General features: G+C 44.2%; 4 protein-coding genes across 4 annotated transcripts; 2 read left to right on the top strand and 2 right to left on the bottom strand.

The window, feature by feature from the left end:
* Positions 1 to 8195: 8195 nt before the first annotated feature.
* On the bottom strand, positions 8196 to 24945 carry LOC139543107 (sarcolemmal membrane-associated protein-like). The gene is made up of 15 exons (XM_071349277.1): positions 24776 to 24945; positions 22836 to 22918; positions 22193 to 22675; positions 19603 to 20287; positions 19458 to 19515; positions 19252 to 19315; positions 18830 to 18859; positions 18602 to 18697; positions 16262 to 16333; positions 12332 to 12478; positions 11631 to 11768; positions 11191 to 11326; positions 10200 to 11038; positions 9699 to 9815; positions 8196 to 9508 (listed from the first exon to the last, which is right to left on the bottom strand). The coding sequence occupies exons 2-15, from the start codon at positions 22872 to 22874 to the stop codon at positions 9308 to 9310; spliced, it is 3105 nt and encodes a 1034-aa protein (XP_071205378.1). The 5' UTR covers positions 22875 to 22918; positions 24776 to 24945; the 3' UTR covers positions 8196 to 9307.
* On the top strand, positions 23023 to 24438 carry LOC139541889 (uncharacterized). The gene has a single exon (XM_071346772.1). The coding sequence runs from the start codon at positions 23023 to 23025 to the stop codon at positions 24436 to 24438; it is 1416 nt and encodes a 471-aa protein (XP_071202873.1).
* Positions 24946 to 25493: 548 nt separating the features above from the next.
* Positions 25494 to 33383, top strand: LOC139543106 (ATP synthase F(0) complex subunit B1, mitochondrial-like). Its single transcript, XM_071349275.1, has 7 exons — positions 25494 to 25639; positions 26498 to 26534; positions 27832 to 27974; positions 29912 to 30075; positions 30519 to 30644; positions 31042 to 31221; positions 33142 to 33383. Exons 1-7 carry the CDS (start codon positions 25612 to 25614, stop codon positions 33217 to 33219), a joined length of 756 nt encoding a protein of 251 aa, XP_071205376.1. The 5' UTR covers positions 25494 to 25611; the 3' UTR covers positions 33220 to 33383.
* Positions 33384 to 55726: 22343 nt separating this feature from the next.
* Positions 55727 to 61005, bottom strand: LOC139543105 (glutathione S-transferase Mu 3-like). Its single transcript, XM_071349274.1, has 8 exons — positions 60813 to 61005; positions 60208 to 60283; positions 60047 to 60111; positions 59881 to 59962; positions 59572 to 59669; positions 56711 to 56806; positions 56464 to 56574; positions 55727 to 56257 (listed from the first exon to the last, which is right to left on the bottom strand). The coding sequence occupies exons 1-8, from the start codon at positions 60846 to 60848 to the stop codon at positions 56162 to 56164; spliced, it is 660 nt and encodes a 219-aa protein (XP_071205375.1). The 5' UTR covers positions 60849 to 61005; the 3' UTR covers positions 55727 to 56161.
* Positions 61006 to 61519: the final 514 nt, after the last annotated feature.

Here is a 61519-nt window from a genome sequence, read left to right as displayed (position 1 = left end):
AGGAGAAGAGGAGACTCAACATATTGATGAAGAAGAGATAGGTTCAGGAGAAGAGGAGAATCAACATACTGATGAGGAAGAGATAGGTTCAGGAGAAGAGGAGAATCAACATACTGATGAGGAAGAGATAGGTTCAGGAGAAGAGGAGAATCAACATACTGATGAGGAAGAGATAGGTTCAGGAGAAGAGGAGAATCAACACACTGATGAGGAAGAGATAGGTTCAGGAGAAGAGGAGACTCAACATATTGATGAAGAAGAGATGGGTTCAGGAGAAGAGGTGAATCAACATACTGATGAGGAAGAGATAGGTTCAGGAGAAGAGAAGACAACATATTGATGAGGAAGAGATAGGTTCAGGAGAAGAGGAGAATCAACACACTGATGAGGAAGAGATAGGTTCAGGAGAAGAGGAGACAACATATTGATGAAGAAGAGATAGGTTCAGGAGAAGAAGAGACTCAACATATTGATGAGGAAGAGATAGGTTCAGGAGAAGAGGAGAATCAACATATTGATGAGGAAGAGATAGGTTCAGGAGAAGAGGAGACAACATACTGATGAGGAAGAGATAGGTTCAGGAGAAGAGGAGAATCAACATACTGATGAGGAAAAGATAGGTTCAGGAGAAGAGGAGACTCAACATATTGATGAAGAAGAGATAGGTTCAGGAGAAGAGGAGAATCAACATACTGATGAGGAAGAGATAGGTTCAGGAGAAGAGGAGAATCAACATACTGATGAGGAAGAGATAGGTTCAGGAGAAGAGGAGAATCAACATACTGATGAGGAAGAGATAGGTTCAGGAGAAGAGGAGAATCAACACACTGATGAGGAAGAGATAGGTTCAGGAGAAGAGGAGACTCAACATATTGATGAAGAAGAGATGGGTTCAGGAGAAGAGGTGAATCAACATACTGATGAGGAAGAGATAGGTTCAGGAGAAGAGAAGACAACATATTGATGAGGAAGAGATAGGTTCAGGAGAAGAGGAGAATCAACACACTGATGAGGAAGAGATAGGTTCAGGAGAAGAGGAGACAACATATTGATGAAGAAGAGATAGGTTCAGGAGAAGAAGAGACTCAACATATTGATGAAGAAGAGATAGGTTCAGGAGAAGAGGAGAATCAACATACTGATGAGGAAGAGATAGGTTCAGGAGAAGAGGAGACAACATACTGATGAGGAAGAGATAGGTTCAGGAGAAGAGGAGACAACATATTGATGAGGAAGAGATCGGTTCAGGAGAAGAGGAGAATCAACATACTGATGAGGAAGAGATAGGTTCAGGAGAAGAGGAGAATCAACACACTGATGAGGAAGAGATAGGTTCAGGAGAAGAGGAGACTCAACATATTGATGAAGAAGAGATGGGTTCAGGAGAAGAGGAGAATCAACATACTGATGAGGAAGAGATAGGTTCAGGAGAAGAGGAGACAACATATTGATGAGGAAGAGATAGGTTCAGGAGAAGAGGAGAATCAACACACTGATGAGGAAGAGATAGGTTCAGGAGAAGAGGAGACAACATATTGATGAAGACGAGATAGGTTCAGGAGAAGAAGAGACTCAACATATTGATGAAGAAGAGATAGGTTCAGGAGAAGAGGAGAATCAACATACTGATGAGGAAAAGATAGGTTCAGGAGAAGAGGAGACAACATACTGATGAGGAAGAGATAGGTTCAGGAGAAGAGGAGACTCAACATATTGATGAGGAAGAGATAGGTTCAGGAGAAGAGGAGACAACATACTGATGAGGAAGAGATAGGTTCAGGAGAAGAGGAGAATCAACATACTGATGAGGAAGAGATAGGTTCAGGAGAAGAGGAGACAACATATTGATGAAGAAGAGATAGGTTCAGGAGAAGAGGAGACTCAACATATTGATGAGGAAGAGATAGGTTCAGGAGAAGAGGAGACAACATACTGATGAGGAAGAGATAGGTTCAGGAGAAGAGGAGACTCAACATATTGATGAAGAAGAGATGGGTTCAGGAGAAGAGGAGAACCAACATACTGATGAGGAAGAGATAGGTTCAGGAGAAGAGGAGACAACATATTGATGAGGAAGAGATAGGTTCAGGAGAAGAGGAGAATCAACACACTGATGAGGAAGAGATAGGTTCAGGAGAAGAGGAGACAACATATTGATGAAGACGAGATAGGTTCAGGAGAAGAAGAGACTCAACATATTGATGAAGAAGAGATAGGTTCAGGAGAAGAGGAGAATCAACATACTGATGAGGAAGAGATAGGTTCAGGAGAAGAGGAGACAACATACTGATGAGGAAGAGATAGGTTCAGGAGAAGAGGAGACTCAACATATTGATGAAGAAGAGATAGGTTCAGGAGAAGAGGAGACAACATACTGATGAGGAAGAGATAGGTTCAGGAGAAGAGGAGACAACATACTGATGAGGAAGAGATAGGTTCAGGAGAAGAGGAGACAACATACTGATGAGGAAGAGATGGGTTCAGGAGAAGAGGAGACAACATACTGATGAGGAAGAGATGGGTTCAGGAGAAGAGGAGACAACATACTGATGAGGAAGAGATGGGTTCAGGAGAAGAGGAGACAACATACTGATGAGGAAGAGATAGGTTCAGGAGAAGAGGAGACTCAACATATTGATGAGGAAGAGATAGGTTCAGGAGAAGAGGAGACAACATACTGATGAGGAAGAGATGGGTTCAGGAGAAGAGGAGACAACATACTGATGAGGAAGAGATGGGTTCAGGAGAAGAGGAGACAACATACTGATGAGGAAGAGATGGGTTCAGGAGAAGAGGAGACAACATATTGATGAGGAAGAGATGGGTTCAGGAGAAGAGGAGACAACATACTGATGAGGAAGAGATAGGTTCAGGAGAAGAGGAGAACCAACATACTGATGAGGAAGAGATAGGTTCAGGAGAAGAGGAGAACCAACATACTGATGAGGAAGAGATGGGTTCAGGAGAAGAGGAGAACCAACATACTGATGAGGAAGAGATAGGTTCAGGAGAAGAGGAGAACCAACATACTGATGAGGAAGAGATGGGTTCAGGAGAAGAGGAGACAACATACTGATGAGGAAGAGATAGGTTCAGGAGAAGAGGAGAACCAACATACTGATGAGGAAGAGATGGGTTCAGGAGAAGAGGAGAACCAACATACTGATGAGGAAGAGATAGGTTCAGGAGAAGAGGAGACAACATATTGATGAGGAAGAGATGGGTTCAGGAGAAGAGGAGAATCAACATACTGATGAGGAAGAGATGGGTTCAGGAGAAGAGGAGAACCAACATACTGATGAGGAAGAGATAGGTTCAGGAGAAGAGGAGACAACATATTGATGAGGAAGAGATAGGTTCAGGAGAAGAGGAGACAACATATTGATGAGGAAGAGATAGGTTCAGGAGAAGAGGAGAACCAACATACTGATGAAGAAGAGATAGGTTCAGGAGAAGAGGAGACTCAACATATTGATGAGGAAGAGATAGGTTCAGGAGAAGAGGAGACTCAACATATTGATGAGGAAGAGATAGGTTCAGGAGAAGAGGAGACAACATACTGATGAAGAAGAGATAGGTTCAGGAGAAGAGGAGACTCAACATATTGATGAAGAAGAGATAGGTTCAGGAGAAGAGGAGACAACATACTGATGAAGAAGAGATAGGTTCAGGAGAAGAGGAGAATCAACATATTGATGAGGAAGAGATAGGTTCAGGAGAAGAGGAGACTCAACATATTGATGAGGAAGAGATAGGTTCAGGAGAAGAGGAGAACCAACATACTGATGAAGAAGAGATAGGTTCAGGAGAAGAGGAGACAACATACTGATGAAGAAGAGATAGGTTCAGGAGAAGAGGAGACAACATACTGATGAGGAAGAGATAGGTTCAGGAGAAGAGGAGAATCAACATACTGATGAGGAAGAGATGGGTTCAGGAGAAGAGGAGACAACATACTGATGAGGAAGAGATGGGTTCAGGAGAAGAGGAGACAACATATTGATGAGGAAGAGATGGGTTCAGGAGAAGAGGAGACAACATACTGATGAGGAAGAGATAGGTTCAGGAGAAGAGGAGAACCAACATACTGATGAGGAAGAGATAGGTTCAGGAGAAGAGGAGAACCAACATACTGATGAGGAAGAGATGGGTTCAGGAGAAGAGGAGAACCAACATACTGATGAGGAAGAGATAGGTTCAGGAGAAGAGGAGAACCAACATACTGATGAGGAAGAGATGGGTTCAGGAGAAGAGGAGACAACATACTGATGAGGAAGAGATAGGTTCAGGAGAAGAGGAGAACCAACATACTGATGAGGAAGAGATGGGTTCAGGAGAAGAGGAGAACCAACATACTGATGAGGAAGAGATAGGTTCAGGAGAAGAGGAGACAACATATTGATGAGGAAGAGATGGGTTCAGGAGAAGAGGAGAATCAACATACTGATGAGGAAGAGATGGGTTCAGGAGAAGAGGAGAACCAACATACTGATGAGGAAGAGATAGGTTCAGGAGAAGAGGAGACAACATATTGATGAGGAAGAGATAGGTTCAGGAGAAGAGGAGACAACATATTGATGAGGAAGAGATAGGTTCAGGAGAAGAGGAGAACCAACATACTGATGAAGAAGAGATAGGTTCAGGAGAAGAGGAGACTCAACATATTGATGAGGAAGAGATAGGTTCAGGAGAAGAGGAGACTCAACATATTGATGAAGAAGAGATAGGTTCAGGAGAAGAGGAGACAACATACTGATGAAGAAGAGATAGGTTCAGGAGAAGAGGAGACTCAACATATTGATGAAGAAGAGATAGGTTCAGGAGAAGAGGAGACAACATACTGATGAAGAAGAGATAGGTTCAGGAGAAGAGGAGAATCAACATACTGATGAGGAAGAGATAGGTTCAGGAGAAGAGGAGACTCAACATATTGATGAGGAAGAGATAGGTTCAGGAGAAGAGGAGAACCAACATACTGATGAGGAAGAGATAGGTTCAGGAGAAGAGGAGACAACATACTGATGAGGAAGAGATAGGTTCAGGAGAAGAGGAGACAACATACTGATGAGGAAGAGATAGGTTCAGGAGAAGAGGAGACAACATACTGATGAAGAAGAGATAGGTTCAGGAGAAGAGGAGAATCAACATATTGATGAGGAAGAGATAGGTTCAGGAGAAGAGGAGACAACATACTGATGAGGAAGAGATGAGCACAGTCTGTCTTTCTTAATTCCATTCTTTTGGTTTTAGTTTTGTGTGTATTGTTGTGAATTGTTAGATACTACTGCACTGTTGAAGTTAGGAACACAAGCATTTCACTACACCCGCAATAACATCTGCTAAATATATGTATGTGACCAATAACATTTGATTTGATGGCTTCACCTTTAGAGTCTGTCGTGGAAAATTGCAAGATTATGTTATAATGCTTGTATTGCATTTCAAAAACAGAATCTAGGGAGGGGAAAACAGAATCTAGAGAGGGAAAAAAACTATCCAGAGGGAAAAAACAATCTATAGAGGGAAACAATCTAGAGAGGGAAACTTCTGGGGCCCTATCTATGGAGGGGAAAACAGAATCTAGGGATGGGAAAGGATAGGGCCCCAGAAGGATAGGGCCCCAGAAGAATAGGGCCCCAGAAGAATAGGGCCCCAGAAGGCTATGGCCTCTGAAGGCTAAGGCCCCAGAAGGATAGGGCCCCAGAAGGCTAGGGCCCCTGAAGGCTAAGGCCCCAGAAGGATAGGGCCCCTGAAGGATAGGGCCCCAGAAGGATAGGGCCCCAGAAGGATAGGGCCAGCCCTGCATACTGAATGCAGTTGTACATAGCCTCTCGTTCTTTAGCCATAGGTGTATTGGAAGAAGAAACTGTGAAGTTTCTGCTTCAAACTCTGTTTTCAGGGACCCATTTTCCGGAAGTATAATTGCTACCTTCCGTGTCTGCTCATTTAGCAGTTGGTGATATTCAAACCATTTCAGTGAGTGTCATTGTTTCATAAATCCTTTATCTTTAAACATTGCCTGCTCCAGGTCATCAAATGGGATCAGGCATGCTCACACAGCTTTGGCAATTTACAGGCCCACATACTCAATGATAATTTGACAAATATACAGCAGAATCGGGAATCTGAACAAGCAGTCACCCCTCCAGGACAGTCACTCCTCCAGGACAGTCGTCCCCTCCAGGACAGTCACCCCTCCAGGACAGTCACCCCTCCAGGACAGTCACCCCTCCGGGACAGTCACTCCTCCAGGACAGTCGCCCCTCCAGGACAGTCGCCCCCTCCAGGACAGTCACTCATCCAGGACAGTCACCCCTTCAGGACAGTCACCCCTCCAGGACAGTCACCCCTCCCGGACAGTCGCCCCCTCCAGGACAATCACCCCTCCAGGACAGTCACCCATCCAGGACAGTCACTCATCCAGGACAGTCACCCCTCCAGGACAGTCACCCCTCCAGGACAGTCACCCCTCTAGGACAGTCGCCCCTCCAGGACAGTCACCCCTCCAGGAGAGTCACTCCTCCAGGACAGTCACCCCTCCAGGAGAGTCACCCCCTCCAGGACAGTCACCCCTCCAGGACAGTCACTCATCCAGGACAGTCACCCCTCCAGGACAATCACCCCTCCATCTGCTGTACGTTTTATTTCATATACACTGCTCAAAAAAATAAAGGGAACACTAAAATAACACATCCAAGATCTGAATGAATGAAATATTCTTATTAAATACTTTTTTCTTTACATAGTTGAATGTGCTGACAACAAAATCACACAAAAATTATCAATTGAAATCAAATTTATCAACCCATGGAGGTCTGGATTTGGAGTCACACTCAAAATTAAAGTGGAAAACCACACTACAGACTGATCCAACTTTGATGTAATGTCCTTAAAACAAGTCAAAATGAGGCTCAGTAGTGTGTGTGGCCTCCACGTGCCTGTATGACCTCCCTACAACGCCTGGGCATGCTCCTGATGAGGTGGTGGATGGTCTCCTGAGGGATCTCCTCCCAGACCTGGACTAAAGCATCCGCCAACTCCTGGACAGTCTGTGGTGCAACGTGGCGTTGGTGGATGGAGCGAGACATGATGTCCCAGATGTGCTCAATTGGATTCAGGTCTGGGGAACGAGCGGGCCAGTCCATAGCATCAATGCCTTCCGCTTGCAGGAACTGCTGACACACTCCAGCCACATGAGGTCAAGCATTGTCTTGCATTAGGAGGAACCCAGGGCCAACCGCACCAGCATATGGTCTCACAAGGGGTCTGAGGATCTCATCTCGGTACCTAATGGCAGTCAGGCTACCTCTGGCGAGCCCATGGAGGGCTGTGCAGCCCCCCAAAGAAATGCCACCCCACACCATGACTGACCCACCGCCAAACCGGTCATGCTGGAGGATGTTGCAGGCAGCAGAACGTTCTCCACGGCGTCTCCAGACTGTCACGTCTGTCACATGTGCACAGTGTGAACCTGCTTTCATCTGTGAAGAGCACAGGGCGCCAGTGGCGAATTTGCCAATCTTGGTGTTCTCTGGCAAATGCCAAACGTCCTGCACGGTGTTGGGCTGTAATCACAACCCCCACCTGTGGACGTCGGGCCCTCATACCACCCTCATGGAGTCTGTTTCTGACCGTTTGAGCAGACACATGCACATTTGTGGCCTGCTGGAGGTCATTTTGCAGGGCTCTGGCAGTGCTCCTCCTTGCACAAAGGCAGAGGTAGCGGTCCTGCTGCTGGGTTGTTGCCCTCCTACGGCCTCCTCCACGTCTCCTGATGTACTGGCCTGTCTCCTGGTAGCGCCTCCATGCTCTGGACACTACGCTGACAGACACAGCAAACCTTCTTGCCACAGCTCGCATTGATGTGCCATCCTGGATGAGCTGCACTACCTGAGCCACTTGTGTGGGTTGTAGACTCCGTCTCATGCTACCACTAGAGTGAAAGCACCGCCAGCATTCAAAAGTGACCAAAACATCAGCCAGGAAGCATAGGAACTGAGAAGTGGTCTGTGGTCACCACCTGCAGAACCACTCCTTTATTGGGGGTGTCTTGCTAATTGCCTATAATTTCCACCTGTTGTCTATTCCATTTGCACAACAGCATGTGAAATTTATTGTCAATCAGTGTTGCTTCCTAAGTGGACAGTTTGATTTCACAGAAGTGTGATTGACTTGGAGTTACATTGTGTTGTTTAAGTGTTCCCTTTATTTTTTTGAGCAGTGTACTTTATCTTTTTCTTCGGATATTATACTTTTTTTTTTACTATATTGGACCTTCTACAGTCATTTTATTACAGTTGATTTCCACAAACTCCACAAAAATGGACAGCACTTGTGACAATAATGTAAACACAATCATTAACATTAAGGCCGAGATCCGATCCGATCCGATCGTGCCTTGCACCTTTTAAAGGCAAAGTTTCCACACTCGCGGAGACTGCATGTCGCCTCGGAAGTTACCTTTAAATGTCAAGCGCGCTACAACGCTGATCTACAGCTGATCGGATTGAATCCCGGTCTCTGTTTCTCAAATAAAATGACACAAAACAGAATACTTATTATGATACTTTTCTAATGATTTACATGATCTGCACGATTTTTTTGTACAACTAAAATATGAGGTGCATTAGTCCAATATAATCATTTCAAACAAAGATATTGAACAATTATTACATAATGATGCATATGCAGCAGAGGAGGCTGCTGGGAGGACGTGGTTTCCATGACGTGGTTTCCATGACGTGGTGTCCATGTGGTTTGATTCCATTTCATTGACTTCATTCCAGCCGTTACTATGAGCCGTCCTCCTCTCAGCAGCTTCCACTGATAGGCAGTAAATTGTTATTTTTATCCCAAAGTTTGTGTAATGTGTAACATTGTAAACATTCATGTTTAAGTCAATCAAACTCTATCTGCAGAGAGACTACTTTAAAGTTGGAATCAAAAGCAACTAATGCTTAGTTGTCATTCTCAATTCATCTATAAAGGCACACAAAGGTTCTGAGTTATAAATATAAATTAAATTAATAGATTGTTTTGTCTTTTATCATTTGGATTGTTTTTGTTAGATTTTTTTGTTAAAAGATTAATTAATAATACCTTAACAAAAATTCCTAATATACACAAAACAAACTCAATCAAACTATAAATCTTAAACCTGAGCTGTGCTGTGGTAGCCTGAGTCCCAGATCTCTTTGTACTGTCTTGTCAAGTCCAATGTCTTAGAGTTGGCAAGAGAGCCCAAACCGATGTGGGACTCAGGCTAGTGCTGTGGTCAGACAGGCCTGAAGCAGCCAACGTGCTGTGGTCAGACAGGCCTGAAGCAGCCAACGTGTTGTGGAGAGACGGCCTGCAGTAGATAGTCCTCTATGTGTTCCTCTACAGCTGAGTACAGGTCCTGGACTTGGTCCTTGAAGGGAGGATGCCACGCCCACAAGATGGCCGCCACCACCATGGCCAGGAGCAGTAGTAGTGGAACACAGAGACATATCCACGAGACACAGGGCTTCTACAAACAGAAGCAAAAGTACATACAATTCTGGTCTTTAAAAAGTTAACCTGTGTGTGGGGGGGGGGGGGGGACAACAAAGGGAGGGTGCTGCACACACACACACAAACACACACTCACACACACACAAACACACACACACACAAACACACACACACACAAACACACACTCACACACACACACACTCACCCTGCTGCTGCGTCGGTGGCTAAGCTGTCGGAGTTCGTCCCTGCACTGCGTCAGACGGACCTGGCACGACTGGCACTCTGCCTCCACGGCCTCCAGATCGTTCTGCAGCTCCTCACACTGCACGCACACACGCACACACACACACGCACGCACGCACGCACGCACGCACGCACGCACGCACGCACACGCACGCACACACACACACACACACACACACACACACACACACACACACACACACACACAGACACACAGACACTATGAAATACCAATTTTTTCACCATTGTGTATGAAATAGAATTTGGGAACTGAATTGAAACATCTTTACATTTAGCTGAGAATTAAATATTCCTGTTCCACTTATTGGTCCAATTCAGGAGGGCGGAGCTCCTGTCATTCCATTCCTACTTATTGGCAACGTTTCAATGAACATGTAATAACTGTCATTATTCTCCTGTAATCACTACGAGGCCTGGGTTTATGAACCCCTTCCTCCCTCACCTCCCTCTCCTTCAGCTGTAGTCGGTCCAGAGCGTGACGGAGCTGCTCCAGAACCTGATCTCCATCTCCCCATGATAACTGCTTCTGCTGTGACGATACAATCAGCTCCTCCTCCTCCTCCTCCTCCTCCTCCTCCTCCTCCTCCTCCTCCTCTGGCTGCTCCAGAGACACATCTAGCTTGGCCAGGGTCCGCTCCAACTCCTCTGACTGCTCCAGAGACACATCCAACTGGGCCAGGGTCCGTTCCTCCTCTTCTGACTGCTCCAGAGACACATCCAACTGGGCCAGGGTCCGCTCCAACTCTTCTGACTGCTCCAGAGACACATCCAACTGGGCCAGGGTCCGCTCCAACTCTTCTGACTGCTCCAGAGACACATCCAACTGGGCCAGGGTCCGCTCCTCCTCCTCTGACTGCTGCAGAGACACATCCAACTGGGCCAGGGTCCGCTCCAACTCTTCTGACTGCTCCAGAGACACATCCAACTGGGCCAGGGTCCGCTCCTCCTCTTCTGACTGCTCCAGAGACACATCCAGCTGGGCCAGGGTCCGCTCCTCCTCTTCTGACTGCTCCAGAGACACATCCAGCTGGGCCAGGGTCCGCTCCTCCTCCTCTGACTGCTGCAGAGACACATCCAGCTGGGCCAGGGTCCGTTCCTCCTCTTCTGACTGCTCCAGAGACACATCCAACTGGGCCAGGGTCCGCTCCAACTCTTCTGACTGCTCCAGAGACACATCCAACTGAGCCAGGGTCCGCTCCTCCTCTTCTGACTGCTCCAGAGACACATCCAACTGGGCCAAGGATTCATCCAGGGACACCTCCTGAGTCTCAGCTCTGGCATCTAGGAGTCAGGCAAGGCAAGATGAGAAAGCCATTAATTAATCAATTCCTTTAGTTTCTACTTTACTACTAAAATATATTTAGATGCAGAACCCCATGAAAATTGGTGTGTGTGTGTATCAAACTACATGTGTTATTTGTATGACCTCTAACCTCTCAACTCCTGTATTTGTTCCCTCAGGTTCTCGTTCTGTTCTTCCAGTAGAACAATGTTGGACTGTAACTCCTCCTCCACTCGCTGTACTGCCCCCAGCTCCTCCCTCAGCCCCGCCTCCTGACCCCTGGCCAGCTGCACACAACAGACACCAACCAGCCTCTTACTTGAGCATTAATATACACATCACACAGCTATGTCTAGACAAACGTTTTTTTTTTCTCTCCAGAATTTAAATATGTTTCAGATCCACATTTTATCCAACTCCAGTGAGTAAAATGACAGTAACCCAATGGATCGTACAATATGCAGCGGTCTCTCTGATCATGATGTAGTCTCACTTCGCCAGAGGCTAACTGACTATGATGGCATCCTTCAGTGCCTCACAGAACACTCCAGTCTGCAATAGCTGCTGTCTGCACAGCAGCGGCTACTGTACCTCCAGTTGGTTCTGCAGTTGAAGAACCTGTTCAGAGCTGATCTCCTGTTTCTTCTTCAGCTGTTCTGAGCTCTCCTTCATTTCCTCACACAGACCCTGCCACTGCACCGCTTCCACCCTGGCTGCCTGCAGCAGCACCTAGTGGACAGAGAAATACACCTACATTATACAGAGAGACAGCACCTAGTGGACAGAGAAATACACCTGCATTATACAGAGAGACAGCACCTAGTCGACAGAGAAGTACACCTGCATTATACAAGACAAGCCACTACAAGTGTTATCAATGTAGGGCTTCATAGTTTTCAATACACTATCTCGACAGTAGAAACCTGGTGAAATGCATCTCATTATAGCCAAAACTTAACATCAGTTGAGTATAGATGCAAAGTGCCGGCCTGTACATGAACAGGGTGTCTGTATGTGCCAGATAGAGAGACAGAGACAAAGAAAGACCCCAACCTCGAGTGTCTCGGCTTGACTGAGAGTGTGTTATGTGGGGCAGGTATGAACAGGGTGTCTGTATGTGAGAGAGAGAGAGAGAGAGAGAGAGAGAGAGAGAGAGAGAGAGAGAGAGAGAGAGAGAGAGAGAGAGAGAGAGAGAGAGAGAGAGAGAGAGAGAGAGAGAGAGAGAGAGAGAGAGAGAGAGAGAGAGAGAGAGAGAGAGAGAGAGAGAGAGAGAGAGAGAGAGAGACCCCAACCTCGAGTGTCTCAGCTTGACTGAGAGCTTCCTTTTTCTCCTCTGTTGCCCTCTGGATGACCTCCAAGGCTTTCTCCTCATACGCTCCCTTCTGTTTCTCCATCTGTATCACAAGCTTCTTCACTCCATCCAAAGGGAGTTTTTGTTTCTGTGAGAACAGCAAGTTATAAACTGGTCATACATAGACTGGTCATACATAGACTGGTCATACATAAACTGGTCATACATAGACTGGTCATACATAGACTGGTCATACATAAACTGGTCATACATAAACTGGTCATACATAAACTGGTCATACATAGACTGGTCATACATAGACTGGTCATACATAGACTGGTCATACATAAACTGGTCATACATAGACTGGTCATAAATAAACTGGTCATACATAGACTGGTCATACATAAACTGGTCATACATAGACTGGTCATACATAAACTGGTCATACATAGACTGGTCATACATAGACTGGTCATACATAGACTGGTCATACATAGACTGGTCATACATAAACTGGTCATACATAGACTGATCATACATAGACTGGTCATACATAGACTGGTCATACATAAACTGGTCATACATAGACTGGTCATACATAGACTGGTCATACATAGACTGGTCATACATAAACTGGTCATACATAGACTGGTCATAAATAAACTGGTCATACATAGACTGGTCATACATAAACTGGTCATACATAGACTGGTCATACATAGACTGGTCATACATAGACTGGTCATACATAGACTGGTCATACATAGACTGGTCATACATAGACTGGTCATACATAAACTGGTCATACATAAACTGGTCATACATAGACTGGTCATACATAGACATACGTTTGCTAGTTGCGCTACCCTGTAGTTGTGAGAAGTATTGACATGTTGAATGCACCGAGCTGTCTGTTTAAACTACTAGCACACAGCTCAGACACCCATGCATACCCCACAAGACATGCCACACAAGAGGTCTCTTCACAGTCCCCAACAAACTATGGGAGGAGCACAGTACTACATAGAGCCATGACTACATGGAACTCTATTCCACATCAGGTAACTGATGCAGCAGTAGAATCAGATTTAAAAAACAGACAAAAATACACCTTATGGAACAGTGGGGACTGTGAAGAGACACACACACACAGGCAGAGTGTCACACCCTGGCCTTAGTTATCTTTGTTTTCATTATTATTTTAGTTAGGTCAGGGTGTGACATGGGGAATGTATGTGTTTTGGTTTGTCTAGGGCATATATGTCAGAGTCAAGGCCCGCGGGCCACATCCGGCCCGCGAGAAGGTTTTTTACGGCCCCTGGGATGATCTTGATTTATTATTAGAACCGGCCCGCAGACCGCAGCAAGCCGGCAGCCCGCAGATCTTTTACACGCACCAATACTACATTTCCCACAATGCAACGGTGACGCACCGAGCAGTAGGCTGCTGTGTAAATGAGATGGAGCTGCCTTGGGAAAAACTCGTGGGTTTGACAACCGACGGAGCACCTGCGATGTGTGGACACAGGAGCGGACTGGTGGCGAAGATACGGGAAAAGATGCAAGAGGAAAACGCGACAGGTGAGCTGACAGCTTATCATTGTATCATACACCAGGAAGCGTTGTGCGGTAAAGCCTTGAAAATGGAGCATGTAATGAGCATCATCACGCGCACAGTTAACTTTATCAGAGCCAAAGGTTTGAATCACCGCCAGTTCAAGGCATTTCTGACGGAGTTAGAAACGGAGCATGGTGATTTGCCTTATCACACAGAGGTGCGATGGCTAAGCCAGGGAAAGGTGCTTCAAAGAAAAAATTTTCAATGAACATTCGAACAGTCCGGCCCTCGGCTTGTAGCTAAATTTTTTATTTGGCCCTCCGTCCATTTGACTTTGACACCCCTGGTCTAGGGGTTTGTACGTTTAATGGGTCAGTGTCTTGTCTAGGTGTTTGTATGTCTATGGCTGCCTAGATTGGTTCTCAATTAGAGGCAGCTGTGGTTTATTGTCTCTGATTGAGAGCCATATTTAAGGCAGCCATAGGCATTTGGGTTTTGTGGGTAATTGTCTATGTTGTACGTTTGTAGCTTGTGTGTGCACTTACGTTTATAGCTTCACGATCGTTTGTTGTTTTGTTTAGGTTTATAATAGTGTTTGTTTCGTGTTTTTTCTTTATTCTCAAATAAAAGATAATGTATTTTCCACACGCTGCGCCTTGGTCCACTTCTTCCACTCAAGACGATCGTGACACAGAGACACATGCATACACACACATGATAACATACGCTTTATATACACACATGGATTTTGTGTTGTAGATATGTGGTAGTAGAGTAGGGGCCTGTTGTGAAATCTGTTGTGAAATGTATTGTAATGCCTTAATTTTGCTGGACTCCAGGACGAGTAGCTGCTGCATTGGCAGGAACTAATGGGGATCCATAATAAACCCGAGGAAGAGTAACTGCTGCCTTGGCAGGAACTAATGGGGATTCATAATAAACCCCAGGAAGAGTAGCTGCTGCCTTGGCAGGAACTAATGGGGATCCATAATAAACCCCAGGAAGAGTAGCTGCTGCCTTGGCAGGAACTAATGGGGATCCATAATAAACCCCAGGAAGAGTAGCTGCTGCCTTGGCAGGAACTAATGGGGATGCATAATAAATCCCAGGAAGAGTAGCTGCTGCCTTGGAAGGAACTAATGGGGATCCATAATAAACCCCAGGAAGAGTAGCCACTGTCTTGGCAGGAACTAATGGGGATCCATAATAAACCCGAGGAAGAGTAGCTGCTGCCTTGGCAGGAACTAATGGGGATTCATAATAAACCCCAGGAAGAGTAGCTGCTGCCTTGGCAGGAACTAATGGGGATCCATAATAAACCCCAGGAAGAGTAGCTGCTGCCTTGGCAGGAACTAATGGGAATCCATAATAAACTCCAGGAAAAGTAGCTGCTGCCTTGGCAGGAACTAATGGGAATCCATAATAAACTCCAGGAAAAGTAGCTGCTGCCTTGGCAGGAACTAATGGGGATCCATAATAAACCCCAGGAAGAGTAGCTGCTGCCTTGGCAGGAACTAATGGGGATCCATAATAAACCCCAGGAAGAGTAGCTGCTGTCTTGGCAGGAACTAATGGGGATCCATAATAAACCCCAGGAAGAGTAGCTGCTGTCTTGGCAGGAACTAATGGGGATCCATAATAAACCCCAGGAAGAGTAGCTGCTGCCTTGACAGGAACTAATGGGGATCCATAATAAACCCCAGGAAGAGTAGCTGCTGCCTTGGCAGGAACTAATGGGGATCCATAATAAACCCCAGGAAGAGTAGCTGCTGCCTTGGCAGGAACTAATGGGAATCCATAATAAACTCCAGGAAAAGTAGCTGCTGCCTTGGCAGGAACTAATGGGGATCCATAATAAACCCCAGGAAGAGTAGCTGCTGCCTTGGCAGGAACTAATGGGGATCCATAATAAACCCCAGGAAGAGTAGCTGCTGTCTTGGCAGGAACTAATGGGGATCCATAATAAACCCCAGGAAGAGTAGCTGCTGTCTTGGCAGGAACTAATGGGGATCCATATTAATAAATACAAATACATGAGCTTAAGGAGGTATAACCCACAAACCACATGGCAACACCACTCTCTATGGACAGTATCATCCGATCAGTATGAGATGGTTGTTGGTTCTGAACCAAGATATTGCCTGAATGGTTGTTTTAACCAAAGGGCAGCATACAACTGTTATAAAGCCTACTAATGACATTTTACCGGGATGCCAAACACATACTTTTCAAACTCACGTTGCAAACATTAGAAGCATCTGACAACAAAATAGGACAAACTAGGAAATGACAAGAGTGATATTTTATCTTTGCTGCGAAGGAGCACATCCTCAGTCAACAGCTGCAGATGCAGCAGGGTGCTATTCTTACCTGCAGGCAGACTTGCAGCTGTGTTTCCAATGCTCTGATCTTGTTCTTTAGTAGGTCTTCATTGCAGCTTGTCTGTGGGAGTGGAGAGGAAACGTGTTGCACTGCTGAAATCTGCTGAGGAAAGACTAACGGCTGGTTGACACCACCAACGAGTCTCCTTACTCGTCGCCACGGTCTGTCCCGTATATGCACCGATTAAAGGCAGATACAGTCTGTTGTGAACAGAACCAATAAGAACACACCCTTCCTGTATGAGAGCTACAACAATCTCTCTTCCTAGATACTGATGTTCTCTGATGTTACTTCGTGAGCAAGGTACAGACGAGAGCAGAAGGAAGCTAGCCCCTAACCACAGACTCATCCTGCCTGCTGTACTATAATCAGAAACAGAGAAACACTACAGTCTCATCCTGTCTGCTGTACCGTAGTCAGAAACAGAGAAACACTACAGACCCATCCTGTCTGCTGTACCGTAGTCAGAAACAGAGAAACACTACAGACCCATCCTGTCTGCTGTACCGTAGTCAGAAACAGAGAAACACTACAGTCTCATCCTGTCTGCTGTACCGTAGTCAGAAACAGAGAAACACTACAGTCTCATCCTGTCTGTTGTACCGTAGTCAGAAACAGAGAAACACTACAGTCTCATCCTGCCTGCTGTACCGTAGTCAGAAACAGAGAAACACGACAGTCTCATCCTGTCTGCTGTACCATAGTCAGAAACAGAGAAACACTACAGTCTCATCCTGTCTAGTGTACCGTAGTCAGAAACAGAGAAACACTACAGTCTCATCCTGTCTGCTGTACCGTAGTCAGAAACAGAGAAACACTACAGTCTCATCCTGCCTGTTGTACCGTAGTCAGAAACAGAGAAACACTACAGTCTCATCCTGCCTGCTGTACCATAGTCAGAAACAGAGAAACACTACAGTCTCATCCTGTCTGCTGTACTGTAGTCAGAAACAGAGAAACACTACAGTCTCATCCTGTCTGCTGTACTGTAGTCAGAAACAGAGAAACACTACAGATAATGTACATGATCATGGCAATGAGTTTTTGTTTGTATGAGGCAGACAGGTATGAGACGAGAGAGTGTGGTATGTGAGGCAGGTATGAGGAAAGTGGGTGTGGTATGTGAGGCAGGTATGAGGAAAGTGGGTGTGGTATGTGAGGCAGGTATGAGGAAAGTGGGTGTGGTATGTGAGGCAGGTATGAGGAAAGTGGGTGTGGTATGTGAGGCAGGTATGAGGATGAGGAAAGTGGGTGTGGTATGTGAGGCAGGTATGAGGAGAGTGGGTGTGGTATGTGAGGCAGGTATGAGGAAAGTGGGTGTGGTATGTGAGGCAGGTATGAGGAAAGTGGGTGTGGTATGTGAGGCAGGTATGAGGAAAGTGGGTGTGGTATGTCAGGCAGGTATGAGGAAAGTGGGTGTGGTATGTGAGTGTTAACAGAATTTAGAACGGTTGAAGATAAATGATTAAATAATTCTACCCGGAAACTTAACCATTAAGGATGAGAGGTTATGTAGCAGAGACAAGGAGTAATTAAAGCTGATCAACATATGTCCAAATAGGTTGGACTGGGGAAGAGAGGAATGTATGTGTGTACCGAAAGAAAACAAAGAGACTCCTTAACCTATGTTTGAACCCGACCCGGCTATAACTCTGGGGAGATAAGATGGGGCAGGGAGAGCCCCTCCAGGTTTCCCTTATCTGGGGGGGGGAATGGAACTGTCAGCTGGGTAGTGATCAACTGTGGTGAGAATGGTAGAGAAGTAGATATGATAGCTCTCCTCATGTTAGTGTGTATGTATGTGCCTAGGTTAAGAGGATGTTATAAAAGGAACATCTTTGGATATGCACGGGAGAGCTCTCACGAATAAAATTGGATTTGACTAATTGTGAGTTGGGAATTCTGTCTGTTTCATTTAAACCAGAACTTTACACTCTGGGTGAACTCTGGGTTGCAGACCTATAAAGATAATTGCAATTTATGAACATTGATTACAAAATTCCACAACAGTGAGGCAGGTATGAGGAAAGTGGGTGTGGTATGTCAGGCAGGTATGAGAAAAGTGGGTGTGGTATGTCAGGCAGGTAGGAGGAAAGTGGGTGTGGTATGTCAGGCAGGTATGAGGAAAGTGGGTGTGGTATGTAAGGCAGGTATGAGGAAAGTTGGTGTGGTATGTAAGGCAGGTAGGAGGAAAGTAGGTGTGGTATGTCAGGCAGGTATGAGAAAAGTGGGTGTGGTATGTGAGGCAGGTATGAGGAAAGTGGGTGTGGTATGTCAGGCAGGTATGAGGAAAGTGGGTGTGGTATGTCAGGCAGGTAAGTGTCTTACGGTCCATAGGGTGTCAGAGTGATGCAGCAGGGTGGAGCCACGCTTCTGGAGAACAGCCAACTTCTTCTTCAGGCCCTCCTCTCTCCATAGAGCCTCCTGCCGCGAGGAGGAACAGAACAGGATGTCGTATGAAGGCCAAGATGCACACTTCTATGAAGGACAACTAGCCGTACACATGTTTAACTGGCCACATTACAGGTTGGGTAAAAAAACAAAACAACGTTTTACCTGCAAGTAAACATCCAGCTGAATAACTTCCTGTCAAGGAGGAACAGGGGAAAGTTAAAAGAACATTTTGTTACTGTAGTGACTGATCTGTATGGGGGGGGGGGTGTATTTAACCTCAGACTGTAGTGACTGATCTGTATGGGGGGGGGGGGTGTATTTAACCTCAGACTGTAGTGACTGATCTTTATGGGGGGGAGTATTTAACCTCAGACTGTAGTGACTGATTTGTACAAGGGGGGGGGGGGGGGGGGGTGTATTTAACCTCAGACTGTAGTGACTGATCTGTATGGGGGGGGGGGGGTATTTAACCTCAGACTGTAGTGACTGATCTATATGGGGGGGTGCATTTAACCTCAGACTGTAGTGACTGATCTATATGGCACTGCACACAATTGTGAGCAAGGTGGATTGTGGAAACTCACAGATTCCTTGACGGTAACATAGCCAGGCCTGTATATAGAGCCAGATGTGTATATAGAGCCAGGCCTGTATATAGAAAACATTTATTTTGTTACAGAGACTGACATCAAGAAAACAACTGACTCAGAGATTTGATGTGTTTTCTATTACTACAGTTTGTGGGTTTTATACACCATCATTTCAAGACAAACACATGATTGAGACTCACTCTGTCTGTGAGCTGACTTCTTGCTGTGTCTTCTTACCTCCTGTACCCTTCAGGATGCCTGGTAGAGTGAAATGGCAATGCTTTCATTAAATATGACTTGGTCATAATTGTATTGTATGGAAGTGTTATAAAGAAATAGAATTACCCTTTCCTTTCTTTGTCGAGGCTTTTAACCTGGGCTGGACTAGATCTCTGCTCGGGGTGGAGGTCTTCAGGGTGGAGGTAGGGGTGGACGTAGGGGTGTAGGTAGGGGTGGAGGTAGGGGTGGAGGTAGGGGTGGAGGTGGGTGGTTGTTTTGTCGAGGCTTTTAACCTGGGCTGGACTAGATCTCTGCTCGGGGTGGAGGTCTTCAGGGTGGAGGTAGGGGTGGAGGTAGGGGTGGAGGTAGGAGTGGAGGTAGGGGTGTAGGTAGGGGTGGAGGTAGGAGTGGAGGTAGGGGTGGAGGTAGGGGTGGAGGTAGGGGTAGAGGTCTTCAGGGTGGAGGTAGGGGTGGAGGTAGGAGTGGAGGTAGGGGTGTAGGTAGGGGTGGAGGTAGGGGTGGAGGTAGGGGTGTAGGTAGGGGTGGAGGTAGGGGTAGAGGTCTTCAGGGTGGAGGTAGGAGTGGAGGTAGGGGTGGAGGTAGGGGTGGAGGTGGGTGGTTGTTTTGTGGAGGCTTTTAACCTGGTCTGGACTAGTTCTCTGCTCGGGGTGGACGTCTTCAGAGTGGAGGTAGGGGTGGAGGTGGGTGGTTCTCTGGTCGAGGTGGTGAAGGTTGGGGTGGAGGTGGTGAAGGTGGAGGAAACTGCCTCTAGTGTTCTAGTACTGCTCTTCTCATTTTTCCATATTGAGGCCTGGTAAATACAACAGTGATAATGAAGGAACTGAATAATTATGCTGTAGCGTTACCTTAATGAATAAATGAGCCCTGGATAGTCAGAATCAGACTATAGACTCTAGCCCTATTAGCAAGATACACTTCAAATATATTGTTAAAACCAATAGACATGCAGTAAGGTAGATGGTAAACCAATAGGCATGTAGTAAAGTAGATGGTAAACCAATAGGCATGTAGTATAGTAGATGGTAAACCAATAGGCATGTAGTAAATAGATGGTAAACCAATAGGCATGCGGTAAAGTAGATTGTAAACCAATAGGCATGTAGTAAATAGATGGTAAACCAATAGGCATGTAGTATAGTAGATGGTAAACCAATAGGCATGTAGTAAAGTAGATGGTAAACCAATAGGAATGTAGTAAAGTAGATGGTAAACCAATAGGAATGTAGTAAAGTAGATGATAAGCCAATAGACATGCAGTAAAGTAGATGGTAAACCAATAGGCATGTAGTATCGTAGATGGTAAACCAATAGGCATGTAGTATCGTAGATGGTAAACCAATAGGCATGTAGTAAATAGATGGTAAACCAATAGGCATGTAGTAAAGTAGATGGGAAACCATGAATTACATGCAGTAAAGTAGATGGTAAACCAATAGGCATGCGGTAAAGTAGATGGTAAACCAATAGGCATGCGGTAAAGTAGATGGTAAACCAATAGGCATGTAGTAAAGTAGATGGTAAACCAATAGGCATGCGGTAAAGTAGATGGTAAACCAATAGGCATGTAGTAAAGTAGATGGTAAACCAATAGGCATGCGGTAAAGTAGATGGTAAACCAATAGGCATGTAGTAAAGTAGATGGTAAACCAATAGGCATGCGGTAAAGTAGATGGTAAACCAATAGGCATGCGGTAAAGTAGATGGTAAACCAATAGGCATGCGGTAAAGTAGATGGTAAACCAATAGGCATGCGGTAAAGTAGATGGTAAACCAATAGGCATGCGGTAAAGTAGATGGTAAACCAATAGGCATGTAGTAAAGTAGATGGTAAACCAATAGGCATGCGGTAAAGTAGATGGTAAACCAATAGGCATGCGGTAAAGTAGATGGTAAACCAATAGGCATGCGGTAAAGTAGATGGTAAACCAATAGGCATGCGGTAAAGTAGATGGTAAACCAATAGGCATGTAGTAAAGTAGATGGTAAACCAATAGGCATGCGGTAAAGTAGATGGTAAACCAATAGGCATGCGGTAAAGTAGATGGTAAACCAATAGGCATGCGGTAAAGTAGATGGTAAACCAATAGGCATGCGGTAAAGTAGATGGTAAACCAATAGGCATGCAGTAAAGTAGATGGTAAACCAATAGGCATGCGGTAAAGTAGATGGTAAACCAATAGGCATGTAGTAAAGTAGATGGTAAACCAATAGGCATGCGGTAAAGTAGATGGTAAACCAATAGGCATGTGGTAAAGTAGATGGTAAACCAATAGGCATGCGGTAAAGTAGATGGTAAACCAATAGGCATGCGGTAAAGTAGATGGTAAACCAATAGGCATGCAGTAAAGTAGATGGTAAACCAATAGGCATGCAGTAAAGTAGATGGTAAACCAATAGGCATGTAGTAAATAGATGGTAAACCAATAGGCATGCAGTAAAGTAGATGGTAAACCAATAGGCATGTAGTAAAGTAGATGGTAAACCAATAGGCATGTAGTAAAGTAGATGGTAAACCAATAGGCATGCAGTAAAGTAGATGGTAAACCAATAGGCATGTAGTAAAGTAGATGGTAAACCAATAGGCATGTAGTAAAGTAGATGGTAAACCAATAGGCATGCAGTATCGTAGATGGTAAACCAATAGGCATGCAGTAAATTAGATTGTAAGACATGAATTACATATGTTTTCTTTTACCCATTCACTGTTGTCCAGGTCATCTTTGGATGTCTTTATTCTTCGAGCCATTATCAATGGCCGTCCATTGGACATACGCCTAGGGGGCATAGGCCAATTGATGTTACACTGCAAAGACTCTGTCTTCGCTTCGTCACAGATGACACAACTGTCATCCTTGACCTTTGCAGAGTCTTTCACCCTTTGTGACCCATGCAGATTTGACTTAGGGGTCACACTGACCTTAGCCCCCACCGTCTCTGACTTGGCTGTGTCACAGATGACACAACTGTCGTCCTTGACCTTTCCAGAGTCTTTGGCCCTTTCTGGGCTGACCGATCGTCTTATATCGAATTCCTGCTGTCTCTTCCGCCTCAGCTCCTTCTTGATCCACCGTGTGTCCAGTTCTCTGGTTGGGCTCCGACAGGAAGTGATGTTGTTACGTCCCCGGAGTCCCTCGTGTTTCTCTGCCCGCTGCTCACTCTTCTGGTCGTATTCTTTCACCTGGCGCAATAGAGGGTTTTATGGTCAAACAACTGGAATAGCGGTGCTACCTTAAATAAACGAATGACGCATCAGAAGTTGAAGCACGACTCCAAGGTTAAAAACATAGCGTGACCTTTCAGCCAGAGACCTTCATCAGGCAGAGTTGTTATTCTCTCACCTTAAACCACTTGGTCAGGGTGATATCCAGGGTCTCCATGGTAGTCTGGTTGTTATGATGAGGGTGTAGGCCTAGTCTTACAACTGCAAGTGAATATGTTAAAAAATAGAGTATATTGTTATTGCAATTGACATGTAGAGACACATGACAAATATAGCAGTTAAAATGGTTGTGTCAGATTGGCTAAATGAACGCAGGAGTGGAGGTGGTGGATACCGTGGTGAATAACCTGGTGAATAACGTGATGAATAACGTGGTGAATAACGTGATGAATAACGTGATGAATAACCTGGTGGATAACGTGGTGAATAACGTGATGAATAACCTGGTGAATAACGTGATGAATAACGTGGTGAATAACGTGATGAATAACGTGGTGAATAACGTGGTGAATAACGTGGTGAATAACGTGGTGAATAACCTGGTGAATAACGTGGTGAATAACCTGGTGAATAACGTGATGAATAACCTGGTGGATAACCTGGTGGATAACCTGGTGAATAACGTGGTGGATAACGTGATGGATAACCTGGTGAATAACCTGGTGAATAACGTGATGAATAACGTGGTGAATAACGTGGTGGATAACGTGATGGATAACCTGGTGAATAACGTGGTGAATAACGTGGTGAATAACATAGTGAATAACGTGATGAATAACGTGATGGATAACCTGGTGAATAACCTGGTGAATAACGTGATGAATAACGTGGTGAATAACGTGGTGGATAACGTGATGGATAACCTGGTGAATAACCTGGTGAATAACGTGATGAATAACCTGGTGAATAACGTGATGAATAACCTGGTGAATAACGTGATGAATAACCTGGTGAATAACGTGGTGGATAACGTGGTGGATAACCTGGTGAATAACATGGTGGATAACCTGGTGAATAACGTGGTGAATAACGTGGTGAATAACGTGGTGGATAACGTGATGGATAACGTGGTGGATAACGTGATGGATAACCTGGTGAATAACATGGTGGATAACCTGGTGAATAACGTGGTGAATAACGTGATGGATAACGTGGTGGATAACGTGATGGATAACCTGGTGAATAACGTGGTGGATAACGTGATGGATAACGTGGTGGATAACGTGATGGATAACCTGGTGAATAACATGGTGGATAACCTGGTGAATAACGTGGTGGATAACGTGGTGAATAACGTGGTGAATAACGTGATGGATAACGTGATGAATAACGTGGTGAATAACGTGGTGAATAACGTTGTGAATAACGTGGTGAATAACACGGTGAATAACCTGGTGAATAACGTGGTGAATAGCGTGATGAATAACCTGGTGAATAACCTGGTGAATAACCTGGTGAATAACGTGATGAATAACGTGGTGAATAACGTGGTGAATAACCTGGTGAATAACGTGGTGAATAACATGATGAATAACCTGGTGAATAACCTGGTGAATAACCTGATGAATAACGTGGTGGATAACCTGGTGAATAACCTGGTGAATAACGTGGTGAATAACGTGATGAATAACCTGGTGAATAACGTGGTGAATAACGTGATGAATAACGCGGTGGATATTCAATCAGTAAATGACACACACCTCGAGAAGCAGATGACGTGAATGTATAATTAGCCTACAACTGGTTGTTATTTCTCAAACCGCAGTTCAACTTCTCTCATAACATTTTACAGTTGACAGGGAGCTCTTCATTGCTCCTCAAACTTGACAAATGTGTACATGTAACACAGAAAGTTTGTCAAACTAAAGCGCAATAAACATCTGTCAGTTTGCTAAAGGCTTTATGTAAAAAAAAAAAAAAAAAGCAAGTTGAAGAAGATAGTTAAACACAAAATAAGACATTTCTCTGGCTGCTGTGACAACAGAGTTTCAGTAGGGAAGGGAAGCATGACTACAGGGAGGTTTAACATAACTACATAGAGTTATAGGTACATGTTACCTGCTCAGTCATCAATATTGTTTGAAGTAATGGATCCTGAAGAGGCGGTGTGAAGTAAAAAAAAAAAAACACACAAAAAACAGCCAAGCTTTCTCTGTCTTCTAATCCGTGTCCACCTTGTAGATTCTCTGTGTTTCTCAAATCGCTCTGTCTGTCTTGCATGTTTTTTTTTCAGGAAGTGAAGGGGATGGGGAACCACGTCATGCATGTTCCTCTATCTCACCAACAAGCTGTAGCACCAATGATGCCATACACTGGTGGGACCCATTGATTAGAGACTGCCATGCCCAGTTGACACTGTAGTTGGGTGTAGAAGGTAGCTATTTGGTCGTTTTCTCTCTCCCTATCTCAGCGAGACTGGTCAGCTGGGTGTTATGTACTAGGTATGTACTTCTGTACATACTGTAAGTTGGTATAATATGTAACTACTGGACATGATGCATATACACTGTAAAACTCCCATCAATGTATTATTTTGTGTGTGTGTGTTTGAAAATAACATGGGGCTGATTGCCTCTGGACTTGAAACACTGTGCTTTCAAACTAGGCCTTTCATAACGCTAAAAACAAATTCAACTGCAACTATATTTAGGAGCTTAACTAAATATCCCGTGCGGCAAAGGTCATATATATTTCACTTGTGTGCTACCTAGTGGATTAAACATTGAACAACAGGACAATTTGTATGACAGGGACATACAAATCCCGTTTATAATCTCGCGACGTTTGACAATGATTTCCTATTTCTCCGCCATCCTTGTGTGGCTCTTTGCAGTAGAAGGGCACGAAGAGAAGGTGGCCAGGAAATCGAAGACTTGGCACTTATTCGTTTAACCATGCTGTCTAGGATCGTTTTCGTTTCAGGTATGCAATGTCAGCGGTTCATCCGTACTATTGAGTTGAAATAGCAGTAGTAATGCCACGAAGTGTGGCTGACTTAAATGTAAAGCTGAAGGGTAAAGTCTGGAGGAGAAGGCCGCAATCACAATTGAATGAGCAACATGCTAACGTAGCAAGAACAGGGTAAATATAGCTAGCAAACCGTAAATGTTACGTGCAAATGATTCTTTATTGTCCAATCTGGGTAGTTATTGCACTCATGTTTTGGAATAACTAACGTTATTTATTTACTGTAAATGTCACGGTAGCAGTCATTGTTTTTACGTTAGCCAGACTAGTCTCTGATCTCTGCCCTTGCTTGTTTGGAAAGGTGGCAAGCCTTCCACAGTTAACTGTTAGCATAGCTAACTTTACTGTAACTGACAGTTGGCAACTCATCGTGCAAGTTCATCATGCATGATATTGGTGTCTTGAAGTAGGTATTTGTTGTTGGCAAAACATTTAGGTAACTAACGTTAGTTGGTTATCTATTTAGCTAGCTAGTTAGGGACAATGTCGAATCCTGGACGGCAACTAACTTGTTAACAAACGTTAGCTAGCATACTAACACTTGTAGATGTCATGGCTATTGCGCTTGACAGCTGACTTAACGTTGGCTAGCGAAACCTTGTAAGTGTGCACAGTTCCCTAGCACAGACTCTGACTGCATAAGTAAAAGTCCGTATTATTCTCTACCATTATGTTATTTTTTTTTATTTTTTTAGCACCAGAGCAGCCTCTTTCAAACAACCACATGTTTAATTGACACTTAAATTCATGACATTGAAAACATGTTTCTTGTCTTTTTAATTATATTGACTGTTGTTTTCTCTTCTTCTCCAGCTAATGCTGTAAAAAGCAGTGGTCCCCTCGGCGCTGGGTATGCTCTTGTTATAACTGAAGCTAGATGACGTTCTCTTAATTAAACATTACACAATTAAATGTCAGTACACTGTATTTCAAACCGAGTCAGTTGTACAACTGAATGCCTTCAACTGAAATGTCTTCCGTATGTAGGGCTGGCATCCACGTTTTCGGCGCCCGGGGAATAGTGGGTTAACTGCCTTGCTCAGGGGGTAGTAGGACAGATTTTTTTTACCTTGTCAGCTCGGGGATTAGATCCAGCAATCTTTTGGTTACTGGCCCAACCCTCTAACCACTAGGCTTCCTGCCGCCCCATTGGCCCAGCGTCGTTAGGGTTTGGACGGGGTAGACACGTCATTGTAGTTAAGTAAAGGTTAAATAACATTTATATTTTAAAGTCTAGCCAACTTGGATCTATTTGTTTGCTAACAAGGTAGAACAGTCTAACTGTTATGAATACACCCTCCTGTCCGTCTCCAACTGTTTGAACGACACGGCCTGTTCATTTGGTTTAGATGTTGAAACCAAGCGGCCAACCTGGATAAGATGCTTATTTCTCAGAATGAGAACGAGTTGCAAATTCCTTGTATAAATATATATTTTTATGCTCAATGCGCATTTTATTAAACAGACTAGACAGCTAGCAAGTAACAGTATGTGGCTAAAATGCTGAACATTAATTTTCCTACAATCATGTTCAATGATGCTCTCGTTTTAGTCGGGTCTACTAAATTCTACATTTTGGGAGTTGAGACATGAAAAGGTATCTTTGTAAAAAGGTTACGTTCTCCTCTATTACAGTAAAACAATGTCATTGTGTTTGTGTCCATACGACCGGTTCTGTTTGACCAAACCTCAAAGACGAGTTGAAACCGCTTGTCAGAGAGGAATAAGTGATCTCTCATCTTTGTTGGCGTGAGGGGCTTGGCGTGGGGAAGTGCAGAGAAGGAGACCATTAAAAACCCTGAGCTGGCAAGGCAGTTAACCCCCAACATTAACAGGTCCCTGGTCACTGATGACGTGGATGTCGATTTACGGCTGTGCCTGATTGAGGGGTTGGGTTAAATGCGGAAGATGCATTTCGGTTCAATGCATTGTTGTGCAACTGACCAGGTATTCCCCTTTCCCTAAATGCCAATTCACAACACTAGATATGTCATTTTAATGGTCCAGTAGTTTGAATTGGCGAACTAGATAAATTAAATGAGGGTGACAAAATGATAATGGTGACCTTGAACTCTACATTGAAGATCTACATGCCCGTCCTCTCCGTAGTTCCTACAATAAAGTCTGCCTGTCCCCTGTCCTCCCAGGCTGGTCCAGCTGTCCCACCTCCACACGTCCCCCAACAGCCAAGCTCCAGTCCCCGCTCTGCCAGAGAAGGGAGGCAAGACACGCCATGGCATCATCCCTGAGGAGCTCTTCCAGCTCCTGTACGCCAAGACTGGAGTCACAGGTCAGCAGAACTTCCACAAACCTGGAACGGTGTTCAGATAGAAATATGATATGTAGAACAAACATGCCTCACTGACATGTAGAACAAACATGCCTCACTGACATGTTGAATAACTAATAATTTAATCTGTATTCATGACATTTCTATCTACATAATCAACAACATTTGCCTATTGAATGTGGCCATGCACTTTCACTCTCCACCTCCCACTCCCACTCCCATCCCCTCTTCCCATCTACTTTTCCCCTTGACACTCTCCTCACTAGTGTTCTATTATCACCCCCAGGTTCCTACGTCCTTGTTTAAAAAAAGAAAAAAAAAGAAATCACCTTTATTTAACCAGGTAGGCCAGTTGAGAACACGTTCTCATTTACAACTGTGACCTGACCAAGATAAAGCAAAGCAGTGTGACAAAAAACACGAGTTACACATGGAATAAACAAACATACAGTCAATAATACAGTAGAAAAGGTCTATATACAGTGTGTGCAAATGAGGTAAGGTAAGGCAATAAATAGGCCATGGTGGCGAAATAATTACAATATAGCAATTAAACACTGGAGTGATAGATGTGCAGAAGATGAGTGTGCAAGTAGAGATACTGGGGTGCAAAGGAGCAAAAGAAAATAAATAACAGTAATGGGGATGAGGAAGTTGAATGGGCTATTTACAGATGGGCTATGTGCAGTGATCTGTGAGCTGCTCTGACAGCTGGTGCTTAAAGTTAGAGAGGGAGATATGAGTCTCAGTGATTTCTGCAATTCATTCCAGTCATTGGCAGCAGAGAACTGGAAGGAAAGGCAGCCAAAGGAGGAATTGGCTTTGGGGGTGACCAGTAAAATATACCTGCTGGAGCGCGTGCTACGGGTGGGTGCTGCTATAGTGACCAGTGAGCTGAGATAAGGTGGGGCTTTACCTAGCAAAGACTTATAGATGACCTGGAGCCAGTGGGTTTGGCCAGACAACGAGAGCATACAGGACGCAGTGGTGGGTAGTATATGGGGCTTTGGTGACACAACGAATGGCACTGTGATAGACTGCATCCAATTCTGCATCCAATTTGCTGAGTAGAGTTTGAGGCTATTTTGTAAAGTCAAGGATCGGTAGGATAGTCAGTTTTACGAGGGTATGTTGGCAGCATGAGTGAAGGATGCTTTGTTGTAAAATAGAAAGCCGATTCTAGATTTCCTTTTGGATTGGAGATGCTTAATGTGAGTCTGTAAGGAGAGTTTACAGTCTAGCCAGACACCTAGATATTTGTAGTTGTCCACATATTCTAAGTCAGAACTGTCCAGAGTAGTGATGCTGGACGGGCGGGCAGGTGTGGGCAGCGATCGGTTGAAGAGCATGCATTTAGTTTTACTTGCATTTAAGAGCAGTTGGAGGCCACGGAAGGAGAGTTGTTTGGCATTGAAGCTCGCCTGGAGGGTAGTTAACACAGTGTCCAAAGAAGGGCCAGAAGTATACAAGATGGTGTCGTCTGCGTAGAGGTGGATCAGAGAATCACCAGCATCAAGAGTGACATCATTGATGTATACAGAGAAACGAGTCGTCCCGAGAATTGAACACTGTGGCACCCCCATAGAGACTGCCAGAGGTCTGGACAACAGGCCATCCGATTTGACACTCTGAACTCTATCAGAGAAGTAGTTGGTGAACCAGGCGAGGCAGTCATTTGAGAAACCAAGGCTGTTGAGTCTGCCGATAAGAATGCAGTGATTGACAGAGTCGATAGCCTTGGCCAGGTTGATGAATATAACTGCACAGTATTGTCTCGGATCGATCGATGGCGGTTATGATATCGTTTAGGACCTTGAGCGTGGCTGAGGTGCACCCATGACCAGCTCTGAAACCAAATCCTGTTCTGCTTCTCTTGCTCTTCTCCTCTATAAATTACACTAAATAAACGTTGGCTTCTCCACTCCTGTTCTCTTCAGGCCCCTACATGCTGGGTGCTGGGCTGCTCACATACATTCTCTCCAAGGAGATCTACATCATCAACCACGAGACCTTCGCTGCTGCCTGCATGGGTACGATCATCATCTACGGTGTCAGGAAGTTCGGCCCCGACGTTGCAGCTTTCGCTGACAAACTAAACGAGGTGCGAAATTTGTCCATCGTTTGTTTGGCCTATTTGATCATTAATTGCAGGTCTTCTTGGCATAAATCGTTTGGACTTTTGTAGTAGTTCTGGAGCAGTGTTTCTCATCTCCTCCAGTACCCCCCCCAGCAGCCCCAACTCCTCCAGTACCCCCCCAGCAGCCCCAACTCCTCTAGTACTCCCCCAGCAGTGTTTCTGCTCTGGAGTACTGAGAAGATGCACCATGTTAACACACAGCCTTGTTTCTACTGAATTTTCTATTGAGGCTTTTAGCCCCCCCCTTATTTAAAGTCACCAGTCCTGAGACATTTCATATGTTATGCAAACTGTCCATCATATGCGATGTCCCTCTGAGGTTCGTAGTCTCATAGCTGACCTATGACCCTCTGTTATCTGGTTTTGACCCTCTGACGTTGGCTGTGTGTTCTGTTCTGGTTTTGCAGGAGAAAGTGCAGAAGGCTCAGGAAGTGAAGGACCTGGCCATGACTAGCTTGGCTCAGGCCGTCCAGGATGAGAAGAAGGAGCAGTGGAGGGCAGAGGGACGACAGATGCTCTTCGACGCTAAGCGGGTGAGTGTGACATGAGGTTAGAACGTGGGTCTCGTCTCTATGGTAAAGATGAGCTAAAACTCCTAGGCTCAAAACCACACAACTCCGACGAGGTCAAATCAATCCCTTTTGAATGACCTATTTAACATGGTCTTCAGTCCAGGAGTACGCTTCATCTAGGTCTGTGTAACCACTCCTAGGGCTGGTTTTTCCGGACACAGACTTCATTAAAGTGTAAACTTGGATTAAAAAGCATTGTGAATGGAGAATATCTGTTGAAAGAGTGTTTTTTTAATCGAAGGACTAAACCGTGTCTGGTCAGGGAAACCAGACCCTAATGTCTTGGTATGATTTTAGCATGAGATGGTGAGCTAATGTCTTTTCTTCTCCGTTCTCCCCCCCCCCCCCCACACCTCAGAACAACGTGGCCATGCTACTGGAGACCAACCGCAGGGAGAGGGTCCACATGGTGACCAACGATGTGAAGAAGAGGCTGGACTACCAGATCGCCTTGCAGACCCTTCACCGCCGCATGGAGCAGGAACACATGGTTAACTGGGTGGAGAAGAACGTTGTCACCAGCATCACCCCCCAGCAGGTGGGTTAGGGATGGGAGACCGATTGGGGAACATTATGTATTTGACTGGAGTGTATATAAATCATATACAATTTTATTTGTCACATACACATGGTTAGCAGATGTTAATGGGAGTGTAGCGAAATGCTTGTGCTTCTAGTTCTGACCGTGCAGTAATATCTAACAAGTAATCTAACCTAACAATTCCACAACTACTACCTTATACACACAAGTGTAAAGGAAGGAATAAGAATATATGAATGAGTGATGGTACAGAATGGCATAGGCAAGATGCAGTAGATGGTATAGAGTACAGTCTATACATATGAGATGAGTAATGTAGGGTATGTAAACATATAAAAAGTGGCATTGTTTAAAGTGGCTAGTGATACATTTATTACATCAATTCCCATTATTAAAGTGGCTGGAGTTGAGTCAGTATGTTGGCAGCAGCCACTCGATGTTAGTGGTGGCTGTTTAACAGTCTGATGGCCTTGAGATAGAAGCTGTTTTTCAGTCTCTCGTTTCCAGCTTTGATGCACCTGTACTGACCTCGCCTTCTGGATGATAGCGGGGTGAACAGGCAGTGGCTCGGGTGGTTGTTGTCCTTGATGATATTTTTGGCCTTCCTGTGACATCGGGTGGTGTGGGTGTCCTGGAGGGCAGGTAGTTTGCCCCCGGTGATGCGTTGTGCAGACCTCACTACCCTCTGGAGAGCCTTACGGTTGTGGGCGGAGCAGTTGCCGTACCATGCGGTGATACAGCCCGACAGGATGCTCTCGATTTGTGCATCTGTAAAAGTTTGTAAGTGTTTTAGGTAACAGGTCGAATTTCTTCAGCCTCCTGAGGTTGAAGAGGCGCTGCTGCACCTTCTTCACCACGCTGTCTGTGTGGGTGGACCAATTCAGTTTGTCCGTGATGTGTACACCGAGGAACTTAACTTTCCACCTCCTCCACTACTGTCCCGTCGATGTGGATAGGGGGCTGCTCCCTCTGCTGTTTCCTGAAGTCCACGATCATCTCCTTTGTTTTGTTGACATTGAGTGAGAGGTTATTTTCCTGACACCACGCTCCGAGGGCCCTCACCTCCTCCCTGTAGGCTGTCTCGTCGTTGTTGGTAATCAAGCCTACCACTCTAGTGTCGTCTGCAAACTTGATGATTGAGTTGGAGGCGTGCATGGCCACGCAGTCATGTGTGAACAGGGAGTACAGGAGAGGGCTAAGAACGCACCCTTGTGGGGCCCCAGTGTTGAGGATCAGCGGGGTGGAGATGTTGTTACCTACCCTCACCACCTGGGGGCGGCCCGTCAGGAAGTCCAGGACCCAGTTGCACAGGGCGGGGTCGAGACCCTGGGTCTCGAGCTTAATGACGAGTTTTGAGGGTACTATGGCGTTAAATGCTGAGCTGTAGTCAATGAACAGCATTCTTACATAGGTATTCCTCTTGTCCAGGCGGGATAGGGCAGTGTGCAGTGTGATTGCATCATCTGTAGACCTATTGGGGCGGTAAGCAAATTGGAGTGGGTCTAGGGTGTCAGGTAGGGTGGAGGTGATATGATCCTTGACTAGTCTCTCAAAGCACTTCATGATGACGGAAGTGAGTGCTACGGGGCGGTAGTCATTTAGCTGTTACCTTAGCTAGCTTGGTAACAGGAACAATGGTGGCCCTCTTGAAAAGAATATAGTCAGTATATAGAGATGGGGACATGACGTACTTGACTGCTGTATTTAAGGGGTGTGTGTATAGAGGGGTAGGTCATGTATGTGTGTATAGAGGGGGTAGGTCTATTTACAGTACCAGTCAAAAGTTTGGACACCTACTCATTCAAGGGTTTTTCTTTATTTCTACATTTTAGAATAATAGTGAAAACATCAAAAACTATGAAATAACACATATGGAATCATGTAGTAACCAAAGAAAGTGTTAATTTTGTGTTTCAGGAGAAGACGAGTATTGCAAAGTGCATCACAGACCTGAAGATGTTGGCTAAAGTCCAGCAGGCTAAGGCCACTGCTTAATTCACCGCTGTCTCGACCTTCTCTCCTCAACCCCAACTGTTTGATGCTCACGTTTCATTACAAATAAACAATTTCCATATATATTTAACCATATATGGGCTGTCCATATGTTTGTGTATACTGTACATGTCAACTGATCATAAAATAAAATTTCATTTTATTCAGTTCTAGTTTTGGTGTTCTTAACCACGGATAGAGAATGTTTTCAATATGTACAACGTCATTATTGTGAAATCAATATATTTGATCAGATTTTTTTTGCCTCGCTGAATACACCCTACTCAATTTGACTGTGATGTTTCCAAGCAGGAAGTTAAGGTTGGATATTTGTGTTTTTTACCTGCCGATGGGTTTGGGGAGGCTTTGTCTTCAACATGTATGCCAACAGTGGAAAAATGAGCAGGTTGATCATGAACCAGTGAACAGGACACAGGTTATTTTCACAGGTAATATTGGACCTCATGTTTTAAGGCATAAGATACTGTAATGTCTGAAGGATTGGCCATAAAATAATAGTATGAGTGTTGTAATGTTTGTTGGCAGTATTAAGTGAAACGTTATGCATTTGTATTTATTATGGATCCCCATTTACTTCCTGCCAAGACAGCAGCTACTCTTCCTGGGGTTTATTATGGATCCCCATTAGTTCCTTCCAAGGCAGCAGCTACTCTTCCTGGGGTTTATTATGGATCCCCATTAGTTCCTGCCAAGGCAGCAGCTACTCTTCCTGGGGTTTATTATGGATCCCCATTAGTTCCTGCCTTGGCAGCAGCTACTCTTCCTGGGGTTTATTATGGATCCCCATTAGTTCCTGTCAAGGCAGCAGCTACTCTTCCTGGGGTTTATTATGGATCCCCATTAGTTCCTTCCAAGGCAGCAGCTACTCTTCCTGGGGTTTATTATGGATCCCCATTAGTTCCTGCCAAGGCAGCAGCTACTTTTCCTGGGGTTTATTACGGATCACCATTTTAGTTCCTGCCAAGACAGCAGCTACTCTTCCTGGGGTTTATTATGGATCCCCATTAGTTCCTTCCAAGGCAGCAGCTACTCTTCCTGGGGTTCATTATGGATCCCCATTAGTTCCTGCCAAGGCAGCAGCTACTCTTCCTGGGGTTTATTATGGATCCCCATTTAGTTCCTGCCAAGGCAGCAGCTACTCTTCCTGGGGTTTATTATGGATCCCCATTAGTTCCTGCCAAGGCAGCAGCTACTCTTCCTGGGGTTCATTATGGATCCCCATTAGTTCCTGCCAAGGCAGCAGCTACTCTTCCTGGGGTTTATTATGGATCCCCATTAGTTCCTACCGAGGCAGCAGCTACTCTTCCTGGGGTTTATTATGAATCCCCATTTAGTCGTCTCTGTCGTGGTTAGAATGGATAGTTCAGAGTGACATTCATGTCGTTATAGATTAGAAGTTTCGGTGGTTGTCGGTCTTCACGTTCAATGATACCAAATTCCTAGCTGCAAACTAGTAATTAATATCAAAGACTTGTTCTTCTGTCGGTATAGATAGTCTAAGAGTTTAACCACGTGGTTTGGTTAAAAGATTCAGCCATATACTCAAACCTTCGCTTATACTCAGGTTTATGGTCTCCTCTCAAACCTTGGCCCTCTCGTTATCGAGGTAAGCTGGTCTTCTCTCAAACCTTGGCCCTCTCGTTATCGAGGTAAGCTGGTCTCCTCTCAAACCTTGGCCCTCTCGTTATCGAGGGTAAGCTGGTCTGCAACCTTTGTCCTCTCGTAATTGAGAGAAACATGGTCTGTTGAGAAATTCTCAAGCTGGGGGTTTTATTCGGAAGAGCAGAAAGGGCTGACCCATGACGCCAGATCATGCCTGTGTTCATGGGGGCGTGCCAGTGACTTAAGTGAAACTTTACACAGAAATACAATTCTCTCACATTACATCATTACATAGCATCCCATAATTTCACAAATAGTTTAATCTTTCCTCATTCATCCTGTACAGCAATTAGCTGCAATCCTCATAACCGAGGCTATTATATAAACAGCGTTATGGTAATGTGGCTGTATTGTCTCCCATGAGTGTCACAAATTGTACCAAACGGACCAGTTCGAAGCTGGATTCTTCACCGACCGTTTATACATTCTCCAGAACATGAATATTGTTCAGTTCTCAAGTTCTGTGAGGTGGAAGAAGTTCCTTTGTTCTCTCTATGAAAACTCACTCTATCTCCTCATGGCCACAGTATAGAGACAATCTCCTCCAGGAATTTACGACCTGAGGTCGCAGCAGACAGAAAGGGGGATGGTGCTCGCTGTACTCAAAGAGAGCAACGTCATGACAACTATGATAGACTCTCAAACCAATCCGTTGGTAGTGATTAACCAGTGTCTTATTGATGCCAAGTGTACGTGTAACAGCTTGTTCCTTCTTGGTTTCCTTTTACTACTAAGTCATATACTGAATCAATTCTGGAATTATAATAGCCGTCTCAGCTTTTAATACTGATTACTCGATCAGAAGTAAAGGGGAGTGAGGCTTCCATAGAACTAGAGTTGAATGATCATTCCAAGTCAACGTTCTGTGATGTGGTGTACAGCAGAGGAAACATTCCTTCCTGTTCTATGATGTGTCCAACAGGTCGCACTCTGTGTCACACCTGCTACCTGCTGATGCACTAACGTGACCTTTGCAGATTGGTGACGTCACGATTAAAACATGTTTTGGGAGTAGTAGCAGGTCGTTTCCCTCTCAACCGAGGTACAGAATACACCTGTAATCTCAACCGAGGTACAGAATACACCTGTAATCTCAACCGAGGTACAGAATACACCTGTAATCTCAACCGAGGTACAGAATACACCTGTAATCTCAACCGAGGTACAGAATACACCTGTAATCTCAACCGAGGTACAGAATACACCTGTAATCTCAACCGAGGTACAGAATACACCTGTAATCTCAACCGAGATACAGAATACACCTGTAATCTCAACCGAGGTACAGAATACACCTGTAATCTCAACCGAGGTACAGAATACACCTGTAGTGTCATTGTGTTGATTATTAAGTGGAGTGCTAGATCCGGTCAAGGAAAGCCAGTAGTGATAATATGATCTAGCACCTTATATCAAAGGTGTCCACAGGAAACTGTTACGACAGTTTACTCTGCAATCCTACAACTCCCTCAGTCTTGCTGTTTTCAACTTTTGTTGATACTGGTAATAGTGCACTTCACAGATGCTTGTTGATCTAGTGTCAGACGACATATAGTAATGTTTTAGTGCCTATAAGTACACAGAAGAGTCTGTACTGGTTGACGTGTGTGTTGTAGACGGTTCCCTCAGGAGGATCCCCCCTCTCAGAGGTCCAGTATGGTCCAGTATGGTCCAGGCCCAGTGCCAAGTCCATATACAGTGAGTTCACGGTTCACACCTCAATCATGTTTACCCAATGAGGGAATCATTTTGGGAAGCATTAGGCCTAATGATTCAATTCAATATTTCTATAAGCACTAGGCCTAATGATTCAATTCAATATTTCAATAAGCACTAGACCTAATGATTCAATTCAATCTTTCAATAAGCACTAGGCCTAATGATTCAATTCAATATTTCAATAAGCACTAGGCCTAATGATTCAATTCAATCTTTCAATAAGCACTAGGCCTAATGATTCAATTCAATATTTCAATAAGCACTAGGTCTAATGATTCAATTCAATATTTCAATAAGCACAAGACCTAATGATTCAATTAAATCTTTCAATAAGCACTAGGCCTAATGATTCAAATCAATATTTCAATCAGCACTAGGCCTAATGATTCAATTCAATATTTCAATAAGCACTAGGGCTAATGATTCAATTCAATATTTCAATAAGCACTAGGCCTAATGATTCAATTCAATATTTCCATAAGCACTAGGCCTAGTGATTCAATTCAATATTTCAATAAGCACTAGACCTAATGATTCAATTCAATATTTCAATAAGCACTAGACCTAATGATTCAATTCAATCTTTCAATAAGCACTAGGCCTAATGATTCAATTCAATATTTCAATAAGCACTAGGCCTAATGATTCAATTCAATATTTCAATAAGCACTAGGCCTAATGAATCAATTCAATATTTCAATAAGCACTAGACCTAATGATTCAATTCAATCTTTCAATAAGCACTAGGCCTAACGATTCAATTCAATATTTCAATAAGCACTAGACCTCATGATTCAATTCAATCTTTCAATAAGCACTAGGCCTAATGATTCAATTCAATATTTTAGCTCAAAGGAAGGAGTATTCAGAAACAACGAACAAACAACCGGATAACTTCCAGTGCAGGGTGGAGGTAAGGTTAATTATGAAAATTCAGATTGAAATACATTGTGTAGATCTGGTATGATTTTACTGTCATGTAGAATAGGAGTCATGTCTCCCTATAACTCTGTTTAGCAGCTCCTGTTCACATTCTATTCTATTCCATTCTAGCCCCTGTTTACCGTGTGAGTTGGACGGGCCAGGAGGTGCTCAGCCTGGATGACTGTGTGACCAGGCTGCAGAGGTTGGAGGCTAAGGGCCTGGTCTGGAGACAGGAGATGATCCTGGACGTCCAGGGAGGAGGCCTCCATCTCAACGACATCGAGACCAAGCTAGCTAGCTAACTGACACCTGTCTCCAAACAATGTACAACGTATCAAAATGTATATATTGTTGTTTGTAAATGGAGACCAAGGTTTCTGTCTCTGTAATAGATGCGTTGTCAATAACAGACATGACTGTTTGTTGTGTGTCTGTATCGTCTCTGTCTGTGTCGAATGCTGGTGACAGACTATCCTGTGGAGATCAAATAGAGGCGGCAGGAAGCCTAGTGGTTAGAGCTTTGGGCAGGAAGCCTAGTGGTTAGAGCTTTGGGCAGGTAGCCTAGTGGTTAGAGCTTTGGGCAGGTAGCCTAGTGGTTAGAGCGTTGGGTAGGTAGCCTAGTGGTTAGAGCTTTGGGCAGGAAGCCTAGTGGTTAGAGCTTTGGGCAGGAAGCCTAGTGGTTAGAGCTTTGGGCAGGTAGCCTAGTGGTTAGAGCGTTGGGCAGGAAGCCTAATGGTTAGAGCGTTGGGCAGGTAGCCTAGTGGTTAGAGCTTTGGGCAGGTAGCCTAGTGGTTAGAGCGTTGGGCAGGAAGCCTAGTGGTTAGAGCGTTGGGCAGGTAGCCTAGTGGTTAGAGCTTTGGGCAGGTAGCCTAGTGGTTAGAGCGTTGGGCAGGAAGCCTAGTGGTTAGAGCTTTGGGCAGGAAGCCTAGTGGTTAGAGCTTTGGGCAGGTAGCCTAGTGGTTAGAGCGTTGGGCAGGAAGCCTAGTGGTTAGAGCGTTGGGCAGGTAGCCTAGTGGTTAGAGCTTTGGGCAGGTAGCCTAGTGGTTAGAGCGTTGGGCAGGAAGCCTAGTGGTTAGAGCTTTGGGCAGGAAGCCTAGTGGTTAGAGCGTTGGGCTACCTGCCCAACGCTCTAACCATTAGGCTTCCTGCCCAACGCTCTAACCACTAGGCTACCTGCCCAACGCTCTAACCACTAGGCTACCTGCCCAACGCTCTAACCACTAGGCTTCCTGCCCAACGCTCTAACCACTAGGCTAACCACTATCAAAATCCAGAAAAGAGCCGTTAAATTCTACAACCACCTAAAAGGAAGCGATTCCCAAACCTTCCATAACAAAGCCATCACCTACAGAGAGATGAACCTGGAGAAGAGTCCCCTAAGCAAGCTGGTCCTAGGGCTCTGTTCACAAACACAAACCACAGAGCCCCAGGACAACAGCACAATTAGACCCAACCAAATCATGAGAAAACAAAAAGATAATTACTTGACACATTGGAAAGAATTAACAAAAAAACAGAGCAAACTAGAATGCTATTTGGCCCTAAACAGAGAGTACACAGTGGCAGAATACCTGACCACTGTGACTGACCCAAACTTAAGGAAAGCTTTGACTATGTACAGACTCAGTGAGCATAGCCTTGCTATTGAGAAAGGCCGCCGTAGGCAGACATGGCTCTCAAGAGAAGACAGGCTATGTGCACACTGCCCACAAAATGAGGTGGAAACTGAGCTGCACTTCCTAACCTCCTGCCCAATGTATGACCATATTAGAGAGACATATTTCCCTCAGATTACACAGATCCACAAAGAATTTGAAAACAAATCCAATTTTGATAAACTCCCATATCTACTGGGAGAAATTCCACAGTGTGCCATCACAGCAGCAAGATTTGTGACCTGTTGCCACAAGAAAAGGGCAACCAGTGAAGAACAAACACCATTGTAAATACAACCCATATTTATGCTTATTTATTTTAACTTGTGTGCTTTAACCATTTGTACATTGTTACAACACTGTGTATATATAATATAACATTTGTAATGTCTTTATTGTTTTGAAACTTCTGTATGTGTAATGTTTACTGTTAATTTGTATTGTTTATTTCACTTTTGTATAATATCTACCTCACTTGCTTTGGCAATGTTAACACATGTTTCCCATGCCAATAAAGCCCCTTGAATTGAATTGAATTGAATTGAGAGAGAGAGAGAGAGAGAGAGAGAGAGAGAGAGAGAGAGGAGAGGTCACGGTCAGATGAGCTCCTGCATTTTTCAGCATTTTCTTTAAAAAAGATAAATTTAGAGTTAGATAAACTTGGATTTTTTGTCAGGAACACATACAGGATGCTACCCTCTACAACATAACCCTCACTTCAAATCAAAACTCAAAACCTACAACCTTATTTTGGATGGAATTACGGAATCACCTGAAAATTTCACAAATACCAAGGATTATACAGCAAATCCTCTGGAAAACAACAGAAACCTGAAAACACCACCCAACCTGGAACTGAGTGAGTAATGTTTAGTCTGAAACTATATTCTATTTCCAAAAGCCAAGAAGAAAAATACATGACATTACTTTATAAGGACTGAATGGTAACATAATTCTGCCAAGCTTGATACAAATTCAACTAGCACTTAAGTGTCAAGTGAGAGGTGTCAAAGCCCATTAGCCCAACAATGGCAGGAGAGTCGAATAGTCTACCCCAACCAAATGGAGAGGCCTTAGAAGCTGCCTCCCGCTGTTCAGAGGTAATTAAAATACAGTACCCTGGGATTGCAAAGAATGATAAGGCAAGAAAAGATCACAAAATGAAGCTCCTTATGGAAAATCAAGAGACACTTTTTGCTGACTATTACAAAAATGGGAACATCAGCAACCTTATCTTCCACACAAACCATCCAGTGGCATGGCACAGTGCTATATTAGCACACTACCCCTCTGTTAAGAGAGGGGGGATTAACGAGGGGTGGAAACTCAGGATACTTGACAACGAGGACTCTGAGTCAGCTAATATAAATCTATATAAGTCTGGAACAGTATTGGTACAGGGCAATCACAAACAGTTTCAGCTGGACTTTCATCTAATCAAAGAACTAGCCCAGCAGGAGAAGCTCTCCCTTGATAAAGATACCCCCACCCAAAGCGGGTCAGACCAGACGTCTTCATCATATAATCACACAGACGAGCAACCCTCAGCAGACAGTCAACCTCCCAGCACAGAGTACTTCTCCCTCATTGAAATGAAGGATAAATTCACCCAGCTGGAGGTAAGGCAGGTGGAGCTGGAACAGCAGGTGATCACACTCCAGTCAGCACAGACCCAGACAACAGTCCAGCACAACAACACCCCCTTAACCAGACCTGGAGAGCTGGAGGTGGAGAAAGACATATCTGCACTATGGACAGTGGTGAGACAACATCAACAGGAGAAAGAGCAGAAGCAGGAGCAGAACAGAGCACTAGAGGAGAGGATCAGACTACAGGAGGAGAGGGAGAGGGGGATGGAGGAGAGGATCAGACTGCTGGAGGAGAGGTTGAGGGGGATGGCATGTGACAGAGAACAACCCACTAGGGAGGTGGTCATCCCCACAGAGACGCCAGCAGAACAGCCCACCTCAGCACCGGACAAAAGTCTCGACACCACAGCAGAACAGTCCACACCAGACCCTGACCATAGAAACGACATCACAACAGAACAGACAAAAGAAAACCCCCAAGCCCAGCAGCTCTCACCCCCCCTGAGCACCCCCCCTGTCAGCCACCCTGATAGCCCTCCTGACAACCCCCCCAGACCCACTGAGGACAAACACAAGACACAGATTGTCCTTCTTATGGACTCAAATGGGAAATATATAGAAGAAAAAAAACTTTTTCCCAAACACAGTGTGTCTAAACTCTGGTGTCCAAACACCCAGCGCGCCCTAGACCTTCTGTCTGAGGACAAACTAGGCTCACCTAGCCACATAATAATACACACAGGCACAAACGACCTGAGAGCACAGCAGGAAAGGGTGGCCACAGCACTGAAGGGAGTGATTGAAAAAGCTTCTTCTACTTTCCCCAACGCACAAGTGGTTATCTCCACCCTGCTACCACGAAAAGACTTCCACCCTGCTACAATACAGCGGGTAAACGCAAGCATTTCCCGTGACTGTGGTTAGAGCTTTGGGCAGGTAGCCTAGTGGTTAGAGCTTTGGGCCAGTAACCGAAAGGTTTTTGAATCCCCGAGCTGATAAGGTAAAAATCTGTCGTTCTGCACCTGAATAAGGCAGTTAACCCACTGTGCCCCGGGCGCCGAAGACATGGATGTCTATTAGGCAGCCCCCCCCCCCCCCCCCGCACCTCTCTGATTCAGAGGGGTTGGGTTAAATGAGGAAGACACATTTCAGTTGAAGGCATTCAGTTGTACAACTGATTAGGTATCCCCCTTTCTGTTGTACAACTGACTAGGTATCCCCCTTTCTGTTGTACAACTGACTAGGTATCCCCCTTTCTGTTATACAACTGACTAGGTATCCCCCCTTTCTGTTGTACAACTGACTAGGTATCCCACTTTCTGTTGTACAACTGACTAGGTATCCCCCTTTCTGTTGTACAACTGACTAGGTATCCCCCTTTCTGTTGTACAACTGACTAGGTATCCCCCCTTTCTGTTGTACAACTGACTAGGTATCCCCCCTTTCTGTTGTACAACTGACTAGGTATCCCCCCCTTTCTGTTGTACAACTGACTAGGTATCCCCCTTTCTGTTGTACAACTGACTAGGTATCCCCCTTTCTGTTGTACAACTGACTAGGTATCCCCCCTTTCTGTTGTACAACTGACTAGGTATCCCCCTTTCTGTTGTACAACTGTCTAGGTATCCCCCTTTCTGTTGTACAACTGACTAGGTACCCCCTTTCTGTTGTACAACTGACTAGGTATCCCCCCTTTCTGTTGTACAACTGACTAGGTATCCCCCCTTTCTGTTGTACAACTGTCTAGGTATCCCCCTTTCTGTTGTACAACTGACTAGGTATCCCCCTTTCTGTTGTACAACTGACTAGGTATCCCCCTTTCTGTTGTACAACTGACTAGGTATCCCCCTTTCTGTTGTACAACTGACTAGGTATCCCCCTTTCTGTTGTATAACTGACTAGGTATCCCCCCTTTCTGTTGTACAACTGACTAGGTATCCCCCCTTTCTGTTGTACAACTGACTAGGTATCCCCCTTTCTGTTGTACAACTGACTAGGTATCCCCCCTTTCTGTTGTACAACTGACTAGGTATCCCCCTTTCTGTTGTACAACTGACTAGGTATCCCCCCTTTCTGTTGTACAACTGACTAGGTATCCCCCTTTCTGTTGTACAACTGACTAGGTAACCCCCCTTTCTGTTGTACAACTGACTAGGTATCCCCCCTTTCTGTTGTACAACTGACTAGGTATCCCCCTTTCTGTTGTACAACTGTCTAGGTATCCCCCTTTCTGTTGTACAACTGACTAGGTACCCCCTTTCTGTTGTACAACTGACTAGGTATCCCCCCTTTCTGTTGTACAACTGACTAGGTATCCCCCTTTCTGTTGTACAACTGACTAGATGCAAATTAAACAAAGTGGTATTTATTGGGTGTTGTATAGCTTGACCTCAGCTGTGTCCAGGCAATTGTATGCTGTGTCTCTATGGTCTCTCTACAGGCAGAGCTGGAATCTGTGCCCTCTGGGATGTGTAGTCCAGACCAAGGCAGTGTTGGACAGCTGTGCCTACAACTCCCTGTTCACCTTCTCCCTACCCCTCTGTTCTCTTGACAGGCAGAGCTGGAATCTGTGCCCTCTGGGATGTGTAGTCCAGACCAAGGCAGTGTTGGACAGCTGGGTCTTCATGTTCCAGTGTGAGTAGGTCGGGGTGAGTGAGACAGATTTCACCACCCTAATGCCACAGTACATGGACGAGTTACAGAGTTCACCACCCTAATGCCACAGTACATGAATGAGTTACAGAGTTCACCACCCTAATGCCACAGTACATGAACGAGTTACAGATTTCACCATAACATCAGCTAATACCGACAAGTTAAACAGAGGCCCTTTTCAGGGTAAAGATGTCAAGTTGTAAATTCATGTCAAAGTTCATCCCACTGTCTGACTCTGGGAAACATCAGTGGATGAGTGGATATAATATATATATTTGTTGTTGTTACATTTTTGAAGGAGAATATCTTGGATAGATTTAGTCAGGGCTGGAATTAGAAGAAAAAGTCACTCTAGGAATTCACCACTGTGACAATACCAGGAACACAGCTTATAATGCACTTCATACATGTCAAAGTGATTTCACGTTGGGAACTGTTGCTCCCATGACTTCCTCCTCAACCCCCATTCCACCTTTGGATGTAGTGGCGTAGTGTATGAGTTATCCTGAGACAGAGTGGTGCTGTCTGTTCCTCTAGGCAGAACCCATCAGAGACCTGGACAAGGCTGTCCAACACAACGCTCCTCCTGAACCTCGCAGAGAGCCAAGCAGAGACCAGTACGACATACACACACCTCCTGCACCTCTCTCTTTCTCAGAAGTAATCTGGAGAACATCATTGGTCAACAGGCGAATGGGAATGGCTTCCGGCCCGTTGGTCCTCCTCTGTATGGCAACAGGAACGGCAGGGAGTATGGTCCGTCTTTAGCTCTGTCTGGAAAAAGTACAAGGCATCCTTCTGTGCTTGATTCGTCCTGTCCTTGATTCCTTCTGAACTTGATTCCTCCTGTCCTTGATTCCTTCTGTACTTGATTCGTCCTGTCCTTGATTCCTTCTGAGCTTGATTCCTTCTGTGCTTGATTCCTCCTGTCCTTGATTCCTTCTGTGCTTGATTCCTCCTGTCCTTGATTCCTTCTGTGCTTGATTCGTCCTGTCCTTGATTCCTTCTGTGCTTGATTCCTCCTGTCCTTGATTCCTTCTGTGCTTGATTCCTCCTGTCCTTGATTCCTTCTGTGCTTGATTCGTCCTGTCCTTGATTCCTTCTGTGCTTGATTCCTCCTGTCCTTGATTCCTTCTGTGCTTGATTCCTCCTGTCCTTGATTCTAGTGACAGAACACTGAGCCAATCACGGCGCAACTAGAGAACATTACCCCCCCCTACGCTCCATATTTTCCACTGGCTGCCCCAACACCACAGAAAGCACTGAGCTAGGCTGAAACACCTGCATTTTGGAGCTGCTTTAAGAAAGAAAACCAAAAAGAGACCATGTTTGTATGCAGCTTTCTTAACTCAATTATATATATATGTTTGCAAACTGATATGTGACACGTATTAATGCCAAGATAACAGGCAAAAAAAACTATTTTTTATACCAGCAGTGGTGTAAAGCACTTTAGTAAAAAATACTTTAAATTACTACTTTAGTAGTTTTTTGTGGTATCTGTACTTTACTTTACTATTTATATTTTTGAGTACTTTTACTTCACTACATGCCTAAACAAAATAATGTACTTTTTACTCCATACATTTTCCCTGACACCCAAAAGTACTTAGTACTGCTTAGCAGGACAGGAAAATGGTCCAATTCACATACTTATCAAGACAACACCTGGTCATCCCTTCTGCCTCTGATCTGGCGGACTCACTAAACACAAATGCATCTTTTGTCAATTATTTCTGTGTTGGAGAGCGGCCCCTGGCCCCTGGCCCCTGGCCCCTGGCTATCCTTACATTTTTTAAAGAGAGAATGGTGGCGCCTGCTTTGCTTAGTAGAAGGAATTTGAAACAATTTATACTTTTACTTATATTTGAGCAATTACTTGTTAAAATTTAATTTGTGGAATTTCTATCTTTAATGCATTTGAGCCAATCAGTTGTATTGTAATTATATTGATATTACATAGTTAGAACATTGTAATTATATAAAAATTCTAATGTTATTACATAGATATAACATTGTAATTATATTGTTATTACATAGTTATAACATTGTAATTATATAACTATTCTATTGTTATTACATAGTTATAACATTAATTATATAACAATTATATTGTTATTACATAGTTATAACATTGTAATTATATAACTATTCTATTGTTATTACATAGATATAACATTGTAATTATATTGTTATTACATAGATATAACATTGTAATTATATAACTATTCTAATGTTATTACATAGTTATAACATTATAATTATATAACTATTCTATTGCTATTACATAGTTATAACATTGTAATTATATAACTATTCTATTGTTATTACATAGTTATAACATTGTAATTATATAACTATTCTATTGCTATTACATAGTTATAACATTGTAATTATATAACTATTCTATTGCTATTACATAGTTATAACATTGTAATTATATTGTTATTACATAGTTATAACATTGTAATTATATAACTATTCTATTGTTATTACATAGTTATAACATTGTAATTATATTGTTATTACATAGTTATAACATTGTAATTATATAACTATTCTATTGTTATTACATAGTTATAACATTGTAATTATATTGTTATTACATAGTTATAACATTGTAATTATATAACTATTCTATTGTTATTACATAGTTATAACATTGTAATTATATTGTTATTACATAGTTATAACATTGTAATTATATAACTATTCTATTGTTATTACATAGTTATAACAATGTAATTATATTGTTATTACATAGTTATAACATTGTAATTATATAACTATTCTATTGTTATTACATAGTTATAACATTGTAATTATATAACAATTCTATTGCTATTACATAGTTATAACATTGTAATTATATAACTATTCTATTGTTATTATATATCTACTACATTGTGTTGCTCTGTCTCCTTTGCATTGATATTGCATTGCTACTACATTGATATTGTATTGCTACTACATTGATATTGCATTGTTACTACATTGATATTGCATTGTTCATCTCCTTTCCTGCCCCAGTGAGGATGCATGTGATCTATGACTTCATGGCCAGGAACCACCAGGAGCTGAGCATTATGAAGGGAGAGGTGGTCCAGGGGGGTTAGGGTTAAACCACCAGGAGCTGGGCATTATGGAGGGAGAGGTGATCCAGGGAGGTTAGGGTTAAACCACCAGGAGCTGATCATTATGAAGGGAGAGGTGGTCCAGGGAGGTTAGGGTTAAACCACCAGGAGCTGATCATTATGAAGGGAGAGGTGGTCCAGGGGGGTTGTGGTTAAACCACCAGGAGCTGGGCATTATGAAGGGAGAGGTGGTCCAGGGAGGTTAGGGTTAAACCACCAGGAGCTGATCATTATGAAGGGAGAGGTGGTCCAGGGGGGTTGTGGTTAAACCACCAGGAGCTGGGCATTATGAAGGGAGAGGTGGTCCAGGGAGGTTAGGGTTAAACCACCAGGAGCTGATCATTATGAAGGGAGAGGTGGTCCAGGGGGGTTGTGGTTAAACCACCAGGAGCTGGGCATTATGAAGGGAGAGGTGGTCCAGGGAGGTTAGGGTTAAACCACCAGGAGCTGGGCATTATGAAGGGAGAGGTGGTCCAGGAGGGTTAGGGTTAAACCACCAGGAGCTGAGCATTATGAAGGGAGAGGTGGTGCAGGAGGGTTGAACCACCAGGAGCTGAGCATCCGGACACACATTATGAAGGGAGAGGTGGTCCAGGAGGGTTAGGGTTAAACCACCAGGAGCTGGGCATTATGAAGGGAGAGATGGTCCAGGAGGGTTGTGGTTAGGGTTAAACCACCAGGAGCTGGGCATTATGAAGGTGGTCCAGGGGAACAGTCATAGCAGTGAATGTCCAATCCCATCCAGAATCAAAACAACAAAATTGATGGTGGTTTTCAATATTAGAAAAATATGTCAGTGAAAAAAGTATCTTGTTGACAGACATAGCTGGCCAGAGGACAGCCCCCGTGTAGGATTAGGTTATGTGTGCTACAATTAGTGAACAATAAACTCTCTGTGGTTTACTGAAGAGAAAAATGATTTATAGTCATGTTTGGTATGTGTATTCAGGTGACACTGTTGAGCGTGAAAAGCCCAGCAGCATTGCAGTGCTTGACACACCCAAACAGGTTCGCTAGGCATCTACTACCATACCTCGTTCAATGTTTGATCTTGTCCATTCACCCTCTGAATGGTATACACACAATCCATGTCTAAAAAAATATATATTTTTTAACCTGTCTCCTCTCCTTCATTTACACTGATTGAAGTAGATTTTCAGGGAAGGCTTTCCACTAGATATTGGAACATTGCTGCGGGGACTTGCTTCCATTCAGCCACAAGAGTATTAGCGAGGTCGGACACTGATTTTGGTTGATTAGGCCTGGCTCGCAGTCGGCGTTCATAAGGTGTTTGATGGGGTTGAGGTCAGGGCTCTGTGCAGGCCAGTCAATTTATTCCACACTGATCTTGACAAACCATTTCTCTATGGACCTCGCTTTGTGCACGGGGGCATTGTCATCCTGAAACAGGAAAGGGCCTTCCCCAAACTGTTGCCACAAAATTGAGAGCACAGAATCGTCTAGAATGTCATTGTTTGCTGTAGTGTTAAGATTTCCCTTCACTGGAACTAAGGGGCCTGAACCATGAAAAACAGCCCCAGTCCATTATTCCTTGTCCACCAAACTTTACAGTTAGCACTATGTATTCTCCTGGCATCCACCAAACCCAGATTTGTCCGTCGGACTGCCAAGTAACATCAATAAGGTATCATAGCATTCACCTGGTCAGTCTGTCAATGAAAGGTATTTCCTAATATTGTAGACACTGAGTGTATGTTTTATTTTCTTCTTCTAGAAAATGGACAAGTCAGGGCAGTGGTGGAGAGTCCGTAATGAACGTGGTGAGGAGGGTCATGTTGCCAAGAATGTTCTGGAGACTCTGGATGGAGGGGAACTCTGGGATGAGGGCCAGGAGGTGCGATTCCCTCCAGTCCAGACCTCCAGATGTTAAAGCATGGCTGGAGTACAAGTCCTTCTCCAAAATGTAAGACATCACATGCACTCTTTTTTTTTTTTTTAGACCGGCAAGCAACTGACAAATGAGGGAGCAGCAAGATATGGTGTTCTCTCCTTGGGAGGACTGCTTACATTAAAACTAGCACTATCAAACTAGTCTCAGGGAGCAGGGACATGGTACGGACTAGAACAAGTCTACAGAGCAGAGATGAGGAACAGTACTAAATAACCTTTAATGTTGTCTACTGCTATGGATGACCAGAGATGAGGAACACTATTAAATAGCCTTTAATGTTGTCTACTGCTATGGATGACCAGAGATGAGGAACAGTACTAAATAACCTTTAATGTTGTCTACTGCTATGGATGACCAGAGATATGTGTTTATGAAGGCTTTATAAACGGCTCTGTGTTGTCAGGTCTGGCCGTGCTGAACGGTGCTCTACTTCTAGGGATGACCAGAGATGATATGTGTTTATGAAGGCTTTATAAACGGCTCTGTGTTGTCAGGTCTGGCCGTGCTGAACGGTGCTCTACTTCTAGGGATGACCAGAGATGATATGTGTTTATGAAGGCTTTATAAACGGCTCTGTGTTGTCAGGTCTGGCCGTGCTGAACGGTGCTCTACTTCTAGGGATGACCAGAGATGATATGTGTTTATGAAGGCTTTATAAACGGCTCTGTGTTGTCAGGTCTGGCCGTGCTGAACGGTGCTCTACTTCTAGGGATGACCAGAGATGATATGTGTTTATGAAGGCTTTATAAACGGCTCTGTGTTGTCAGGTCTGGCCGTGCTGAACGGTGCTCTACTTCTAGGGATGACCAGAGATGATATGTGTTTATGAAGGCTTTATAAACGGCTCTGTGTTGTCAGGTCTGGCCGTGCTGAACGGTGCTCTACTTCTAGGGATGACCAGAGATGATATGTGTTTATGAAGGCTTTATAAACGGCTCTGTGTTGTCAGGTCTGGCCGTGCTGAACGGTGCTCTACTTCTAGGGATGACCAGAGATGATATGTGTTTATGAAGGCTTTATAAACGGCTCTGTGTTGTCAGGTCTGGCCGTGCTGAACGGTGCTCTACTTCTAGGGATGACCAGAGATGATATGTGTTTATGAAGGCTTTATAAACGGCTCTGTGTTGTCAGGTCTGGCCGTGCTGAACGGTGCTCTACTTCTAGGGATGACCAGAGATGATATGTGTTTATGAAGGCTTTATAAACGGCTCTGTGTTGTCAGGTCTGGCCGTGCTGAACGGTGCTCTACTTCTAGGGATGACCAGAGATGATATGTGTTTATGAAGGCTTTATAAACGGCTCTGTGTTGTCAGGTCTGGCCGTGCTGAACGGTGCTCTACTTCTAGGGATGACCAGAGATGATATGTGTTTATGAAGGCTTTATAAACGGCTCTGTGTTGTCAGGTCTGGCCGTGCTGAACGGTGCTCTACTTCTAGGGATGACCAGAGATGATATGTGTTTATGAAGGCTTTATAAACGGCTCTGTGTTGTCAGGTCTGGCCGTGCTGAACGGTGCTCTACTTCTAGGGATGACCAGAGATGATATGTGTTTATGAAGGCTTTATAAACGGCTCTGTGTTGTCAGGTCTGGCCGTGCTGAACGGTGCTCTACTTCTAGGGATGACCAGAGATGATATGTGTTTATGAAGGCTTTATAAACGGCTCTGTGTTGTCAGGTCTGGCCGTGCTGAACGGTGCTCTACTTCTAGGGATGACCAGAGATGATATGTGTTTATGAAGGCTTTATAAACGGCTCTGTGTTGTCAGGTCTGGCCGTGCTGAACGGTGCTCTACTTCTAGGGATGACCAGAGATGATATGTGTTTATGAAGGCTTTATAAACGGCTCTGTGTTGTCAGGTCTGGCCGTGCTGAACGGTGCTCTACTTCTAGGGATGACCAGAGATGATATGTGTTTATGAAGGCTTTATAAACGGCTCTGTGTTGTCAGGTCTGGCCGTGCTGAACGGTGCTCTACTTCTAGGGATGACCAGAGATGATATGTGTTTATGAAGGCTTTATAAACGGCTCTGTGTTGTCAGGTCTGGCCGTGCTGAACGGTGCTCTACTTCTAGGGATGACCAGAGATGATATGTGTTTATGAAGGCTTTATAAACGGCTCTGTGTTGTCAGGTCTGGCCGTGCTGAACGGTGCTCTACTTCTAGGGATGACCAGAGATGATATGTGTTTATGAAGGCTTTATAAACGGCTCTGTGTTGTCAGGTCTGGCCGTGCTGAACGGTGCTCTACTTCTAGGGATGACCAGAGATGATATGTGTTTATGAAGGCTTTATAAACGGCTCTGTGTTGTCAGGTCTGGCCGTGCTGAACGGTGCTCTACTTCTAGGGATGACCAGAGATGATATGTGTTTATGAAGGCTTTATAAACGGCTCTGTGTTGTCAGGTCTGGCCGTGCTGAACGGTGCTCTACTTCTAGGGATGACCAGAGATGATATGTGTTTATGAAGGCTTTATAAACGGCTCTGTGTTGTCAGGTCTGGCCGTGCTGAACGGTGCTCTACTTCTAGGGATGACCAGAGATGATATGTGTTTATGAAGGCTTTATAAACGGCTCTGTGTTGTCAGGTCTGGCCGTGCTGAACGGTGCTCTACTTCTAGGGATGACCAGAGATGATATGTGTTTATGAAGGCTTTATAAACGGCTCTGTGTTGTCAGGTCTGGCCGTGCTGAACGGTGCTCTACTTCTAGGGATGACCAGAGATGATATGTGTTTATGAAGGCTTTATAAACGGCTCTGTGTTGTCAGGTCTGGCCGTGCTGAACGGTGCTCTACTTCTAGGGATGACCAGAGATGATATGTGTTTATGAAGGCTTTATAAACGGCTCTGTGTTGTCAGGTCTGGCCGTGCTGAACGGTGCTCTACTTCTAGGGATGACCAGAGATGATATGTGTTTATGAAGGCTTTATAAACGGCTCTGTGTTGTCAGGTCTGGCCGTGCTGAACGGTGCTCTACTTCTAGGGATGACCAGAGATGATATGTGTTTATGAAGGCTTTATAAACGGCTCTGTGTTGTCAGGTCTGGCCGTGCTGAACGGTGCTCTACTTCTAGGGATGACCAGAGATGATATGTGTTTATGAAGGCTTTATAAACGGCTCTGTGTTGTCAGGTCTGGCCGTGCTGAACGGTGCTCTACTTCTAGGGATGACCAGAGATGATATGTGTTTATGAAGGCTTTATAAACGGCTCTGTGTTGTCAGGTCTGGCCGTGCTGAACGGTGCTCTACTTCTAGGGATGACCAGAGATGATATGTGTTTATGAAGGCTTTATAAACGGCTCTGTGTTGTCAGGTCTGGCCGTGCTGAACGGTGCTCTACTTCTAGGGATGACCAGAGATGATATGTGTTTATGAAGGCTTTATAAACGGCTCTGTGTTGTCAGGTCTGGCCGTGCTGAACGGTGCTCTACTTCTAGGGATGACCAGAGATGATATGTGTTTATGAAGGCTTTATAAACGGCTCTGTGTTGTCAGGTCTGGCCGTGCTGAACGGTGCTCTACTTCTAGGGATGACCAGAGATGATATGTGTTTATGAAGGCTTTATAAACGGCTCTGTGTTGTCAGGTCTGGCCGTGCTGAACGGTGCTCTACTTCTAGGGATGACCAGAGATGATATGTGTTTATGAAGGCTTTATAAACGGCTCTGTGTTGTCAGGTCTGGCCGTGCTGAACGGTGCTCTACTTCTAGGGATGACCAGAGATGATATGTGTTTATGAAGGCTTTATAAACGGCTCTGTGTTGTCAGGTCTGGCCGTGCTGAACGGTGCTCTACTTCTAGGGATGACCAGAGATGATATGTGTTTATGAAGGCTTTATAAACGGCTCTGTGTTGTCAGGTCTGGCCGTGCTGAACGGTGCTCTACTTCTAGGGATGACCAGAGATGATATGTGTTTATGAAGGCTTTATAAACGGCTCTGTGTTGTCAGGTCTGGCCGTGCTGAACGGTGCTCTACTTCTAGGGATGACCAGAGATGATATGTGTTTATGAAGGCTTTATAAACGGCTCTGTGTTGTCAGGTCTGGCCGTGCTGAACGGTGCTCTACTTCTAGGGATGACCAGAGATGATATGTGTTTATGAAGGCTTTATAAACGGCTCTGTGTTGTCAGGTCTGGCCGTGCTGAACGGTGCTCTACTTCTAGGGATGACCAGAGATGATATGTGTTTATGAAGGCTTTATAAACGGCTCTGTGTTGTCAGGTCTGGCCGTGCTGAACGGTGCTCTACTTCTAGGGATGACCAGAGATGATATGTGTTTATGAAGGCTTTATAAACGGCTCTGTGTTGTCAGGTCTGGCCGTGCTGAACGGTGCTCTACTTCTAGGGATGACCAGAGATGATATGTGTTTATGAAGGCTTTATAAACGGCTCTGTGTTGTCAGGTCTGGCCGTGCTGAACGGTGCTCTACTTCTAGGGATGACCAGAGATGATATGTGTTTATGAAGGCTTTATAAACGGCTCTGTGTTGTCAGGTCTGGCCGTGCTGAACGGTGCTCTACTTCTAGGGATGACCAGAGATGATATGTGTTTATGAAGGCTTTATAAACGGCTCTGTGTTGTCAGGTCTGGCCGTGCTGAACGGTGCTCTACTTCTAGGGATGACCAGAGATGATATGTGTTTATGAAGGCTTTATAAACGGCTCTGTGTTGTCAGGTCTGGCCGTGCTGAACGGTGCTCTACTTCTAGGGATGACCAGAGATGATATGTGTTTATGAAGGCTTTATAAACGGCTCTGTGTTGTCAGGTCTGGCCGTGCTGAACGGTGCTCTACTTCTAGGGATGACCAGAGATGATATGTGTTTATGAAGGCTTTATAAACGGCTCTGTGTTGTCAGGTCTGGCCGTGCTGAACGGTGCTCTACTTCTAGGGATGACCAGAGATGATATGTGTTTATGAAGGCTTTATAAACGGCTCTGTGTTGTCAGGTCTGGCCGTGCTGAACGGTGCTCTACTTCTAGGGATGACCAGAGATGATATGTGTTTATGAAGGCTTTATAAACGGCTCTGTGTTGTCAGGTCTGGCCGTGCTGAACGGTGCTCTACTTCTAGGGATGACCAGAGATGATATGTGTTTATGAAGGCTTTATAAACGGCTCTGTGTTGTCAGGTCTGGCCGTGCTGAACGGTGCTCTACTTCTAGGGATGACCAGAGATGATATGTGTTTATGAAGGCTTTATAAACGGCTCTGTGTTGTCAGGTCTGGCCGTGCTGAACGGTGCTCTACTTCTAGGGATGACCAGAGATGATATGTGTTTATGAAGGCTTTATAAACGGCTCTGTGTTGTCAGGTCTGGCCGTGCTGAACGGTGCTCTACTTCTAGGGATGACCAGAGATGATATGTGTTTATGAAGGCTTTATAAACGGCTCTGTGTTGTCAGGTCTGGCCGTGCTGAACGGTGCTCTACTTCTAGGGATGACCAGAGATGATATGTGTTTATGAAGGCTTTATAAACGGCTCTGTGTTGTCAGGTCTGGCCGTGCTGAACGGTGCTCTACTTCTAGGGATGACCAGAGATGATATGTGTTTATGAAGGCTTTATAAACGGCTCTGTGTTGTCAGGTCTGGCCGTGCTGAACGGTGCTCTACTTCTAGGGATGACCAGAGATGATATGTGTTTATGAAGGCTTTATAAACGGCTCTGTGTTGTCAGGTCTGGCCGTGCTGAACGGTGCTCTACTTCTAGGGATGACCAGAGATGATATGTGTTTATGAAGGCTTTATAAACGGCTCTGTGTTGTCAGGTCTGGCCGTGCTGAACGGTGCTCTACTTCTAGGGATGACCAGAGATGATATGTGTTTATGAAGGCTTTATAAACGGCTCTGTGTTGTCAGGTCTGGCCGTGCTGAACGGTGCTCTACTTCTAGGGATGACCAGAGATGATATGTGTTTATGAAGGCTTTATAAACGGCTCTGTGTTGTCAGGTCTGGCCGTGCTGAACGGTGCTCTACTTCTAGGGATGACCAGAGATGATATGTGTTTATGAAGGCTTTATAAACGGCTCTGTGTTGTCAGGTCTGGCCGTGCTGAACGGTGCTCTACTTCTAGGGATGACCAGAGATGATATGTGTTTATGAAGGCTTTATAAACGGCTCTGTGTTGTCAGGTCTGGCCGTGCTGAACGGTGCTCTACTTCTAGGGATGACCAGAGATGATATGTGTTTATGAAGGCTTTATAAACGGCTCTGTGTTGTCAGGTCTGGCCGTGCTGAACGGTGCTCTACTTCTAGGGATGACCAGAGATGATATGTGTTTATGAAGGCTTTATAAACGGCTCTGTGTTGTCAGGTCTGGCCGTGCTGAACGGTGCTCTACTTCTAGGGATGACCAGAGATGATATGTGTTTATGAAGGCTTTATAAACGGCTCTGTGTTGTCAGGTCTGGCCGTGCTGAACGGTGCTCTACTTCTAGGGATGACCAGAGATGATATGTGTTTATGAAGGCTTTATAAACGGCTCTGTGTTGTCAGGTCTGGCCGTGCTGAACGGTGCTCTACTTCTAGGGATGACCAGAGATGATATGTGTTTATGAAGATGAGATGAGGACGGTGTGTCCAGAGGAAGATTGTTCCTCCAGCTGCAGGCCATCAAGTCCTCTGTAGCTGTAGCATACAGGCCTAACCCTAACACACAGAAATACTGTACAACACGGATCGAGCATAGCTATATTTATCTAAGGGTTTGGGGGTCATTTCTACTACTGACAAATTCAAGATAAACAAAATGCATCATCTGTGAGGGAGATAAATGACAACCAGTCTTCTCCCCGTTGTCGTCCGCAGCTTGCCAGTGAATCCAATGGCTATGGCCCTTAGACTGACTCGTCACAAATAACCAAGAGCCTACGGAGGGAGAACTATTTAACCTTGTAATTTTGTACATTCCGTAGAATGAAGTGATGACTAAGCAAAACAAATGAGTAGCAAAATAGATGTAACTACTTTGTTAATTTGACTTAATACTCCCAGTCACTTGTGAGCCCATCTTGGATTGTACAGTGTATTTTAGTAATTCTGAAGATCCACATTCCAAGAATCAAGGAACAAAAATCGACAAGCCTCAAAGTGTCCTCAATGTTCACACATTGGACAATCAGATATGCAATAGTTTCCCCTTTGTACTTGAGCGTATTGTACTCTTAACATTAAAACAATATCCTTTGCATATTCGGGTAACATCAACCTGAAAATAAAAGTGATGACACTGACATTTAATGAAAACATCATTTTTATTAACTCAAGTTTCTAATTATCACTTTAAAACATTTCTGCTTTTAGTCCCGCCCCCCCCCCCCCAAAAAAAGGTAAAAAACTAAATCATAAGTCAGGACAGTAAATGCTTTTAGCGATCAAACATTAGTCACTCACTCAATTCCGAAGACTGGTTGAGTATTGGCATAGAGGGAAATTTACACAGGCAGCCGGATTCTGATATTTTGCCACTAAAAATGGGATTAAAGAACAGAATTGGGCTGCCTGTGTAAACCTTAGATTAGCTAATTTATCAAATGGTTCATCCAGCATACTTCATACCTACACGTCTAAATCCTAGATGTCTTTACAGGTCCCACGACCCCCAGTGGCTGCAGAACTAACTCTCCTATATCTAAATCATATGATTGATGTTTTCCAGTCATTGGTTTCTTTACTCTTTGTTGTTGCCCCACTTGGCCATCTTGTTATTGACAGGAGTCTTTATGAAGCGGCTTGACTTCATGTAGGCTGCAATCTTCTCCAGAGCCTGTTGAGAAAGATAAAACAGCTTCTAGTCAGTAGAGTCAACAACAAACGTTTAAAGCGGCGGGTATCATCTTATTCTGTGTAGATATTTGTTTGTTGTTGTATCCTTCAAATTGAAGGGAACTCTTTCAGTTACAATGGGCTTTAATAAAAAAACAAACAGAGGTAATCACAATAATCCCCAATATACAAAATGACAATCCTGACCTCGAAGCGGTCTACAAGTTCCTGTAGGTTCTTGAAGTCGTCCAGGCACTTGGAGTCAAACATTATATGTTGATCCAAAAGCTCATACATGATGAAGTCCACAAAGGTGATCTGATTGAGGGGAAGCAACAGAGCAATTATTCATTCTCCAGAGACTCAGCGTCTTCTCTCCCGGCTGCCACCATTGGTGCGTTTACGTGTCTCACTACTAACAGTGCAGTGACTAGCCAATAGAAGCGCATCATACCTTGTCACCAGCAAACCACTTCCTGGTTCCTAGGAACTCTGAGAACTGCTTCAGTGTTCCAGGCAGTCTCTCTGTGTAGCCTGGCTTCATCTTGTCCTGAGGGAGAATACAGGCGGGGGGAGTTATACTCCAGACGATCTAGGGTCACTCAGTATCAAGATGAGTCTTGGGGAATGAAAACTAGAACATAGGAAGGTATTGTACTGTTATGAAATCGGGTGAGTAGCACGAGGTCCTTATAGCTGGCTGCAAACTCAGATCACATCGAAACATCAAAATCCATAATCACGAGACCCATAGATGGGTTGGTTGTTTAATTATTATTATTTTTTAAAGACGCGTGTAAAACTCCAGGGCAACAAAATGACTGGTTGGCTTAGACTGTTGACACTTGTCTCAAATATATCGTTACCAGTTAGCTAGTGAATTTGCCACATTAGTATGGACATGAAGTCACTCAAAACGAAACTCAAAAAGAGCCACAGTACCCCACACATCAGTTTCTTCTCATGGTTGGTGACCATCCAGAATCACAACTCACAAACTGCTTCCCCATTGAAGTGTTGTTTGTGACGTTGTCAACTAACCCATCTATATCGTATGCAATATATTTTTTTGCTGCCACTCAGCTGCGCGTAACATGCGTTTTTAATAGTTTACTCTGTCGTCTCGCCATCTCTCCTCTTGAGGCTGTGTCCCACACCAAGCCCCGCCCCCGCCATGCAACTCAGTTCCTCCTCCCCACGGTTAAATTCACGAGAAGTTAGCATGATGTTCTGTTAGGTCAAATGCAGACAACCGATTGTTCCAAACAACAAGGATGCTGCTTTCCACTGCCTCTTAATTTTAAAATGGTTATATTTCTGATTCCAACATTCACCCAAGTGTTTTAAAAACTACAGGTAACTGCCAAAATAATGGAAACACTTGAGTAAATGAGGGATACAAAGTATATTGAAAGCAGGAGCTTCCACACAGGTGTGGTTCCGAAGTTAAGAAATTAACATCCCATCATGCTTAGAGTCATGTATAAAAATACTGGGCAGGGCATTAGTTTGGCTACCATGGATATCCCCCCGTAGGATGACAACAACCCCCATTCACAGGGCACTGAATGGTTTGATGAGCATGAAAACGATGTAAACCATATGCCACGGTCGTCTCAGTCACCAGATCAACCTCGTGGTGGCCCAACGCCCTGTTAACACACTGCTGGGGTTTCCATTATTTTGGTAGTCATGTTTATCGCAAGTCAATTTGCAATATTTGGTCCATTTTTTTTTAAATATCACAACTAAAAGTTTTACCCATATCGTGCAGCCCTTGACAATGTAACCACCGTTAAAACTATATATAAAAAAAAAAAAATCTAATATTTCGATAGCTCCATTTCAAGCTACCTGTGGAGTGAGTTTATGGTATCTTCTTAAAGTGATGCTCCAGAGCATTTGTATCACTTCAAAAGTTGTGCTCACGAACCCAAAACGGGTCCCTGAAATGTGTGTACTATGTCATCCATTCCGTATGATGTGTTACATCCTACAAAAAAATGAACATTTCTTACAATGTTATGAATTTGTAAGTGCTTAAGAGCCCAGACTGCATCTAAGCACCCAGTCTGAATTTGTAAGTGCTTAAGATCCCAGACTGCATCTAACTCTGTTACAATGGCAGTGTCAGTATTTGGTACTTATAGATAGGACCAGTATAAAGGTTGACACACCTACTCATTCAAGGGTTTGTATTTTTTTTTTTTTTTTTTTACTATTTTCTACATTGTAGAATAGTGAAGACAACAAAACTATGAAATGACACATATGGAATCATGTAGTAACCAAAAAAGTGTTAAATCAAAATATATTTTGCAAAGCTGTAAAGGCACTCTTGGAAGTCTCTCAACCAGCTTCACCCTCACACCTCCTCCTCCATGCTTCACGGTGGGAACCACACATGCGAAGAGCCGTTCATCTACTCGGCGTCTCACAAAGACAAGGCGGTTGGAACCAACGTTCTCAAATTTGGACTCATCAGGCCTGAGGACAGTCTCCTCTGAACAGTTGATGTTGAGATGTGTCTGTTATCTGAACTCTGGTAGCGTTTAGTTGGGCTGCAATTTCTGAGGCTTGTAACTCTACTGACCTTATCCTTTCCTGTGATGGTCTGCATGAGAGCCAGTTATCATAGTGCTTGGTTTTTGCGACTGCACTTGACAAAAAACTGTCCAAGTTCTTAATTTTCCAGATTGACTGACCTTCATGTCTTAAAGTAATGAGGGACTGTCATTTCTCTTTGCTTATTTGAGCTGTTCTTGGTCTTTTACCAAATATGGCTATCTTCTGTATAACACCCCTACCTTGTCACAACAACTGATTGGCTCAAACGCATTAAGGAAAGAAATCCCACAAATTAACTAACAAGGCACACCTGTTAATTGAAATGCATTCCAGGTGACTACCTCATGAAGCTGGTTGAGAGAATGCCAAGAGTGTGCAAAGCTGTAATTTGTTTCAACACTGTTTTGGTTACTACATGATTCCATGTGTTATTTCATCATTTTGATGTCTTCACTATATATTCTATAATGTAGAAAATAGTAAAAAATAAAAACCCTTGAATGAGTAGGTGTGTCCAAACTTTTGACTGGTACTGTATTTAAAAAGAAAGAAAGAAGAAGGGAAGTGGTCAGTGCAAACTGAAAGTCCATAATGTCCATAAAGTTTTTATATAAATAGTGAGGTGAAATTGGTCTTGAGTCATGGGTCAATGTCCAAGGCTGTGACTTACAAAGTCTATTGGTCGCCAATTATCAAGTGAGTCTTCGGAATGATATTCAAGAAGCCAGTCAAAGTGTCGTCACTTACAAAGTCTGTGTAGCACATAATCACAAATCCGTTCCGGAAGTCCATCGCCTGATTCTCCAGAGTGTCCACACGAACCTTCTCGTCTTCGCTCTCCCCACCTACAAAATCACACAAGACAATAGAACATTTATATTCTCAACTAAAAACTTATTCTCAACTAAAAACTTAGAATAGAGATATGGCAACTCCATGGTCTAGTCATAGCCTAGCTGTGTGTGTGTGTGTGTGTGTGTGTGTAAAGTACTGTGTTGTGGCACTGGAGCAATAATGTCTCCCTGAATGGCCTGATTGCAGTATATCAGACAGTACAGAGGTTGTGCCTGCGTGCGATGTATCTCATGATGGCATTGCTCTGGACAATCTTCCTGTCTCCGTCCTCCAGATACGGCAGCTAGGGGAAAACACGGCAACAGTCACAGGCGGTATGGTAGCAGCGGTGTGTGTTTGTTCAGCATATTATACTTAGGCTACTTACGTTGGGGAAGTCCATGCCCAGTTTGTGCTTCTCATCAAACCAGCAACTTTTGTCATAGTTTGGAGCTACAGGAGACAGTTAGACAAAGTTAGAACCGGAATGTTCTCAACTTAATATTCTTCCCTTTAGGAATTCAACAAAAACAAAACCCTAAATGTTACCTTCTCCGCAGGTGTAGAACTTGTCCTCATATTTAGTGTCAGTGTACTCCAGGAGCAGACGAATGGGCTGAGCAAGCTATTTAGAAAGAAAATATATATGGCACATATCAAACTTCTCTGCCAGAGGTCCTCATATCATGGATGAGACATTGTGACTAAACTATGAAAATTTAAATAGCAGCTGTGTGTGTGTGAGCTAAATCTAAATGATTTCATGTTGACAAGCTGATATACTGACAAGTGGCGATTACGTTTGAACAAATTTCAAGTTAAGTGACATTTAAAAAAAAATATCCTCAGGCAAGCAGGTTGAGAATTTAACAAAGTAAACACGTGCTGCAAGTCGGCAATTCATAGTTACATAAACACACATTTCTATTCAAGTCTTTGAACATGTAACACAATAGAAATGTCTCGATTCACACAATTAGACATGTGCACTGCATGACAATAATTGTATCCAACTAATACGAACAGCTTGAAATCACGCCAAATATAACGTTCCCATAACCTACCACGACAGGCACACCAATGAATGGAAAAACGCTGTTCATACCAACTGTGCAACTGCGTGCAGAAAAACAAAGAATGATATTATTCCTTACCCCGCGAATATCCCAGTAAGCCAACTTCATTGCCATGTTGTACCTTTTCACGAACAAAGTAGCAGCACAGAATACAGCACGTAGTATATTGTGAACAACGGTGTTAAAATGAGTTCTCGCAGACGCCTATCGAGACTTTATATACTAGAGCCTTCACTGTCTGGAATGAGAAAGGTTACTACTGTTCTGCCAGCAGCACAAACTACGACGTCACTTTCGGATGGTAATATTAACCTTCAAAAATAAAAGCCCGCATTTCAAAACAAATATAAAAAAATAACAAATGTATATAAGCTAACAACAATGAAAAAATACAATGTCGACACTGGTATGTTGAGAATATTGTTCTGTAGAGAGAGAGAAAATACACAGCAGGGTGTCTACTAAGCAAATAGGAGGGGGCTGCGTTGCACGGCCTGCTGCTGGCTTTTGTATCCCATGTGTAACAGTATAACTTTAGACTGTCCCCTCGCCCCGACACGGGCGCGAACCAGGGACCCTCTGCACACATCAACAACTGACACCCACGAAGCATCGTTACCCATCGCTCCACAAAAGCCACTACTTCTAGGTTTCAGAGCAAGTGACGTAACCGACTGAAAGGCTGCACCACCGCTAACTAGCTAGCCATTTCACATCGGTTACACATGTACAGTCTATTACAGTATATTGCATCCGGGTCTCTGGAGGGGGTGGAGAACGAAGTG

This window comes from Salvelinus alpinus, chromosome 17 (genome assembly GCF_045679555.1).
Source record: "Salvelinus alpinus chromosome 17, SLU_Salpinus.1, whole genome shotgun sequence".
Taxonomy (NCBI): domain Eukaryota; kingdom Metazoa; phylum Chordata; class Actinopteri; order Salmoniformes; family Salmonidae; genus Salvelinus; species Salvelinus alpinus.
This window is presented reverse-complemented; position numbering and strand designations above follow the sequence as displayed.

Coding starts and splice junctions, on each gene's coding strand:
- LOC139543107 (XM_071349277.1), bottom strand. CDS start 22,874: ATGGAGACCCTGGATATCACCCTGACCAAGTGGTTTAAG. Junction 11,769..12,331: donor GTCAAGCTGAGACACTCGAG/GTTGGGGTCTCT, acceptor TCTGTCCACTAG/GTGCTGCTGCAGGCAGCCAG. Junction 11,327..11,630: donor AACTGCAGAACCAACTGGAG/GTACAGTAGCCG, acceptor TGTTGTGTGCAG/CTGGCCAGGGGTCAGGAGGC.
- LOC139541889 (XM_071346772.1), top strand. CDS start 23,023: ATGAACGCAGGAGTGGAGGTGGTGGATACCGTGGTGAATAACCTGGTG.
- LOC139543106 (XM_071349275.1), top strand. CDS start 25,612: ATGCTGTCTAGGATCGTTTTCGTTTCAG. Junction 25,640..26,497: donor TAGGATCGTTTTCGTTTCAG/GTATGCAATGTC, acceptor CTTCTTCTCCAG/CTAATGCTGTAAAAAGCAGT. Junction 30,076..30,518: donor TCGCTGACAAACTAAACGAG/GTGCGAAATTTG, acceptor CTGGTTTTGCAG/GAGAAAGTGCAGAAGGCTCA.
- LOC139543105 (XM_071349274.1), bottom strand. CDS start 60,848: ATGGCAATGAAGTTGGCTTACTGGGATATTCGCGGG. Junction 60,284..60,812: donor CTTACTGGGATATTCGCGGG/GTAAGGAATAAT, acceptor CTTTCTAAATAG/CTTGCTCAGCCCATTCGTCT. Junction 56,575..56,710: donor AGTGGTTTGCTGGTGACAAG/GTATGATGCGCT, acceptor CCCCTCAATCAG/ATCACCTTTGTGGACTTCAT.